The 72089-nt window shown below is 45.6% G+C and overlaps 1 protein-coding gene and 1 long non-coding RNA gene across 2 annotated transcripts; one reads left to right on the top strand and one right to left on the bottom strand.

Moving 5' to 3' along the window:
* Positions 1 to 3055: 3055 nt before the first annotated feature.
* On the bottom strand, positions 3056 to 39695 carry MFSD2A (MFSD2 lysolipid transporter A, lysophospholipid). Its single transcript, XM_081015649.1, has 14 exons — positions 39314 to 39695; positions 33826 to 33951; positions 32721 to 32845; positions 24161 to 24284; positions 22448 to 22526; positions 20704 to 20879; positions 19473 to 19563; positions 16790 to 16911; positions 13966 to 14049; positions 8732 to 8815; positions 7422 to 7534; positions 6699 to 6842; positions 5771 to 5947; positions 3056 to 3852 (listed from the first exon to the last, which is right to left on the bottom strand). The coding sequence occupies exons 1-14, from the start codon at positions 39401 to 39403 to the stop codon at positions 3792 to 3794; spliced, it is 1596 nt and encodes a 531-aa protein (XP_080871775.1). The 5' UTR covers positions 39404 to 39695; the 3' UTR covers positions 3056 to 3791.
* A 2431-nt stretch (positions 39696 to 42126) lies between these two features.
* Positions 42127 to 53894, top strand: LOC308484047. Its single transcript, XR_013989882.1, has 4 exons — positions 42127 to 42394; positions 43327 to 43515; positions 44831 to 44999; positions 53325 to 53894. It is a non-coding gene; the product is annotated as an uncharacterized lncRNA (long non-coding RNA).
* The last annotated feature ends 18195 nt before the right edge of the window (positions 53895 to 72089 follow it).

Consider the following 72089-nt stretch of genomic DNA (forward strand, 5'->3'; position numbering starts at 1 on the left):
TTGGCCACCTCATGAGAAGAGAAGACTCCCTGGAAAAGACCCTGATGTTGGAAAAGATGGAGGGCACAAGGAGAAGGGGACGACAGAGGACAAGATGGTTGGACAGTGTTCTTGAAGCTACAAACATGAGTTTGACCAAACTGCGGGAGGCAGTGGAAGACAGGAGTGCCTGGCGTGCTCTGGTCCATGGGGTCACGAAGAGTCAGACACGACTAAACTAAACAACAACAAATGGAGGGCTACAGCTTCTTCATCCCTGCTCTACAGGTGCATGCATTTAAAACACATTTTCCCTATCCCCCCAAATCCTGGGAACTAGTTTACTCTGCACAGAGCTGCCATTCCCAACACCCTTAACAAACTACAGTTCCCAGGATTTTTGCATGTGTGCTTTAAATGCATGGCGTGTGAAGTCGCATGTGATGGATGGGGAGAAGGGGGTGAGGTGCCAAGGACCCACTGGAGGAGATCCGGTCCTCACTACTGACCCCAGAGATGACTCTGCAGCAGCTGCTGTTCCTCCTTCTCCATCTTTGTGGGTCAGGGACTGGCCATGAACCCGCACAATGGGCACTGGAGCCTTGGCAACTGCCCAGAGATGCCAGCTGAATGAGTTGGTGCAAGGTGTTGACTCATTAGGATTTTTTTTTTTTAAATAAAAGGATTAGAATATGCACAGGCTAGCTCTCATTCAGGCTGTGAGAAAGAGCAAGACTCTCTCTCTCTCGCTGTGTTTCTTAATGAAGTCAACTGTCCCATCTCATCCTTCTCAGCGACCCCCCCCCCTGCTCCCAGTTCTTAACAGGCGTTTAACAAATGACTTGCCTCCATTTCAAAACCACAGCCCAAACTTCCTGCTTTGCAATCAAAAGAAGAGGACCTGACCTTCACCCTTTCAGTAACCATAAAAACAGGGGCGATAAATCTAATCTGCCTCCAGAGGCTGTTCCACAGGATCCAATCAGTCGTTCGTTTCGTTTGGATAAGGGTTGTAGAAGTGTCTTGTGTCAGCGCAAGGTCAGGTTCATGGGATTTCTTCCCAGCCTCTCCCCCATTTCTAGCTAGGGCACAGCCTGGAATCTCAGCAACCGGAGCTTTAATGGCATTGGTGTGTGTGTGTGTTTTACGAGCATCTCGAAGAATAGGAGCTTTGTTGGAAACCTGAAGGCCTGCGCTGAGAGAGTGTCAAAGGGTTAAGTGAACACACCAGCACATTAATGGGGGGTTGGATTAAGACATTCCAGTACTCCAAAGTAAGAGACTGGAGGCCGCCAGAAGGAGGTGGCCTGCTCAGTCTTATAGTCAGTTTACTTCTACACTGGATAAGGGACCATTGTTCATTGGCAGAGGACTTGCTCTGCATACAGACGGTCCCAAATGCAATCTCAGGTACTTCCACTTAAAGGACCTCCTTTAGCCGAGTCTTCTGATTGCTTTTGTTTGATTCTTGCTTTAAAAACTTCCCCAACACCCTTTAAAATCACAACCAAAACTCCCTGCTTCCTCTAAAAAACCCCTCTTCTTTATCTAAAGTGGCCCAAGTCAGCATCTACGTTCCTTTCGATACTACCTCCAGCCAATTCCCCTGGCCTCAATTCCTAGTTTCTTTCTTGCTCTGCCCTTCTCAGTCCCTTACTAAGTTTACATGTTTCTATGTTGGTATCTTGAATGTTAATTCCTTTAAAACTATGAAAGCCTATGCCACTTCACTTCTGTTTCACATATTTTAAATAAAGATGCCCATTCCCTTTTACTTGTTTGATTAATTGGTAATTTTTTATGTGTTATTTTTACTCCATAAATCTTTAATGTGATAGTTTTAGGACACACCCAGCTCTCAGTGTCAAAACACCCTAAAATGGATGTCAGGGTCACGTGCAAGAATTGTAGGCTCATGTGAAAATTGCACAGTTCATAAGGAAGCAGCTTTCAGACAGGAGACATTCCCTGTCCTACTTAGAGATTCAGCCACTCACTTTACCAGAACTGGACTTGATAGCCAGGCATGGTTCAATAGAAAAGGTAGCTTTGCTGGAAGAGTGACTTACACCCTGGCCCCCCAAAAAGGACACAAATTTGCACATGCAAACTTTATATGTGTAAATGCCAGTGTATATTTAAAAAGGTAAAGGTAAAGGACCCCTGATTGTTAAGTCCAGTCGCAGACGACTCTGGGGTTGTGGTGCTTATCTCGCTTTACAGGCCAAGGGAGCTGGCGTTTGTCCGCAGACAGTTTTTCTGGTCATTTGGCCAGCATGACTAAGCTGCTTCCAGCGAAACCAGAGCAGCACACGGAAACACTGTTTACCTTCCCGCCGGAGCGGTACCTATTTATCTACTTGCACTTTTTAGCATGCTTTTGAACTGCTAGGTTGGTAGGAGCTGGGACTGAGCAATGGGAGCTCACCCCGTCGTGGGGATTCGAACCGCCGACCTTCTGATCGGCAAGCCCAAGAGGCTCAATGGTTTAGACCACAGTGCCACCAGCATTCCTGTATAAATATTTACTGTCTTTTAAATAGGAATCAAGTGGCAAACAGATGATCCCATTTGCCAGCTCAGTCTTCTGTTCAGGTACTCACTGCTGCTGATGCACAACTCCAAAGCCCCTGCTTTTTCTTCTGGTTCATCATCTTTAAACCAGAAAGCCAAGTGACACTTGGGGGGTGGGGAGTTGCTAGTGATTAGTCCCTCAGGGATGGAGTCTGACTGGGGTGGGGTGAGGAAATACAAAAACCTCTCCATGGCCCTTTGACCCAGCTCCTTGCTGCAATATTTTAGTTCTTCTCTTGAGAAACTCTGGGCGTGCTGAGGGAAAGTTTGAACCTGAAGCTTCAGAGCAGATGTTGACATCTGGCAAACAACTATATTTCCCTCCCCTATAATCTTGGATTTGCCTAAAGGCACCCTTGGTCAATGATGTCCTGTTTTCTGCAACACCCGCACTTGGGGCAACCAGAACAAAAGATGCAATTCAATCAAAGTACCCAAAGCTATACTAGTTAAATAACAATTTGTCCAGTTTCAGTTGTTCTTTAGAGAAAGACATAACAAGTACAGGTGACATATTTGCATTTTAATGTAAATTAATATTAATAGGTCCATTGTCTTCTTTCTGTACAGATATATACAAATAGGTAAACATAGCAGTTTTATATTTACAAAATAATTAAGTTATTTTTATTAATTAGGCTCTCTGAATATATAAATACACATGTACATAAATAGCACCAGCACAGGATGCTTCAACATTAGTTGTGTCTTATTTACAGTTGAGAACAGTACGAGGTTGTGTTTGGCAAGGTCATGCCAATGGTGTAATGTACACCAACAAGCACCATCCGGGTCCGTGGCAAGATAAAATTATAAAAATAGGGGGGGGGGGGAGACCCTTAACAGTACTGCAATTTTCTTTACCACACTTGATGCCATTGGTATCAGGCAGATTAGAGGCAGAACGAACCACACCCAAAGAAAATGACTGCTCAAAAGGTGTTTTTCAAAAAATAAATGTAAAAATAAATAACAATTGTGGCGCACTTATTCCATCAAGAGATATGTTCCTGCAGTACTGCGCATTGCCCTGCATGCAGATGCAGTTGGTGCTCCTTCAATTCCACGTAGCATGTACCAGTGTGTTTGCTCTCCAGAGAAGTCTGGAAGGACGTCATAGAGCACTCCCTCAAGGAAGTAAGTCAGCATCCCTCCTGCACAGCGGATGGCCCCGTGGCAGCCCCTCCCCACCTTCAAAGGATTCCAGTGTGTAAACAGCAAACCAAGGCAAGCCGAGGTCAAACAATGCTGGCCAGCTCTGTGGAGTCTGACTCGGTGCTACTGTTGTTTTCTTCATCTCTGGGGAAGTAAAAGAAGGAAAATATATGTTAATCACACACACACACACACACACACACACACACACACACAGAGGTTTGCAGTAGGCACACAGACTGCAGCTGTAAGGGCTGCATTCAACTAATGAGTCCTGCTAGTGGAAGCCCATGCCAGGACTTCTGCTTGTGCAATAGGGCTCCACCCCATCCTCCCATGAGAGCCAGTGTGGTGTAGTGGTTAAGAGCGGTGGACTCGCAATCTGGGGAACCGGGTTCGCGTCTCCGCTCCTCCACATGCAGCTGCTGGGTGACCTTGGGCCAGTCACACTTCTTTGAAGTCTCTCAGCCCCACTCACCTCACAGAGTGTTTGTTGTGGGGGAGGAAGGGAAAGGAGAATGTTAGCCGCTTTGAGACTCCTTTGGGTAGTGATAAAGCGGGATATCAAATCCAAACTCTCTCTCTCTCTTGTGTTGGGGGGAAACCCAGAACAGTGCATGAGGGGTGGAGAGGGAAGATTGTTCCCTCTGGTAAGCCAACATGCTTCCGCTGATGGAACAATTGCCATAGAACTACGATGAATTCCTAAGTTTCCAAACAGGGATTAGGTGTTGCTGCCAGAGGCAAAAGTGTCCTTCAGCTGTGTACACACCATACATTTAAAGCACACAGCCTATGCCAGGAATCCTGGGAAATGTAGTTTATTAATGTTGCTGGAAATTATGCTTTTGTGAGGAGTAAACCACAGTTCCCAGGATTCTTTTTGGGGGTGCTTTGAAGGTTTGGTGTGTACCAGGCAAGGCGAGGTCAGTACCCAATCCAGAGCTCCTGTGTGTTTGCACTATGCTGACCTTGCTCCTGCCTCATTCCTCCTCTCTTACCTCCTAGGAAGCATCAGGGACTGCTACTGCTTCAGCAGACCCTCCACTATTGCCTAAAAGGTGACCTTTAATCTGTCCCATTATGAAGATGCAGGTTGCTTGTTAAGACGCAGCTCATGACTCCCCTGGTGCCCTCTTCCAGACTCGACAGGGAGTGCAAGGCACAGCCTGCTGCTTATGTGACAAATGTCCCTCCCTCTGGGGAATGAAAGAGGTTCGCAGTATTGGAAAGGACTCAGAAAAAGAGGAAAACAGTCTGGTTGGTGGGCCGCTGCGATTCACAGGTCACCAGTTGCCTATCCCTGAACTAGAGCTACCCCCACTTCTGAACTATCAGGCAGTTATGTGCCACCACTAATCTTGGAGTAAAAAAGGTACCCGAGGCAACTCTAAACAGTCAGGAATCCCAGCAAGTGAAGACAGAACTATCAGGAAGCCAAGCAGTGATTTGTGCATAAAGGACCAACATTCAGGATCACTCAGCATTTTATATTTAGCTCTCTACACCCTGCCATGGAGTGCTGCATCAGAGAAACTAGACACTCATTTGTCCCAGGGCCATCAAACGCCTGCTCTATTTTAAGTTTTGGCAATAAACGGAAAGGGTCATCTGGAGGAAGAGCCACCTGTCCTTGCAGAATTTGAACCCATGGCCACAAACGGGGAATTTTGAAGGAGTGGTGTTTTCCGCGGGGGTGGGGGGATTCTTCCTGATTCTGAATGGAGCATGAGATCACACTCTCCCCTTCACTGCAGCTTCACACAGACACGGGGTTCCAGATCCTTTGCAAGCCATCCTTCTCCGGAGCCCCTCCCATGCTCAACCCATGAGACTACAGTAAGCATTTTTGCTCAGAAGGGATCAAGGAGGCATAGCATCTGTGGCAATCGCTCCTGAGCCAACAGCATCTCTGCAAGGGAATGTTCTCCTGCAACTACTGGCTAGGGGGTGATAGCCCATCCCATGAGAAAAGTCCCAGTCTGATAGTTGCTCATCTCTGCCAAGTTATAGATGCACTCCCCCCCCCTGCCCTGCCCCAAGTGGCCATCTGGGGTCTCACCTTAAATCCTGCAGGGCTTTCTTGTTTTTCCGTCGCCTCTCCTCGTCAATGGGGTACAGCTTGAAAAGGAGCAGGCCAAGGATGATCAAAGCCACAGGAGCAGCCGACACCAGTATCTTCAAGGTCAAGTTTACCTCCTCTGGCTGGGAGCACCCCCGGGTCTTGTAACCAGCAAAGCTACACACCAAGGAAAGAACCATTATGATGGCTGAGTAAAGTGTCCTGTAGCCCTGCGTCGCTCCTTGCCACACCGCCAGGTTAACAAAACCAGAATAAATTAAACAAAATAATAAATTATACAAACTGGCTCAAATTGCAATAAACAAGCCAACACACACAACAGGTTTCATAACTCTTTTCTTGGGCTGCCTGGGCACATAATTTTAACATTCTTTTTAACAACATACACTCCTGCTACAGCCCCCGTAACTCCTTTGAACAATCTAGTGAGTTAAGTCACTATTTTAGAGAAGGCGAACTGCAACTAAGACAGAACAAACTGCCTAATGCAGCACACAGGTATGTGAAATTAATGGTGACACAGAGCTTCAAGCCCAGGAATTCCAGGGCTCCCAGGTGATGCATTCTAGTCACTGGATCTCACTAGCTTGCCAGTAGATCCATCAGGATCCTCCTCTCCCTAAAATGTCTCCATTCCAGCCATCATGACGAAAACTACCATGCAATTTTAAAGAAATGGTGTTGGCATCTGATAGTCTTCTTCTTCCTCCCCATTTCCTCTTGCATCATATCTTTTTATATTGTAAGGGCAGGGATTGGCTTTGCTTTTATTCAAACAAAGCCAGTCTGGAAGCCTTTTTGGCTGAAGAGCAGGGTAAAAATAATAATGCTTCAAATGATGGCGTTCTGCTATATATACCACCAAATCTAAAAAAGGGGAGAAAGAGGCAGGCAGGCAAAGACTTACTCTAAACTGAGTGTGGAGATTCCCAGAGACACCCCAGATGCAAACTTGATGAAGAAGACGTAGAAGGAGAAGAAAATCGCTTCATGGCCAGTGGAATCTGGGTGCTGCAGGTTGAAGTCATCAATGACATCTGGCAACATGGACCTAAATGGAGAGAGAAGCAAACCAGTCAGGACCATTTCATTCTCCCCAATTGTCCTCAGCTTCCAAACTGGAGGTTACAACAAAGAAGTAAGATGTCCAATTACATAGGGCTGCGATACGTCCGAGTTCTCCTGGACACATCCTGGATTCGGTCGCCAAAAATAGCATCTGGGGGTAATTTCTGAAAACTGCTAAAATGTCTGGGGAAACCTGGACATATGGCAACCCATGTTGGAAGTGGACTTGTTTTGAGCAAATTTCCTAAAAAATAGGTCAAGAAAATTAATTTGTTTTGAGATTTTGCAAAAAGCTCAACAACATTTGTCACTGGATTTTCACTCTCTGAAATATGGCATCCCTAAATTACAAATCACACTTTTTCACTCAATGATAACCAGAAAAACATGTTTTGGGGCTGCCCCATTATTTGCCACCCACATTTCAACAGAGTTGGGAGTTTCAACATAACATAGGAGTTATTGTGGGGGGGGGGGAGCATAATCTGCTTTCAGCACTGAAAACACAGTACTATGTTTACTAAACACACACACACACACACACACACACACACACACTTACCAGGGTAAAAGAAAAGCAGCAGCGACACTGATTCCTGCTGCAACAGCCACTATATAGGTGATAATAAGGTTACTTTCCATTATTATGATCAAGAGGAGGAAAGGAGTTGCAGACTGTGGAATCAAGAGAGGAAATGGTCAAAAAGATAATCATTTGAAGGTTTCCATTGGCTCAAGACATAGTGGAGAAAGATTTATTTTTTTAAAAAAAACATGATAGTTTAAGCTTTAATTGTTTGCACCTTGAAAACAGTATACAAATATTCATTTATATACCTGCAATATATATTTTTATTTTTAAGGGACAAGGTGGGCTAATATTAACACAGTCACCTCACAACTTGCACATGTTTAATTTATGCGATTTCAGCTTTACAAGGTTGATGGCCAACTAGTTAAGCCTGAACAAATTAAATGCGCAAAAACTGGTGAGCTTAAAAGTTCTTTTTGCACAGAGTTCTCCTAGTGCAGAAAGAGCTTTTAAGCTCTCTGCCTTGCTTACCAGCCTCTGGGAGGCTCTTTCTCGGGCTCTGGGAGGGTCTCCCAAGATCTCAGAAAGCTTCCAAGCGTCTGGTAAGCAAAGCAGAACACTTAAAAGCTCTCTGCTCGTTTTTAAGACTCATGTGGTGTGCTGGTTCAGGAAAGCAAGACTGGGGTTCCAAGGAGGTGGTATGTCTATATGCATTTGTGGGTATCCACGCCATCCTCAGAACATAAACACCACAAAAGATGTGAGAAGATTGCATTTCTTGATTTGTAGGCCAATTGCAATGTTGCCCAGCCCTGTGAATAGACTTAGTAACTTACAGGAAGAAAGTAGCAGGTACAGCCCAACACTGACGTCAGTAGGCCTCAAGCACATGAGGTCTGTTCCCCCTTGACAAGGCCTTTCCACAATGGAACAGCCTTGTTTTGGGGAAAAGTAAAGGAGCCCCATGAGGTCCCAAGTCCTGTACTGTCAATAGGCCTTAGATCTGCTGCAGAACAGCCATCTCAGAGAGGGAAACACACAGAGCTAACATGCACCACTAACAGCCCTCTAGAGAAAACCTTTGAAGAGGCCCATAGTGTTTACCCATAATTCCATGGCATGTTCAGTTCTTGGACTTAATAGTTTTATCAAGATCTAGACCAGCTCATTGAGAAGCTGCTTAGCAGACCACTTGGGCTGCGTGGTTTCCTCGCTGTTGTAGGCTTAGCAGCGCCAAGTGGAAAGACTTGCTCTGAGTGCTACGTTTCCCTGCATGGCTTGGCAACAGGCACAAAACCTCAAGTCGGCTTTGTGCTTCCCCTTGGAGATTTTTCACTCACCGAGATTCCAATGTAGACGGCCGTTTTCTTCCCAAAGCGAGTGAGGAACCACTGCCAAAAGGGGATGGTAAGCGTGGCAGAGAGCTGCAAGAGAGCAACAAGAAGGGGAAGGGAGGAAGAGTTGTTACTCGAGTGAGTCAGAGTCAGTCTTCACAACAGCCTCTCCAAGGGAGCTCTGCGGGAGCCTCGGGCACTATGTATGCAAGATCACACGCTTGGATGTGGCATTGATTAACCTGGACTTAAAACCCCGATTCCAAACACAATCATGCGTATGGAATCCACAGTTCGTTCATAAGCATGCACAGAAAGAAGGGGAAATGTTCTGACAGCAAACATAGCTAAGGACCCCAGGGCAGGTTATGATCATGGGAGATTTTTTTTTAGGAATGCCTGCAGTTGCATAATGGCAGGGCAAAAAACATGCTCAGGTTACATGATGCCCATTTACAAATGGCTGCACCAGCTCCTTGGCTTCTTTCATAGCCAGCGCAAATGCCAATTCTATCCTCAGCTGTCCCACCATAGTCTCCTCAAACAATCATGTCCAGTCTCCTTCACTGCCCCCTTACGCCTGAAACTCCCTTCCTTTTTTATAATAACTGTTTATTAGTTTTCAATTAAAGTCCAATAATAGCCTCATTATAACAATACCAATTTATAATACAATTTGTTCAAATACCGAGTTACAGAATTTAGATAAAGTGGCCCCCTGTGTACTAGATTTGATTGGTGATTTTCTTTATTTCTGCGTTCTATAGCAATAATGCCAGAATTCCGCAAGGCTTATAAAGCACTGAGTTTCCCCACAAGAACTCAGCCAGTGTCAAGTTCCTTTTCGTCATGAAAGTTCCTCTCAGGGCAGCGTCTCTGCCCTTGCCTCTTCTTAGGACAGGACAGGAATTGTTGGTGGCATGTCAAGAACATGCCCCTACGTTCCTATGCAGTCAGAAAGGGAAGAGGAGAGGAGAAATGAAGGGTGGCAGGGTCTGTTACGTATCAGGGATTGGCGTAAGTTTTGATTCTGCAAAGGGGGCGTGAACTGGATGGAGTCTGGCCAAGAGAGTTGGCCACGAGGATGACAGAACATGCTCCACACCCCTCTCTAAGGGACACGCAATGAGGGGCTGAGGTCACAGCCGGTGGCGGCATCCAGCAAAGCGAAGCATGTGGCTAGAACTAAGGGAAGCTTGAATATCCTACTGAGGATGAGAGAGGATGGATGAGGGGCACAGCCTCTCATCCATCCTCTCTCATCCTCTCTCAGCAGCACTGTCCCAAAACACCACAGGGAGATGGTGTTGCAAATTATTATTATATAATACAGCTCCATCTGTGGACGCTGAACTTTATACAGAGTTCCATAAGCAAAAAAAGTGACACAGGTCCATGTCCTCCTCCCTTTCCCAGGACAGCACTTGGGTTTGGTTACAGTCAAAAGGATTAAAGGGTTTAAGCCAAAGGCTTAATGGAAAAAGGCGGGTTTTGTGGAGTGATTACGGAACAGCCTTTGCCAGCCTGGCACCCTTCAGATGCTTTGGATTACAACACCTCTCATTCTATGGGATTTGTGCTCCAAAACATCTGGAAGGCACTACGCCGGCAAAGGCTGTTCTGTAAGACAGCTGTGTGTGATGTCACTGGGCAAGGGGCATATGGGGGGGAAAGCATAGGGAAGTGCTGCAGGTCATTGGGCTGGAGCCCATGAACACCCCCTCCCAGGGTTAGGAACACACACTATTTCCCAAGCTTGCATGGCTCTAAAATAAGATATGGAGCTAATTTTTACTTTCTTCCTCAATTTCGACTTGGCCACGAGGTCCTAGAAAGGGTGGGGGGGGGGAAGGGTGGGTGGCCTAAACTCTCACTAGATAAGCAGACTATGAATTTGCTGCAAATGCCCAGGCCACATGTTTTGGGTGGGGAGGAAAGAATAGGAATGAATATGCTAGGCAAGTCAAATTAACACAGTAAAACTGCCGGAGACCACACGCCGATTAAGCAGAAGCTTTTTGAAAACACAAAAACAAACACCATACTTTTCAGGACTGCCTTACAGAGGCCACACGTCCATGTCTCTCTCTCTCTCTCTCTCTCTCTCTCTCTCTCTCTCACACACACACACACACACACACACACACACACACGGCACGGAGAGTCACCACCTGGTATTCAGATACATCAAGGCCCTTTCTTACCAGAGCCTCCCTCCACTCCAAAATATTCAGAGCTCTTCTCCAAATAGTCCAGAGCCCTGTTCATTTTATTCCCCCACAACGGCCCGGACACACACTCAGCATTCCATGCAGGGTTTGTAATGGCTCCTTGAATGCAAATGGATCAGGTTTTTCCCACTCACTTCTCTAACATTCATCTCCAACCTCTCCAAAACATCCAATTCATCCTGTTCTGCTCCAGGTGGTGTGCTACATATGCTGCCCCTGCTTAACTTCAAAACCAGCAATTTCCTTTAGGAACTGTTCTGCAGAATGTGTGTATCACACCACTTTAAATAGTCATGGTTACACCCCCCCACCCCACCCCCAGAATCCTGAGGACTAGTTTCTCATAGGTGCTGAGAATTGTTAAGAGACTCTTATTCCCCTCACAGAGCTACAATTCCCAAAGTTCCCTGGGAAGAGGGATTGCTTGTTAAACCGCTCTGGGAACTCTGTGGGAGGAATAAGAGACTCATTCCCCTCCCAGAGCTTAACAACTCTCTGCACCTATAAGATTCTTTGGGGAAATCCATGACTGTTTAAAGTGGTGCAATACTGTCTTAAATGTATAATATGGATGAGGCCTCAGTAATGCATGTTCCTGAATGTGTCATTTTAAAAGAAAATAAACTTTCTTTTTTTTTTAGCAATGTGGTGAATATCTATATCTATATCATCTATCTATCTAGATCTATCATCTCCTGTCCTCCTGTTTGAAGTGGTATAGTCCAAGCCATGGCACCTCCTCTACAAACACTTACACCATTAATGTGCAGAAGTACTTTATATGGGAAACAATGGCACCTTCAAAATACACCATTTCCTTTCGTGTGTTTTGCATTTCTAGGATGGCTTAAGAGTGAATCACTGGATCTGGTAACAGATCAAAAAAGTTGGCATTTTACCTGCCCAAAGTTTTGAGTTTTTCTGTAGCCATGAGAAAACATTGGCGGGGGGCGGGGAGGAGGTAAACAGAAAGCCAGACTGCGCTCAGGATTTGGCCTACCCTGAAGCTGCTTCACAGAGAAAGCTGACAGAGCCCCCCCCCCCCCCGAGCTAAATGCAACACCATTGCACGGTAGTCAGTACCACGCTGCCAGGTTGCAAAGGAATATTCTTTTTACCACGCCATCAGATGAAAGCATGTGGCAAAACAGTTGTCTGCAACCAGTGCAATCAAACCTTTTTGTAAATGTGACACACAGGAGAAGGAAGAGGAAGACAGCAAGTTATTGGTGGGGCTTTACTATGCTACGATGTCTGCATCAGGCCACAGTTTGACTCCTTTGTGAGCTTGGAGAAGCAGAACAGAGCCTCTTTGCCCACCGTGCTATTACTGCCTGAATTACTTTCAAGTCCCTGTGTTTCCTAAAGGCATAGAGAGGAAGGGGGTTCTTCCCTCTCCCTTCACTTCACTTACTTTCTAGCCTGGCACAACACAATGCCCCCCACTGCCTGCTCCCCACCCCCACCCCTCCTCCTCACATCCATCAGCCTGGAAAGGCTTTCCCAGACAAATCGGCTCCATTCCTTTCATTCAGTGCCTCTCTCCGATAAACACTCAAGGCTCCTTTTTTCTCATGATTAAGGGTAGAAAAAATGGCCGGGTTGGGACAAAAGGCTCACATGGCTTTTATTCTCCATCCCTTTTCATGGCCTCCTTCAAATGCCTAACAAAGAACACACTGTTCCAGGAACCATGTAAAGTGACTGCCCTTCCCTTCCCTAAGGTTGCCCATCCTTTAGCTTCCTCCAACTCCTGCACAATTGTCAGGCAGCTTAAATGCTTCTATGGTGGCTCTCCAAGGAGTGTGTGGCTACGTTCTCCAACTTCCACGTACACCTTGGGCTCTTTGCACCCTGGCAGCTCAAGACCGGTTTATTGCCGGATGTGCCTCAATTACTATTGGTTTGCAGTTCAGTGGTAGTTTGGTGTTCAGTTGCTGGGCAATCCAAATCAAAGTTCTTCAACATTTCCCCAAAATGCCTTAAACAGATACAGAGCTGGATAGTCATAGGGTACAACTGTCCAGTTATTTCTGCTCAGGAGGAGAGCAGCCTTTTCAAAAGGCAGCATCCTTTACCTTCCAATATTCAAAGTGAGTATTAGCTAAGTAGAATAATGGGGAACCTACAGCCCTCAATAACATTTTAGACTCCTTCTACCATTAGTTCTCGTCAGCTTGGAAAGCTACAGCTTTCCCCAACACAGATTGGCATGCGTGAGTATTTACAAAATAACCTGGGACACCCACACATAGGATGTCACATAATGTTCATTCTGCACATGTATAAAATAATTTTTTTAGTGTGGAATTCACTGCCTCTGCTGTACTCTTTTTGGCGCCTGCTTAAAACATTTCTGTTTACGCAAGTCCATCCAGACACACCACTGTTTTAATCTCCTTTTAGTTTACTACTGATTTTAATTGTTTTCTAAATGCTTTAATTACTTGTTTTCATCTATTTATTGATCATTTTAATTTTTTTTGCTAAACCACTTTAGAGGCTCTGTTACAATCAATCAGTATATAAATATTGTTAGATAAAATAAAGAAATAAAAATAAAAAGAAGAATTCCATTCATGAGAGCCTTCTCCCTCAACACACTGGCCAACAGCTACAGACCTTCACTTCTGTGCTGCTGTATCCTATTGTCTGGAAAAACTGATTACCTGGAGGTCAACTGCTGCCACTTGGATTCCAGCTGGAAATTTGGGTCTCACCCCTCCCATGAAACTACGCTGGTACAGCCATTTACATGACTACTAAGGAAGTTGCAGGTGGGGGCAGGGGGCAGAGGGCAGGAGAACAACATTAAAATTTGTAAAAAGCAACTATTCCGCATTAACCTGAACAAAATGAGGGCAGAGGTTAAGATGAAATGGATTTCCCAAAACCACTTAAGCAGGTTCACGACAGAGGTCTCCCTCCCCCAAAAAAGAGCTCCCTTTTGCAACAGATAAAGAGCACGAGAAATGTGACTAGTAGTCATGCTGACTGCCATATACATACCATGATGGCCAGAAGAATGTTCTGGAACTCATTGCGTAAGCCCAAGGTGTACGTACAGAACAAAGCAAAGTTGCCTTCCAGCAGCTGAAAAGAAGTGGAACAGCCGACATTAAGGGAAGAGATCCTAGGAACTCTCATTAAATCTCATTAGAAAGGGAGGGAGGTTCTTGATTTCTGCCTGAAGTAACATCTTTATCCTGTCTTTCCTCTATGGAGCTCACAGCAGCATATCTAGCTCTTTCCCCCTTATACAATCTATTCTCACAACTACCCAGTGAGGTAGGCTAGACAGAGAGCGAGAGAGAGAGAGAGAGAGAGAGAGAGAGACAGACAGACAGACAGACAGTCAAAGTGAGCTTCAAGGCCAAGCGGGGATGTGAACCTGGGTCTCCCCAGTCTTAGTCTAACCCTCTAACCACTATACTTCACTGACTTGCCAACATCCCATAAGGGGTGGAGGTTCAGCTGCAATGTTAAGTGCACTTATGGGACAGGTGGAGAGAGAGAGAGCTCCTGAACATACCATATTGGTATGAATATAAGTCATCCCCAATTATAGGCTGTCCCTAAACAGTGTTATAAATTAGCCAGGCGCCTGGTGCATTTTGTAACTGGCATGGGCTCAATTGCAGCCACACAGATCTCTGGATGCCAGGTCAGCAGCTAGGGAAAGCAAAATGTCACTTAGAGAAGGATGTGAAATATTTTCCTTGAAGTATGAATTAGTTTTATCCTGGATTGTTTTATTTTATTTTTTTAAATGTGTTGTAAACCGAGTTGAGATTTGTACTTTAAAATATAAAGCTGTATAGAAATGAAAGAACCAGAACAACCTTCATCGTGTGTGTGTTTGTTTGTGTGTGTCTACTAGACATTCTATTGTGGTGACTGTAACCTAGGTTTAAAGCTGGTATTTGGCAATTAGGATTATATATCTGAGTTTCTAACACTGCCCCAAAGATACCTTAAATCACAGCTCCTCTAAGAGTGTGCGTATACACTGAGGTTTATACAAACCAGATTTTTTGGTGGGGGCGGGCGGAGGGAGCAGGGGAGTGCAGCCTATATTCAGACCAATACGGTAACTCCAGAAACAGAGGCGTATAAAAATAAACCTCTGTACTGGAACCTGGCGCAGTGGGGGGTGTGTGTGTGTGTGTGTGTGTGTGTGTGGAGGAGGGAGAGAAAAAGACGAGAAGGCTACTGGATGACTGCCACAGTGAAGGGGAAGGCAGGCTAACAAAAGTGGAAGAATTCAGCAGATTCCCCAAGGCCAGAGAAGAAAAGTCACTATTCACAATTGAGCTGGAAGTAAAAAAAAAGCTAAATGAGAAGTATTCAGCCAAGGAGCAAGTTCAGCATTGCTGCTATTGCAGCTTGTTGCTACTAGAGCAGATTCCAGAAAAGGTTAAGAAGTTTGCCTCTTTAGCAAGAATCTGGTATTAAAGACCCATAGACACCCTCTGGTAAAGTTCTTCAGAATTGTCCGGTGATTGCTTCTATACAAATGTGTCTATAATCCAGAAATAGATCTAGGTCTCAGTTAATTAATTAAGCCCAGCTGTTTTCCTCTGCTCCTCCTTTTGAGAGCAGCCCATTTCACAGCACTCTTTTTGTTAAACCTTAGTCCTTAATATGAGGCCTTAGTATGTATTAACATTCTAGCTAGTAGACATCTTGCCCTGGTTTCTGCCATATAGTTGCCTGTTTCAAACTAATTTACCTTGTCATTTGCTCAGTTTAGGATGCTATCTTGTATTACTGATAGAAACAGAGCTGAGTGGTCCTTCCCCAAATCTAGTCAGAAAAGTGCCATCAACTCAATGGGAACTAAAATGTTATTCTTCTTTTGCAATCTGCCTTCTAACACCACACTTGCTTTCAAGAAACAGGAGACAGACTAGGACACACAACACGCTTCTCTGTGGGTCTCTGATCAAGTTTAACAATTTGTGGCATTCCTATTACCAACTCAGGTTTCCAAAAGGCAACCCGAGTATTATTTAACTAAATGAACCAGGTTTCACTCTTAACTCAGATTTTGTGGGTGTTTTGTCTCCATTTCTGGAAAGAGTTCCAACAACAGTTGTCGTAAAAACCCTTCTGGCAGATTATGGTTATTATAACTTATCCCCTTTTTAACAAGAATACTCCTGAACCAATCTATTCTGTCTAAAACAGCACACGACTCTCCGTGTTATGACCTATACTAGGCAATCCAGCCTTATGTCTGAGTTCTTAGCTACCAATCCCAACATAGGGTTCCCAGCAAAGTTGACAAATACTGTAAGGCTTGCATTTTATTTTGCCAAACCTGGAAAGAATCCACATGGCAAGGGAGGAAAAACAGTAAGTCTGAAGGCTGCAATGAAATAAACCAGCCTGTGATCTTTGGATGAAGGGCAGTATATTAATTAATTCAGCCAACCGCCTGGCCGCCTAGAGATATCATATAAAATCATCATCTTAAATAGAGGTGGTCAAGGCAGCCCATGACATAGGAACAAGCAAATTCCACACAGGGCTCACCGATGCAAATCCCAAATGCCACCTGGCTAGGTGTTGTTGTGGATTTCAGGATTAGGATTTCCCCATCAAGGAAACAACAACGTTCTAAGCACTTGGGGAAATGGAAATTCTGTGCTCACCTGGGAACTTTTGTTCCTCTCAGGGAGAGAAGGTCACCAAGGTGGGGTGGGGAGGCCTCAAACAGGCAGACCTCACCTCAGTTTGAGGAGAGAAAGGACCCCAGCTCTGAAGCTGGGTAGTAACGGTGCATTTATCACTGGGAGAGGTGTGTGCATGTAAAAGATGGTTTCCTTACCATAAAGGCCAGAGAGGTAAAGAGTAAGCCAGCGATCAGCTTGACGTAGGGGCCATAGTTCATCACCAGCTTCAAGCTTTGGAAGAAGGAAACTGGCTCTTCTGGCTGGAGATCGGAAGACTCTGCGGGGAGCAAAACAGAAGCACTAGGTCAAGTTATTTCCCATCAAACCATCTTCAGACAGGCCTTACGCCGCTTTCATGCTAATCTTGTGCTGGTGCAAATTTTGTTTTGATTCTTATATTCTTATCTTATTTGATTTAGTGAATTGTCTAGAGGACACCGTTTAGTTAGGTGGTACGTAATTACCATAAATAAATTTGAATGCAAAATAAAATGCTGTGAATGAATGCCTTACAATGCCTTCATTATTTAACTTGTTTTACGTCATTTCATCATTTTGCTCCTGGTTTTAGGATCTGGCTATGAGGAGCAAGGAGCCCAAGGCCAAGCTGAGAAAAAAATTGCTCAGCCACCTCCCTAACATGCTTCCCACAGTATCACTGCTGTATAAGGGCTAGTGGCTGTCATCTCCTAAGAGCTAAACACTGACCCCCCCACTATCAGATCCTACCGTATATCCACCCTACTGTGGAATTGTAGCTTACATGTTGCTGCATTTTAGCAAGAGAGAGAAAGCAAGAAGGGGCAGCCCTCAGAATGCCATGTACGTGGATTAGAAAATAAGGTATCTCACAGTACTACAGAGAACGGTAATGAATTTGCAAAGGCATAGAGAAAGACAACTTCTTTCCTGCAGTGAGCAAATTGTTACCAGTTCCTATAAGCTCAAGTCTGCAAATGAATTGGGAACACACAAAACTGCTGAGTCAGACCGGGGGTCCTTCTAGCTCAGTATTGTCCACACTGACTGGCAGGGGCTCTCCTGGGGTTCAGGATTCCCTCCCAACCCTACATGGAGATGCCAGGGATTGAACCTGGCAACTGATTCATGGCCCTTCCATTACGTTCCAGTTTTGCAGCTTAAAACCAGAGCTTGAAACCTTTCAGGTGGAATACGGCAAAGGGAATTTCCATGCCTTTGCAATATATTCTGATAGCCAAGGCGCTTGCTCTTTGATACTTCCATTACTTGCATATTTTGGATATATATTCCCCCTCAGCCCTACTCACTACAGTCGTACCTTGGAAGTTCAACAGAATCCGTTCCGGAAGTCCGTTGACTTCCAAAACGTTCAGAAACCAAAGCACAGCTTCTGATTGGCTGCAGGCATTTGGACGTTCGGCTTCCAAAAATAGTTCGCAAACTGGAACAGTCAGTTCCGGGTTTGCGGCATTCGAGAGCCAAAACTAAGCTGTTCAAAAACCAAGGTACAACTGTATTTAGGCTAACAAGTCTATTTTACAATTTGTCCAGGACTCTATTACATCACATTGGGGCAGTGAGGGGAAAGAAAAAGCAAGCAAGCAAGCAAACCTATCAGGGAAATCTCCTTGTCAGTAAAACCTCCTCTCCATCATAAGTTTAGGACTGTTGACAGATGGATTGCAAGACTGGCAGGACTTCCCCTTCAAAGCTGGCTAATTATCATTTCACGAATGTGGAGTGTTTGGGTGATGATAGGCCTACTTATCTAAGAAGAGGGACAATATTTCATAGCTGTGGGTGATTCTTTTGATAAGCCCCCTGCAAATGTGGCCTCCAGCACACCTTGAGGCTGAGTGGATTAAAAACCTCAAGAGGAACTTGAGTGACAAGGAGGCCTTTGAGAATGCAGAACAAAGATCGCAAGAGCCAGCTTCCCTTCCCAATGGCTGGTTTCAACCAGCAAAAGTCAGGGGCTTTTCCACAAGGAGCTGGAGTTACATAGGTGACGCTTGGTTTATGCAACGGGAAATTCTTGCAATGGAAATTCTTGCCCTGTGTGTCATTTGCTCCCTTGAAGTCAGCCCATGTATTAAAAGGGGTTGGCCCATGTACAAAGAGGCACAATAAGGACATCCATCCCCAAGAGGCAAGGAGTAGATTATTTTGCAACTATCAAACCAGCCTGATTACATGCCCAATGGGAAGAAAAGACAAAGCATGTCTCCTTTTTCTAGTAGGGGCGGTGGGGGGGGGGGGAGAGATCAGATGCTTATACAGCACATTAGGAGTGCACCGAATGTTTCATGGATAATCCTAGTTCTCTCAAACCAGAAAAAACTCTATGAATTGGAAGTATGAGGTGGGTGGAACAGAAGAGGAATGCATGTGAGTGGAAATATGCTTATGAAAGCCAAACCATGGTTTGGTTGTTATATATTTAAAATAGGTCTATGTAAGTAATGGGAGGGGAACCGAGCTCAGTGCCAGAGCACACAGTTTGCATTAAACAGGTTGCAGGTTCAATCCCTAGCATCTCCAGGTTGGGCTGGGGAAAAACACCCCGTCAAAAACAGTGGAGCGCTGCTGGCAGTCAGAGTAGACACTACGGTGTTAAGCAGTTTAATAATAACAATAATAAAACAACAACAACAATAATAATACTCAGCTAGATGAAGTAAAAGGCAGGTTTTGATGGACTCCTTTGGGAGCCAGTATGAATTCTGCACTACTCAACTTGCATCCATCTTTGTCACAAGCAAGTTGATTTCTTGGCAGATTATGCCTGGACTTTTCCTTTTGGAGTCCATCCCCTCCACCCACTTTGCAGAGGTCACTTAAGCTGTCCTTGCTCACCTCGTCTTTCTCGAACACCCACAGATAAGACGATAGCACAAAGAATATATATCCCACCGATGACACCAGCTGCGATCATGTAGGCATTTCTCTGTACAAGGATAGGAAACAAGGTTGGGGGGGGGACACAAAGATGGCACATCCAGATGAGAGGTGATGTTTTCCAGAATGGCTTGGCACAAACGCATGAGCATGTGGGCATCAGGAGAGGAGATTGTGGCGGCTTTGCTTCTCCCTGGCTGCTCTGCAGTTGCGCTGTGCCTTGCTAAACCATGGCTTGCCGCACTTCTCCAAGTCTGGACTTATGGTTTAGTCAGTGCTTCCAAACAAAACTTAAGCTGTAAACCATAGGGCAAACCTTGGTTACAGCTTGTGGTTCGCCTGAAGCCTCTATGCTCTTGCTAAGCCATGGTTTGGCATGGTGTGACGTGCAAAACAGGCCATCATATGCTTGCCTGACAATGGAGTAAAACAAAAGTCACCATTCCAGAAAAACCCAACAGCTTTTAATTATTATTACATCTGTATTTTGCTCTTTGCCCAAAGCACATTAAGCATTAAATCAGCACTATGAACAGGCTGAGATGAAAGTGTAGCTTTCCTTTCATATAAACTGACCTGGAATTCAATGGGAGGAGGGTATTAAAGCATCAAGAAACAGCATCGGGTTTGATTGCTGCACCTCCAGTTAAGAATGGTCCTATAGCAAAGTTCAATTTAACCAAGGCAAAAGAAACCTGGGATGATAGCATAAGAATGTAAGAACCCAAAGGTTCATCTGGTCCAAGGATGGGGAACCTGTGGCCCTTCAGATGTTACTGGACTACAACTCCCATCAACCACCATCACTGAGTGTTTTGGTTGGGGCTGATGGGAAATGAAGTCCAACAAGCTGGAGAGATGCAAATTTCCCATCCTTTTTGTAGTCCATCATCCTGTTCCACACAGTGGCCAAATGTCTCTGGGAAGCCCACAAACAAGACATGTAGCCAAGAGATCTCTCTCCTTTTGCTGCTGCCTAGCAGTTGGCATTTGGAGGCATGCTGCCCCCTCTGAACCTGGAGCATCAGTGCGTATTCAGCCTGGCTGCTAGACGGTCTTCTTGATGAAGAAGCAGGAGGAGGAAGAGTTCTCTCTCCAGCCCAGCTCTGCAGCCACGGGCTTCCGCTAAACCCCTTACTATATTATCCCAACCAAGTGGGATTAGGGAATGCTCAAAAGGGATCTGTACCGTGTCCGTGAGTGAGCCAGTGTCATGGGTGATGTTGACCTCTTCCATGGCCACTGAAGAAGTATTGCCAATGTTCAACAAGAGCGGGTCTGGAATGCAAGGCGTGCCCACTTTGCCCACAATTTGCCCTTGGATGGCTGTTCCCAGGACGGTCCCAAGCACTTCCACTGTCATGCCTGCAGGAAAGGGATGCACAAGCAGTGATTAGGGCTAATAAGTGTACTGTTGAGCCAGAAATGGCGTATGAAAACCTAGCTCGCCCAGCAAGTTTAACTGTCACAAGTTGGCTAAACAAGCCCATTTCTGGTTTAACCCACTTAGCAACGGAGCCTATTTTGCAAAAGGTATTCAGTCATCTCCCAACAGTCTCCTGGGAAGCTATTTCCAAGTCAGCATCTACTTAAAATGGATATTCCCAAATACCCGGTGGGGTGTAGATGTTTGGACCAAGACGACTCAGGTTCAAAACCCCACTTTGACACGAAGATAACCAGATGACCTTGGGCCAGTGACCTAACCTATCTCACAGGGTTGTTGGGATGATAAAATAGAGAAGAATTAAGTATGCTGTCTTGAGTTTGGAAGAAATGCAGGAAACAAATATGGTCAATAAATAAATATAGTAAATAAACATGAACAGAATTCAGCCCCTCATTTCCCAGTCAAGAGATAGAATTCCTTCATAATGTAGAAGGAAAATTGGATCCATGAGGAATGTGAACTGCCTCTGAGCCTCAGCCTTTTCTTGCAGTTGCTCAAAAGCTCCTCTTGAGTGAGGTTACATTTTGGTCTCTGGTCTAAATATTAAAATTGTTGAAAATAACTCTTCTGCATATTAAGAGGTAAAATCTGGACATTACCACTGTAGTGGGAGCAAAGAATTTAATTTTTAATGCTCCCCCATGTGAAAAATTGAGTGGCCTACTTTATTGCATATTGGAAGATTGCAAGTGAGGTATGTGAATTCCCTCCCCATAACATGCCCCCTACCTTTCTAAGTGGCACAACCAGAGTTCTATTGCCCCAGAGTTCTGTTGATCTGGGGCTGTTCTGACTAATGTGCAGAACAGCCCCAGATCAATGCAAATATTTATTTTTGTAATGAGAGGCTGATTTGCATCCATTCCAAGGAACTTAACAGTGGTGAACTTCCTGAAATTTGGGAGAGAGCAGAAGTGTGGGACAAATAGATCACCTGTACAGATATGCTGAGAGGAGAGATTTCTGAAAAGCTAATTATTCACAACCCGGGAATCTTAATGTCCAATTTCCATTGAAAAAAAAAAAGTATTTTGAATGCTCCTGTCCTGCGTTTTCCAAACTGTCCTGCACAATTCATCCACGATCACTAGGCACTGAACACAAGCTTTGCAAAGGTGTGTTCTTCCTGTCTTAAGTAAACACTCCAAAGTAGACAGGAACAGCCTGAAAAGTCTCTCCCCTTTTCAGCAAGTTGCTTCCACTCAAATGCACACCTTACTGCACGTAACAACGATGACGCTCCATCATCAGCAAACGTATAGACCTCCAGCCATAGCAACCAGAGGCACACACCCAAAATTTCAAGCCTCCACATGCAACTGAGCGGGGCATATGAGCAAATTTCATGCTGAAGTCCCAGCAATTCACAGTTAAAACACAATTAGCTGGGGCAAGAGAGCAGAGGGTGGGGGGAAGAAGTAGAGAGACTCTCAAATGAAAGGAGCGCAAGCATTTCAACATTCAAGGAAGTGGCTGTTCTTACGGTAGGCAGTGGCAGAATCTCGCTCACTCTGCTCCCTGCTAATGAACATGGTGAGGGCCGAGTACGGAACATGGAAACACTGCAGAGGAGAACAAGCAAATAAGGAAGTCAGACTACACATACCCTTGTCCAACCTGCAATTACAATATACAAAAGGAGAAGCGAATGCGAAGTGGATGCTATTTTAGGAGGGTGTGGTGGGGATGGGGTGATGTAGAAGAAGAGTTAAGCAAGGCTTCGGGGCCTGACGCGTGCCAAGCTTCTCAACCTGAAGAGGATAAAACCCCTACTGGACAAGCCAAGCCCTCAAAATAAGATAGGGTAACTTTAGAGACTGCTCAACCTGCAAAAATAGAGCATAACTCAAAATCTGCCCAACTTCCATTGTCTAGATCTACCAGGATCCCATCTTGTGGCAAGCAGGAACCCCTCCTCCTCAGGCATTTAAATATGAAAACCAGACCAAGAGACACAACAACATGTGGCAAGCACATGCCTAGCTAGAAAGGGCCTTAAATCCTTCTCAATGGTACTAGACTAGACTTTTCCCATTTACAGAAAGTTTTACATCAGCATTTCTCAAACTATCTGATGTGGTGGGCTGGCATTCCCCCCCCCCCCAGTGTGCCAGGGGCCAGTAGCATATTCGGTCTCTGAAGCATCCCCCCCCTGCTCTGTGGTGCAGTCACTGCAGACAGGCAGCCAATGGCTCACGGACCTGCTGAGGGCCTGGTCCTTAGAGGCAAGCAAGACCAACATACAGACACCTTCATACGGTGCACACTTGTTCAGTTTTATTATTTAAGATTAGGGCTGGCTGATATCAGCTTTTCAACATCGCGCTGTATCACCAGCCGAGCATTGTGGTTTGGCGATATACCGTGATGTTGGAAAAAGAAGATGCATTGGCCTTTGCCCAAGAGACACTAGGTGAAACTGCCCCAGCTCTCACCTTGACAGCCAAGGCGGCTTCACCCAGGCTCGCAGGCTGGGACAATGCAGCTTGTTTGAACTGCTCAGCTGGGGGGAGAGAAGGTCCCCCCCCCCCGCTGAGACAACCCTGGGGCGCGCGCACAAGTGGCCATACCATCAGGGCTCCTTTAACTGCTCGTTGTGGGGAGTGGCAACCGCGCTCCCCTCAGGTGAGCAGTTTCACAGAGCCACCACTGGCTTGCGGGAGCCAGCGCAGGACCGGGGGCTCCTTTAACTGCTCAACTGAGGCAAGGGCAGCTGTGCAGTTTAAAGATGCAGAGGGAGGAACAAGCTGTATTGGCACCTCAGCAATACAGCTTGTTCCTCCCTCTCCATCGTATGAGGACAGGGGGGGGTTGGCGGTTTCACTCAATGACATATTGCTGGTGAAACTGCTCCCGAGTCCCTCTGCTAGCAGTGCCAACTGAAGGAAGGAACTCTTGCACTCGGTAAGTACATTGCAAGGGCTCTGCCAGGCCTACGTTCCGCAAAGCACACTAAGCAGAGAACTGGCAAAGCCACTTTCTGCAGGCATTGGCGATATACGATCAAGTTGCCCCACAGGGAATTCAGTTCCGCAGCTGGTCTGGCCACATCCCATATGATGTCAGGTGTGAGCTAAATGAGGTGCAGTTTTGGGGGAAATGGCCTTGTGGGCCAAATCTGGCCTGTGGGCTGGAAGTTTCCCACCCTTGCTCAAAAGCAAAATGCAGGCTGTGCACAAGAAGTTGAGGGACTCACTGTCACGAGGGTCTGGAAGATGCAGTAGAAGAAGAGATACCACATCACTTGGCCTTGAGAGATGTCGGGCACAAACCATATCAGGAAGTAGGAGATCACAGCAAAAGGAGTGGAGAATATAATCCTGTTGAAAATTGAAGCAAGATGAGAAAAACCCGATATAGTTTGGGGTTCGGAGAGAGGAAAAGGAAGAGAAAAAGTATAATTTGATACGAATTCGTCTGGTTTTAAATGCAAGGGATGTAGTCCATTGACCACCTCTGTAGAAGTTCTATTGGTCTTGACCTAACAGGGTTTTCACCTTCCTGTTCCTTTCAATGGCTGCTGGGGGCCACAGCAGTTCTCATTACCACGGAGGAGTTAAAGCTGATGTCAGTCGTGAACTTACTAGGCCGCCTTGGAAAAGCCACCAAATCCAAGTCCCTGACCTGAATCATAAAGGATAATTATACCGGCCTACTTTTAGGAAGCAAATACTGACACAATCCTTGGGAAATGCTAAGACAACTGCAAACAAAGCCAAGTATAATTGTCATTCTCTTCACTCTATGGCTGCGGTATGTATCCCTGTGAGCCCCGCCTCATGGTCAGAACCCTTGGTTCAGCTCCAAGGGATTAGATGACCTTCATATTCAGCTTGCAGTCCTACAAGCTTATAATTCCAGGCTTGTCAGTACTTGGGCGGGATTGGGTGGGTAGGAGAAGAGAGAGACAGAGAAACAAGAGAGAGAGAGAAGAGGCAAAGTTCCAGAGAGCATAAAGAGCTGAGTAAGGTTTTGTGCAGTGGGGCTTTGATCACACAGTCTCCCTCAATGAGGCAGCAGGAGCAGGCCTGCTGAGCTTTAGAACCTGTTGTGAGCAACAAAGCAGAGATTTGGCAAGAAGGTCCGTCTGCTTCAGGAGGAGCTAAGCATTTTGCAGGACTGGAAGGGAGGCAGGGGAAGTCTACATGCTGTTCGTGTGAGGCGAGGAAAGCTAAACCAAGGAACTAAAGTGCCACCTTCTCCACCCAAAGAGAGGAATTCACTACCTCCCTCACTCAGAAAAGAGAAGTGAACTGGCTTTCTTTGTGTATCTACTTCCCACGCAGGACCACATGATAAGACAGACTTTTAAACAGCCACTTGGCCATCCAGTGACAAAGAATTAGGTGTAGGTCGCCAGCCTATTGTAAGCCACAGAAAACTAGCATAAATAAGTGTGGCTTGAAAGGCCAAATATTTCTGCAAGCTAGTCAACTCAGGTGGGTTTATTTCCACAAGATATGCATTTCACAGAAGGAAAACTGGCAATGTTCAGAATTCCTCCCCCAAATAAGCTAAAGATCTACATACACCCCAGAACAAATAAAAGCCCAGGGGGAAAATGCAGGCGGTATGCTGGAAAGCAGTGGCGTATCCTGCAACATAGGCAACTTGGGCTACAGCTTTCGCCCTTAACTGGAAACCTAGGTCTTTATCATTCAACGCCTCTTGTGTCACTGGTCCTCCAGGAAACCGGAGTGCGTTGCTGTATGCACATTCTCTGTAGCAAGGATACGTTATCAACAGGACAGAGGAGTACATAGAGACGGAGGGCGGGGATTGGGGTGAAGAGACAAAGGGGAAGATATCCATTTATTCCCTAGGAGAGAAACTGCTAAATCCTTTTACAGGAAAGGACCTGGTGAACGTAAGAGAAGCTGGCTAGATCAAGCCAGTAATCGAGCATCCCGGTCTCACAGTTGTCTGCAGGAAGCAAGCCAGCCAGCCAGACCTGAGCACAACAACCCCTCTTCTCTGCCGTGGTTTTCAGCAACTGGTATTCAGAGGCACAGTGTCTCCGACAGGGGAGGAAGAACCATATTCCTCCTAAGTGAAGTTGGCCTAATGCTTGTCAACTTTTCCCAGCTCTTCCAGTCTAATAAGCATAGAGAATAGGGATCCAACCAAGCAAAGCTCCCCCCCCCCAGCACATAAGCAGAGGCTAACATGAGAAGAGTGGATGCTCAATCCAGGTGGGGTTGGGTTGGGGGAGGACCGGCTGGCTTTTTCTTGCCTTTCACCTGCTAGCTAATGCACAGAGGCAAAAATCAAAAGTGGCACCGGGTTACACATGTGTACACACCCTTTGATAACTAAACTCAAGGTTGCCAAGAGAGATCTAGAAGACACAACCTATAATGGGAATGTGCTCTTGCATAGGCCTCATTAAAATGAAGAGGAGCCTTGCAAGAACACATTTACTGTTCTCTCGGTGCAGTTCTCATTCGGTTCAATAAGCCTTTGTGTAGGACTTCTCTGTGGACTGTACACGCTAGAAATGTGTGTACTGTCATTTGGACTTTCTGCATTCTCAAAACCTCCAGCTTGTAGGCCAACCTTGGCTCTCCAGGGGGTCTGAATTGGTCTGAGAGGCAACTTTCCCCAGAAAATGCCCACCCATTCTTCAACTGACTTCAGTTATCTGATGGGCAGAAGGGGGAGGAGAAATCCTGTGCTGGCTGGGCATGAATGTTTCTCATGCAGGAACATAGCAGTATAGCTGAAATGAGCAAGATTCCAGACAAACCCCTTCCTGATTCAAGGATGGATTTGAATGGAAACCCCTGGGAAAACAAGTTTTAGCAGCGCCTTGAAAGGGGCTCTGAAGTCCCAACTTTAGCACTTCAAAGCTCTTTGCACTTGATGTCATTGTGATGCCATGTGACCGATAGCTAGGGGGCTGTGCCCACCACTCTTGCTTCACATGGATTGTAAGGACTATGTGGGGCAGGAACTGCCCCACTGTTAAGTGAGTTCAAGGGTAACAAGAGCTATTGTGGAGAGCAAGTCTGAATTAGTTTTTCTTTTCTTTCTTTAAAAAAAAAGGTTTCTGTGCGCATATTATGTGGGCATAATAATAATAATAATAATAAACAGGCATGGGCAATCCTGGTAGAATTCTTAGGAATCTCATTTCTCTTTTGGTGGCTGCAGCCATGCGGCCGAAAATTAAATTCATCCCTCAGGGTGTGTGCAAAACTACTTTTCTCCATCTGGCAAGGGAAGCAGACGGAAGAGAGAAATTATTTTAATGTGACTCATGGGCATTTTGCCCCACAGCACGCCAATTCCCATGACGCGGAATGGAAAGGTGACGTGTGTAGGACACTAAGACAATCACAAGCGTCCTGATATTCTGAACTGCTTCCAGATACTCAGTATTTGCATAGCCTTCCTCTTGCCCCTGGGCTTAAAAAAAAAATCCCCATAAACTCTACATAGCTTGATAGTGGTGCGGAAAGTGGAGGAGCGTCCACAGCCTACAGTGGGGATGCCCTTGTGGAGATCCCCTTGTAAAACACCTTTTTAGCAAGAATGACTGCTACAGAGTTCAAGACCGGACGGCTAGCTTCATCCGTTTCCTCCTCTCCAACCCATTCTAAGAGTGACACAGTCTCCCAGCAGTTTGACTTCTAGTAACCCCCACCCGCTGATCCGCAGAGATATATGAAACAGGCTAGACAGGCACACACCCTGGCTCTCCATTGGCTGAGCTCGATGGTGTGTTCCACCGCAATCTCTTCTCCTTCCCCGCCCACCAGCTTTAACCATTTCCTCTGCCATGTGTGAAATAGCTTCCTTCCACACACATTGCTCTTGGGGAAAGGGAAAGAGTTTGATTTTCAGCTCGGCTTCAAATCAGAATGGAAAGTGTGAGGCGGGGGCGGGAGGGGGAGAGGAGATACTAATTTTTTAAAAAATTTAAAGCAGATTTTTCAAAAGTAAGCCTTGCTTCCATGTTGAAGTTTTTAAAAGCAAAATTTTCGCTGTATTATTATTAGTGTTTTATTTATCATTATTAAGATTTATTAAATTTCTATACCAACCTTCATCCTAGGAGCACAGGGCAGTTTACAATGTAAAAAACACAAAGATACATAACATAGTAACAAGCAATAATAATACTGCCCAATATTATTATTGAGTAGTAAAACCCTGGCTCAGTTTTCATGAAATGCTGTGCTAAACCACAGCTTAGCACAAATGAGCAAGTTTCCCAAGCAAAGATCACAGCCACAGTGCTTCTTCTGCTACTACCAGAACCAAACTGGGGCCAGACAAACCATGAGCTGTAACCAAGGTTTGTTCTTGGTTTACCACTTGTACAGAGAAGTCCTCAATCACCTACCACAGAACCCCTGCAAATCTTAATGGGACACCTTCTAGGGTCCTCACAGTCATTGCAAATTGAGCGTGTGTTCCAGAAACACCCACCCACAGCTGTGTTTCTCCTTGTGGCTACTTCTTGCAGAGGGAAGACACCCAAAAGCCACTGCAGAGAACATGCTAAAGATGTTGTGGGCAATATTAGAATAAGGCTACAAGCCTTTGCATGCTAAGCCCCATCAAAGACAGTGGGACTTACCGTATTTTTCGCTCTATAAAACGCACCAGACCATAAGATGCACCTAGTTTTTGGAGGAGGAAAACAAGAAAAAAATATTCTGAATCTCAGAAGCCCGAACAACAAGAGGGATCGCTGCGCAGCGAAAGCAGCGATCCCTCTTGCTGTTCTGGCTTCTGGGATAGCTGCGCAGCCTGCATTCGCTCCATAAGACGCACACACATTTCCCCTTACTTTTTAGGAGGGAAAAAGTGAGTCTTATAGGGCAAAAAATACGGTACTTCAAAGGAGATGTGGACAGGATTGCATCGCAGGAGCGAGCCCTGTTCCCTGCAAGCCTGACTGGAGAGACGTGCGATGGAGAGGGAGCCAATTTTAGAGAGAAGCAAGCCGACTCAGGTTGATAAGGACACGACCTCATAAGCCATCTGCTCAGCCCACTTACCACATCAGAAATCACTAAACTTAACTGCTCTCTGACATGTTGCTATTCTGGACTTTCAATACTGTATTTGCAACTCACCATCCGAGATGCAAAAGTGAGGGAGAAGCACTGGTGCTATGGAAGGTATTAAGCAGACTCACACAAACTTCAACTCAACTGCAGGAAGCCTTGCCCAGAAATATCTCAGCTGCAATAAATTGCCAGGCAAGTTATTACTAAAATAGGTTTAAAAGAATCAGTTCTAGCTTAACAATGGCCTAGACAATGTCACAGCTAGGGTGTTCTGCTTTCTGTTCTGCAATGGGCCCACTTACAAAAGATTTCCATGAGATCATGTACAGGTGAAGATGAAGTCACATTTGTTTCTACATATTCATTAACACATTCCAGACACTACTGACACCCCTTTGTCTTTGTGAGTCATATTTACTAATGCCAACAAAGGTATCTGGCTGAGCCACTTTCCTAACTGCAGAATTTTTTTTGCTTCCCAAGAATAAACTAGTCCCCTACTCCCAACAAACTTAATTAGCCCCCACTCACTTCCTGCTGACATCCTGGCCAGCATTTTATTAGCATATCATAAAAAGCCAATGAGGATCTATATTATATACCGCTAACATGGGGAGCCTGGGCACTCCAGAGTATGTTGGGGTATAAATCCCATTACAGTCATACCTCAGCTCCCAAACGATCAAAAACCAAAAGGGAGTGTTCCAGTTTTCGAACGTTCTTTCGGAACCCGAACATCCAATGGGGCTTCCGATTGGTTGCAGGAGCTTCCTGCAGCCAATCAGAAGCCGTGATTTGGAAGTTGAATGGACTTCGGGAACGGATTCTGTTCGACTTCCAAGTTACGACTGTATTCCATCGCTGTGAAACAGTGTATCAATGGCTAACTGCTTCTCCAATAGCCAATCCCTATAAAGTGAAAACAGAAGTACCCTCCCCACAGATGGCATACTTCGGGGAGTGGGGGGTGGGAATAGACATACGGACCCTAAGGCCTGCAGAAGTACCAAATCACCACCACAAGGACAACCCAGAGAACAACCCAATAAGCACAGAGCAGAAAGCTGACCCAGAAAATGAGGAGGCAAAGGGGGGAAGGGGATAGGAGATGGGAATGAAATGGAATTACATGAAAGGGGGCCCAGTTCACTGACAGGTACCCTGAACAGCAACATTCCACACAGCAACATTTTGTTGTAGGCCCCTCCAGTCTATGTGAGACGCCAACAGGAGTTTTTTCTGGCTTCTGACTGGCCTTCCTGGACTGAACCCAAATAGCATCATTGCATGCTGGCTGGGCAGACACCCGCCCTTTATTCCAGTCCTGGAACCTCAGCAAAGGCAAGAGCAGTGGGGGAGGGATATTTTGGGCCTGGGTTTAAGGCCAACAGAAGCAAAACAAAAAGCACCAAGTTGCACCAGCAAATTTAAGAACCCCAAAGGGTGGGGTGGAGAGTATAATCATGCCCTACCAAGGAAAGGCATATCTAATTTCTCCCTGGGCAGCTCCTCCCCACCCAACCCTTTTTCATATGTTATCTACCGTTAGGCCCTTCAGCCAGTGAGCAATGCAATCCTAGTAACAGATGCAAATGCTTCCCAGGTTCAGAGGCTGCCACTATACCTCAGCCATAACTAGCTATTGCTGTCAGCCGAAAGAGGATTGGGAAAGTTCAGACATAAGCAGCTGTCTCCTAGGAAGCTTTTCCTTATAAATCCCAGGGTGCTAGTTAGCCCTTTTTTATTTATTTTGCTGCAACTTTGATTTATCAAGAAGTTCCACTTTATCCATAGGAATCTGAATAGCCACAATGGTTTCTGGTCCCACTGCAAGTTCTAATTTAAGCACATTTCCACCCTTCAGACAACCCCTCTCTTCCCTAATTTCTCCAAGTACTGAAAACAGGAAATATTTGGGTAATATACTGCCTTCCAGATTCTTCTGCGCCAAATGTGTGAAGAGTATTGTGGAGGCGTAGGCCTGTTAGGAAAGAGGTGGCAGCACTCTCCTAGTCCTCAAGGGGGGAAAAGCTGCTGTTTGCCCAGGCACCAAAAGCTTTCCAGTCATTAACATTCTCCAGTATTAGATGGGGAAAGCTGTAGTTCGAAGGTTCTATCTCCAGAAAGAGCTGCAACCCTGCTTGACAGGGAGCCTCTGACTATCAGTGATCATAGCTGTCAAGTGTCCCTTATTTGAAGGGACAGTCCCTTATTCCAGCGCCATGTCCCGCTGCTGTCCCTTATTGATGGATGTCCCTTAAATGTCCCTTAAAGGATGTCCCTTAAATTTCAAAGGAAGCAGCTCCTCTCCCTCCCTCCCTTGCCAGCCAGGGAGGAGGGAGGCTCCAACTGTGTTGCTTGGCTGTGTTGCTCATCCAATAAGAAGTCTAAGAACGACTGGGGGGTGGAGCTTGCATGCCTTGTGTGTGGCTAGTTAATGCAAGCTGAGGGTTTTTTTGAATGCTGGACGCCATTTTGTTGCACGTGCTGCTGCAAACTTTGCAGTGCAAAGCCAGGCCAGGGAGCCATCTTAAGTTGAGGCTGCATAGGCCTTGTGGTGCATGTGATTCAGATTCTAGTCAGTTGAACCTCTGGTTACAAAGTTGGTTGGACAGTGTTCTCGAAGCTACCAGCATGAGTTTGACCAGACTGCAGGAGGACAGGAAGACTGGGGTGCCTGGAACAGGTGAGGCTGCAGGTCCCTTATTTTGGCTGCTGGTCCCTTATTTTCAAGGCTGCTGGTCCCTTATTTTCAAATCTGTAAGTTGACAGCTATGTCAGTGATGACAGTATTATTAAAAGGATCTGTTCCCCAGTTTTCACCTATACTAGGGGTGGGGAACCTCTGGCCTGGGAGCCAGATGTAGCCTTCCAGACTTAGCTATCTGGCCCTCAGGAAGTTCACCACACCCCTCACTGCCCCTGCATTGCACCGTTTGGCTGCAATGTGTCCTTGCACTGGGAGACTCTTGCTTGCCTCAGGAGTTTCCCCTACACAGGAGACTAGAATGACCAATCTCTGCCATTAAAGTTCCACTCTGGGGTTCTTCCTCAGCATGCAGTTTTAAAAAAATCAAAGCCTGTTCACAAATGCAATCTCTTGCCAAATTGAATAAGCAACCGTTCATCATCTTACTCTGAGTTGCTCCTTTACACTCCTGGTTCAGTCCAAAGATAATTTAAATAAAGCCCATTCAACCTCAGTCAAGCGGGGAGTGCATAATAAAACATTGCTAAATCCTTTGTTGGGCATAAACCAAATGCCTGCCCTCTCTTTTCCTCGTTATCAGACAGAATAACATAGCTACGACTACACACGGCTCATTCATTCTGCAGGGGAAGCCAAGAAAGAAAAAAGCCATTTTTCCAGCCTAGGAAGAACAGCCTGAATCCAGACTGCAGATAGTTAATCCAAAAACTTCTATTCCTGCAGCTGGTGGGTTCCTTTCCTCCCTCCTGATGATTTAGAGTAATTTGTCCTTATCTCGAACAATGCCTCTTGCTTGCCTCAGGAGTTTCCCCTACACAGGAGATTAAGCCAAGGGGGCGCAAAATTGAGAAGATATATGAGAAGATTGCCAAATTTTGGCTTCATATGGGGAGCCATATTATGAACGATCTGCCCCGAGACAGGCCCCCACTCCATTCACAAATGCATGTGCTTCTCAACATAGTGACAAGCACTATGCACTGACTAGCTTTACGAATCCCAAATTTCGGCAAAAACCAGCTTACCAGGGCATCAGGCGTCCAAGGCGACTCCATGACGTTTTACTGATGAAGAAACCCACCAGTGGATCAGTAATGGCATCCCATGCGCGGCCCACAAAAAGGATGATGGATGCATAGAAAGGGTCCAGCTATGCGGGAGAGGAAGAGATCCAATTCAGGTCGAGCAGCTTAAGACTGAAGGTGTGGAAGCACGTGAGTACAAGGTGAGGTTCCATCAGTTATGCTTTCCAAGTGCACCACTTGTCTTTGTCATCTCAGGTGGTCTTTGTCTGCCCCCACTAAGCTTGAACAACTTGTGACCTGCCACACATTACAGAAGCTCAGCAGGCAGGGAGAGATGACACCATAACACAAAGACCAGCAGCTCCAAAGTGCAGCCTGTCAGGTGCTTGGGAAAACCCCTCAGGCAGGCATCAAAAAACTGGAGGGTTTTCAAGCCCCAGGTGGCTAGTAGGGCACATTTTCCTTGGAAGAGGAACTTGTATCATGAAATGCTACTCCTGCAAACAACATAATTTACACTGGAATATAGAAAGCTGCCTTATACCAAGTTAGGACATAGATCCATCTAGCTCAATATTGTCTATTCTGATGGACAGTGGCTCCCAGGGTATTTAGACAGGAAGTCTTTCCCAGCCCTACCTGCCAGGGATTGAACCTGCGACTTTCTGCATACAATGCAGCTGCTCCATCACTAAGCTATGGACCTTCCTCCAGCAACAGAACTCTACCACTCTCTTCTGCTATATTCAAAATAAAAAAAATCCTTCCAGTAGCACCTTTAAGACCAACTAAGTTAGTTCTTGGTATGAGCTTTCGTGTGCAAGCACACTTCTTCAGAACTAACTTAGTTGGTCTTAAAGGTGCTACTGGAAGGATTTTTTTTATTTTGACTATGGCAGACCAACACGGCTACCTATCTGTTCTGCTATATTGTTAGCTACAGTATATCCAAAGGCAGCCTTCATGCAAGGGCCTGTCAGGCATAGCGAAAACCCTTCTCCTGCCAACCTTCTGTTTCAATTTGAAGGTTACTCAGTGGAGTGCTGCATTCCATCACCTTTGGGCCACCCCTCAAAAAGCAAACATACAAGCTGGTCAGACTTACCTGAGCCACATCCAACAAGTAAATCTGCAGAAAGAAGCCCAAGGCGCAGCCAGTGATCTGGTAGGGCGCTCCGCCAATGGCATAACACACTTTGCTGCATATCGATAGCTTTCCTTTGCTTTCTCTCTGGAAAATAGAGGACAGGACGTACTATATTACCCACCATCATTCCTGGGCATATTCAGCTTCTTGTGGGAACAGCATGGCAACCTAACAACTTTGCAACTAGTTGAGGTTGTGTGTGGTTTTTTTAATCACTTTCTTGCATTTATCAGTCCAGAGCCTTGAATGACTTCCAAGCAATGTGTCATATCTGGTTGTATTAGCTCAAGGCATATTTGAGCAGACAGCTTTACTACTCCCCACTCTTACTAGCAAAGATTTACATTGCTCACTCAACGTTTGCAAACAGCTCTGCCTCAAGTGGACAATGGAGTTGCATCAAGGACGGACAACAGAAGTTGCCCAGAGTGGGTGTGTTGCTTGTGTGTGCGTGGCAATGCATTCCACACCACAACACTAATTTCCTGCTAACTCTCCCTGTCTTTTTGTTCCCTGTCTATTCAGGGGGTGGGGTGAAATGTTTATTTTATACATCATTTACAGGCTGCAGAATATTTACTTTTAATAAGCTCATCATGGCATACAAATCTATGGCCATGACAAGCCTACTTCTTAAACAAGTAATAATTTCAGAACCGACCAATTTCCTAGTGGTGCAGCAATAGCATCATCATTCATTCATTAAAATGCTAGCACATTTGCAAAGCTAAGCAGGGTCTGCTATGATTTCAAATTGGATGGGGGAATGCATGTTGAAATTCCTGCATTGCAGGGGCTTGGACTAGATGACTTTCAGGGTCCCTTCCCGTTCTATGATTCTATGACCACTGCTTCCCCACCGCTAGCCTATATCTGGTTCTCTTAATGTTGGGGTGACTGAAGCCCAGCAACATCTGAGGAGCCACAGTTTAGCCTTCCCAACTGCCAGTGGCTCTCCAGGGTTTCAGAGGGGAGTCTTTGCCAGCCCTACCAGGCGATACTTGGGATTACCTAGAACCCTTTGTATGGAAAGCAGGTGCTCTCTCTCTATGTAGCAGCCCTCCCCAAAGGTAGAGCAGTGGACTTGGAAGACTACCTGGTGAACTTTGGCCAGTCAGTCTTTCAGACTAAGCCTACCTCACAGGGTTTTTATGCAGACCAGACCAGTTATGCTACCCCGAGTCTTTTGGAAGACTGAATAACTCTACTCCACACCCAATCAGCAGCAGCAGCAGTCCCAGGTAAGGCTGTGTACAGTGGTACCTCTAGTTACAAACTTAATTCGTTCGGAGGTCCATTCTTAACCTGACACTGTTCTTAATTAGAGGCGTGCTTTCGTTAATGGGGCCTCTTGCTGCTGCTGCGTCATCAGCACACGATTTCCGTTCTCATGCTGGGGCAAAGTTCTTGACTCGAGGTAACTCTTCCAAGTTAGCGGAGTTTGTAACCTGAGGTGTTTGTAACTCGAGGTACCACTGCACACACTATTACCTTTAAAGCACACTCAAATCACATTCTTTCCTTCAAAGAATCCTGGGCACAATGGTTTACCCCTCACAGTGTTACCATTCCCAGCAACCCTTAGTGAAATGCAGTACCCAGAATTCCTTGAGAAAAATAATGAGCTTTGAATGTAGAGTGCGTACGCAGCTTTAAAGGTAGAATCCAGAGAGATCCATCATGTTTGCTCCCTCCCTTTCTCAAGAATCGGGGTCTTACAGTTAATCATACACACACACAATATCTACTCAGAAGGAAGATGCATTGAGTTCAGTGGGGTTTACTCCTATGGAGTTTGGGATAGGTGTGCAGCCTTAAACCTTCTGAATACCACAGAAGGGCTCAGATATGTACCTGCTACAGTTCAGTCTGTGGTCAGATAATGCAATAGTACTCTAACCAGTTACATGAAGTGCTTAAAGATATTTTTAAAAACCCACATAAAATGGGTTCTCTTCTCCATGAAGCATCTGATGACACACACTCTGCGGGTGCTGGCTGTCTAAACCAAGACTCCCACCACAAATATATAGTATTTAGCCATATGAACCTTTTCTGGAGAGAAGCACCACTTTGTTTCCATCATAAGTACCACCTGCGATCCAAGTCCCCATTTCCTGGCGGCGGTGCTCTCTTTAAGGCTGCACTCTTAAAATGCACTTCCTTCCATGAAAGTAAGCCCCATTGATCTCCATATACTTCTGAGTAGATATGTATAGGTTTGCACCACAATTTTTTTAAATTTCTACATTGCACTGTACGGCTGGGATGGGGAAACTGTGGCCCTCGAGATGTTGCTGAACTCCCACCATTCCTCATCACTGCCTGGGGCTGATGTGAACTGGAGTCCAACAACACAAGTTCCCTCTGCTTGCTTCAGAGCACTGAAAAGCCATGGGCTCCCTCAGAAAAGCTTCAGAGCAGCCCCATAAAGCAGGCCAGTATTACTATCACCATTTTTCAGATGAGACACAGCTGAGACACAGATGGCAACCCACAAAAGCCTACCTACTGAATCTATGGCGGAAGTGAGATTTGAATTGGTGGGCAGGGAAGACACAAACACACATTTCCTGCCTTACTCTTTCAGTAAGATTACTCAGCATAAGCTCCACGTGGCTGCCTGGCAATGCAACTGCTCCATCTATCTATACAGTAAACTTGGAAGTAGGAAAAAAGAACAATGCGCACAGCTCCCTGGATCCACTGGACCATATTTAATCTAGAAGATTAACAACGGGGGATTGGTTTACAGATAACAAGCAAACTTCTCTAGAAAGCAGCAAAACCAACTGCTTTGAATGGAGCCAGTGGACTAACACAAGCCTAATTCTGCAAAGCAATCCAGCTGCCAAGTTTAGCGGCACAGCTGCATTTGCAGGGAGAACGGCTGGGGCAGCTCCCCACCCCCCAAGCCCCGGAATTGGCAACTGGAAAGGGAGAGGCCCTGAAAGAGACACGTACTTCAACGGCACTGGTGTACACTTTCCCCAGGAGGCGGGCTCCATCAATAGCGCCCTGTGGGAAGTTATGAGCTACTCTCACCCCATGCAGCACAGTACAAGGAGCTGCTGTAACAATGAGTCTCCAAAGCCTTTGCAAGGAGTAAGGTCTGGGCTTTCCACTATCAGAAGCCAATCCTGATACTAATTCAACAACAGGCAACCTTGAGCAAGGCACCTCTGTGCTTCTCGCCTTTCCCTTCTGTTGCAAGGAGTCAACATCTTCAGTAGGGATGTTGCAACTAACACTGGAAGAAGCCTGCAAAGCATTTCATGCGGAGGGGATGCTTTTGCTTCCATCAGCTGTGTGGCAGGCTCCATAGAATTGCTCCTCAGGAGCACTTTAAAATGGCAAGAATCCCACCACCCCTTTTAATAACTCTGACCTATGTTGAGTGATAATATTGCTAACTCTGAAGCAACCACACATGCTCTTGTAGCATATTGACTTTTTGCAATTCGAGCTTGAATGAATGGACCTTCAAATCTTATAGGGGGGGAAACACACACACTGCAAAATAGCACCCCTGCTTTATACAAGAGGCTGGTCCCATTCAAGAAGTGTTGTGTTTCTCTGCTTTTAACCCAGGGTTCGCTGAAAGTCATTCTCTCTAATCCTAGTAATGCAGTTCATGTGCTGTTCCAAACCCCTTAAATTACACTCCTCCTTACTTCATTCATTCACACAAGAACCTATTGGGTAGGTGAAATTTCCACACACATTTTGCACCCATTCAACATACTGCAAACTGTTCAACGATACCCTTTCGAGTCCTGGAATAAGGATCAATACCATCTACTATCAGTACTGGCAGTTTTTATTTAGTGCCCAGGGCTATTATCTTTTGACGAGCTTTCATCTCTGCCCCAGATTCTCTAGTCTTCAAGAGTCATGAGGAAGCCAACAGGTCAAAATCCCACCTTGGAAGTCATGGTTAGAACTCAAGAAGAGTCCTTCTGGATCAGAATAAAGAAATCCTTCCAGTAGCACCTTTAAGACCAACTAAGTTAGTTCTTGGTATGAAAGAAGATATCAGTCTGTACCTGTGCAAGTTTCTTGGTGAGGTTGATGGACTTCCATTTCATGCGGCTCAATGTGGTGCCTTCCATGGTTCCAGTTACAGATAGGTAGCCGTGTTGGTCTGCCATAGTCAAAATAAAGAAATCCTTCCAGTAGCACCTTTAAGACCAACTAAGTTAGTTCTTGGTATAAGAACTAACTTAGTTGGTCTTAAAGGTGCTACTGGAAGGATTTCTTTATTTTGACTATGGCAGACCAACACGGCTACCTATCTGCTTCTGGATCAGGTCAGTGGCCTATTTAGTCCAGAATTCTGTTCTCAGGGACCAACCAGATGGAAAGCCAAGACCAGAGTCCAGCAGCAAAACTCTCCCCATTTGTGATTCTCAGTGTTCAGAGGAATATTGCCTCTGACAGTGGGGGAGAAGGAACATAGCCTTTCCCTCCAAAGTTTAGACTCTAAACTTTAGAGTTAAAAACTAGACATAGACACCCCCCCTTCCATATAGTTTACAAAAACAAACGTAGTAAGTTTGTACATTAGTACGAACACCCTATAAATCAGTTATTACTTTATGCTCCCTATCCTCTTTACTTCCACCTGGACCTCCCACTCCGCTATGTATATATTTTAAATGCATATGAGAAAGCGGGAACAAGTCTGATTTTCTAGTTGCCAGGAAGTTAAAACAGCGCGAGCGACCCCCACCCATCGAGAGTAAAGCGAACGCGGCGCCTTTAAGGAAAGTTTGCCCTTGTCTCTAATGAATGAACTTGAACGGCTCGGAGGCCTTTGGAGCCGATTTACTACCACTCGAAGGTTGTGGGGGAAGAAAGGCAGGGGGCGCAGCACCCCTCGCGCAGCAGGCGGTGCGAGACTTCGCAGCGTCCCGCGCAGAGAGCTCAGCCCAGACTAATGGCCCCGGCGCCTCCCGAGAAAAGCCAGCCCGCACAAAGCGCCTCCAACCCGCCACAGTCCTCATCCGAGATGTGGGCCGTTCCCCTCCTCTCATCTGGTCGGATACTCCTTATAAGGAGTCCTCCCGTCACCACCCCCACGCCCCAATCCCGACGGGATTCGGATCTGCCACATCGCTTTGACGCCACGACCCGCATCCCGGCGTTGGGGCGAATCGCAGGATCTATAGTGCGCTTTCTGCTCCAAAGCCTCGCTCTTGCACACACAATGCACGGCCCTTTGAAGAAGAAACTCCCAAAGGCCATCCGGATCGAGCCATGCGGATCCACTCACGTGGCAGCCCCGGTCTTACTAGCCATGCCTCCTCGGGAGTAACGCCCGATGGAACTCCCCTCCTCCCAAGCCCAGCGCGCGAGGATCGCGGCTTCAAATCTAAACTCCCCACCCCGGCCCGACCTCCCAAAGGGGAACCCCTCCCCTCCGCTCACATTTTTCCTTACGTACCTTGGGACGTATCAGTTCTTCTTGCTTCAAGATACTTTGCTGCAAAAGACCCGCAGTTGCAACGCTCTCCGCTCCTTCTCCTTTGGCCATTTGGCAAAAAGAAAAAGAAAAAACCAACCCCAAACCCTGACCCGATCCCCTTCACTGGTCTTTCCTTTCCTTCTTTGCTTGCTTCCTTCGCTTTTTTCTTCTTCTTGTTGCTCGATTGGTTGCCTTTTCGCAGGTGAAAGTACCCCGTCGACAAAGCAGCACCACGTATTTGATGGCCAGATAAGCGCGCTCGCCAGAACGGAGCGGCGTGGCGTTTCCTTTCGCTTTTCCCAAGGCGAAGGTCCCGCTCGAAGCCGCCCAAAAGTGAGTGAATGAATGAACGGCTCGAGGCGGATTGAATTTCATTCGCACGCTTGCAGGCGGAGCCCCGCCCTCTTACTCGTGAGACACGCCCCCTCCCCTCGCCCCAGGGCTGGAGGGTGGGGGCTGGCAGCTGCCCAGCGCACACCCACCAGCCCTGATCCTCTTTTGCTCCTGTGCCCATAATTGGAGGCGCCACCCAATATAACGCGAGAGCCAATCAGCGGCTGCGCCGGCGCAAACACCCCCAATTTACCCATCGCCTTCTGCCTGCCTCCTCCTCGCCGAAGCAGACAACCCCGGCTCCTAATTTTAGCCCCTCCACCTGCCTGCCGTTTTTACATTGTGATCACGGCTTTCCGAAGTCCCTGAGACATTATTCTTAAACTGATCTAATCCCGTCCGTATCCCCTGCTGCTAAAAGCGTCAGGCTTTGCCAGATAGCTTACACCAGCACTTCCCAAATTTGGGAGGTGCAAACTGCTTCCTGAAATAAAGAAAAGAGGCACGTCTTATTCGTATCCTCCCGATCCCCAAATATTCATTTATTTAGGCCAGGAATGGGGCTGCAGACATTGCTGGACCACAATTCCCCATCATCTGGACTCATCAACTGAGGAGGGTGGTGAGAGGTGGAGCGAAACCACATCTTCTTTAGGCACTCTGAAAATAGACCTTGTTTCTAGTGCACTGATTATAACATAGGAGCCAACTCCAGGGGGCAGTGGGTGCTTGGGCACCCACAATAATATAATTCTGGGGGCGGGGCACCCATAAAGTCAATGAGAAAAGCTGGCAGATGGCAGCTCAGCTCCGCCCTCCTCAGCCAGCCAGCGAGGCACCCTTTCTGGGGGGGTGAGGGACTCAGATGTGGGGGCAGAGTCTCTCTGCCTCCGAGCCTGTGGAAAAGGATGCCTTGCTGGCTGTGGAGAGGAGGAGGAGGAAGAGGAGCTGCTATTAGCTGCAGCAACACAGACGTATGACATCACACGCACACTCCTGTACGTAGTGCGTGTGACATCACTATGTGCAGGCGTGTGCTTGTGACATCACACGTCCGTGTTGCGCAGCAGGCACCCACAATCCTGAGGGCGAGTTGGCACCCCTGGATTATAAGGTGAAGTGAGGTGTGTTTGCAGGGCATGATTTGGTTAAAGTTGGAAGGAGTCAGGGATGTGGCCTTTAGATGCTTTCAAGGCAGCCATTCTTAGCCTGCTCCCTTCCAGATCTTATGGACCACAAAAACATGTAGCAGTTCCAAATGATAATTTCTACGGAAGGTGTTCTGCTGAAAACTTGAGAGAAGTTTGCTTCCCTTCCCCCACCCGCCCAGTCAGTGTGGCACAGGTGGTTAGGCCTGACCATCTTACTACTGTGTTATGTGTATACAATGTGTGTGTTTACGCTAAACATCTTCTTCCCTACTGTTGACAGCATCAAGGCTGCTTCAAACATGATGCATTCACTACACAATAGCCTAACAACATAGGGAGCTAACTAATTCCTTTTGGAAGGGGTTTCTTCTGATAGTGTTAAAGTCAAGTAGCCAAGCGGGAGGTGAGTGGAGGTGTTGCTTAGCAACTAGGCAGACTGGCATTTGCTCTGATTGGCTGTGCAGTTTTGAGGGTTTCTCTCCACACCAAATATGTTTGGTTAACTGTCCCTCTGCCCTGAAAAAGGCCTGAACTAAGAAAGTCAAAACCTGTCTGTTAATTTCTTCCCAGATTACACTGCTTTGTGGAGTTTCCTCATTAAAGTGTAGTCAATATTTCTTTCTGGAATCCATCTGCATTGTTTAAATGAATTTCCTAACAATTCCAAGACAAAACGTTGGCTCATTTAGCCCACTAATGTGTACACTAATTGGCAGCATCTCTCCAGGGTTTCAGACAGGGAGCCTCTCTCGGTCTTCTTTCCAGATTAATTTGAATTTGAATTCATCTGGAGATGGATTGAGTTTGGGACCTTCTGCATGCCAAGCCTATGCTCCATCACTGAGCCGCATTAAATGCTGGGTAGATTTCATCATGCAACGGCTGCACTTTATGCACCATTTCCCCCTCTGTGTGTTCACATGCCAGAAGACTGCAAGTAGCCACAGAGTGCTAATACTCTTTCTAGTCTGAAAGTGGGTGCCTCTGAACAGAAGCACCATGAGAAGGAGTTGAGTGGGCCTCATTCTGTTGTTTCTTCCTAGAGTTGCCACATTTATGTGCTTTTTTTATACTGGTTATCTTAGGCAGCATGTGCCATTGCTCTGAGCAGACTTTTTTTAAGTCCTTAAGGCAAAGTGCTTCTAAGCAAGCACAGAGTGCATTTCACCCTTGATGGAGAAAACACTAAATTCATAGTTCTCCACAGCTGAGGTTGGCCTGCCCCAATGAGCTACCCTCCCTTTGGGAAATCACAAGTTTGGTTGATTCATTTAATGATTAATTACAGGAGTGGAGCGCAATGGAATGCATACATTACCTATCAGCATCTCATTAGTTTTAAGTAGGCCCAAATCTGGTCTGAATGGGTGACCCCCTGGGAACCACATGTCCACTTCCTTGAATTCCATGACAGCAGAACAATGGGATTGAAATGTAAAATGAATAAATAAATCCAGGTCCAATTCAAACTCTTGTTTTAAAGACTTATGAAGCTCAGGACCCCGATAACTCAAGAACCACCTCTCTCCATATGAACCAGCGATCGTCATCTGAGGCCCCCTCCATGGGAAGTCTGGTGGGTGGCAACACAAGAACAGGCCTTTTCAGTGGTGGCTCCCTGCTTATGGAATGCTTGCCCCAGGGAGGCCCACCTGGTACCTTCATTACATATCTTTAGGCACCTGGCAAAAACATTCCTTCTTCAAGAAAAGGGTGGGATGTTTTAATATAGATTTGTGGAGTTTTTTGCTGCTTTCCGTTTGTTTGTTGCTTAAAATATTGTATACTTTGCGCTTCAGCGGTAAAGAAAAGACTAATAAATTTCAATATTAACTAATTACCGTATTTTTCACTCTATAACACGCACCCGACCATAACACGCACGTAGTTTTTAGAGGAGGAAAATCCATAGGCATGCCACCCGTAGGCATTCCCCCCATAACACACACAGACATTTCCCCTTACTTTCTAGGAGGAAAAAAGTGAGTGTTATGGTGCAAAAAATACGGTAATTAATTCAGCCACATCTCCATCCAAATGCTGATAGGAATGTGCATTAAGATACCCACCTGAATGTGCATCCATCTGATGTTGATGACTTACAGGTGCACATCTGATTTACTGCTGCCACTCCTATGACATATGCATCTTCTTTGTACTGGGACTTGTGCACTTATCCAAGCATTTTCTTAATCTACAAAAATGTAACACTCTGAACAAAAGCTAGCTGAGCATCAGAACTCCTTGTTCTCGAATATCTCTGACAGCTGGATCAGAGTGCAGGAATTCGACAGAGGACGTCTTGGGAAGAAAATGACTCTGGGTTATCTTTGCGCATGAGCCTTTGGGAACCTGTTGATCACATTTATCTGCTCCTTGCACCTGTCTGGGCTTAGAGGGGAAATTATTTCTAGCATTTGGTCATATCAAGTCCTTTACGGGGGGGAGGGGGTGAGTTGCCATTGGGCATTGCTGTCATCTAGCACCAAACCTCTTTTCCTCATTTAGCAGATGTTCCATCAGCTGACCAGATTGATTCCATCTGCCATAAGATTGATCTAAACGTTCCTCCACACAAAAGTCACTCACAGTCTCGGCAAAGCGAAGTTATAAAGGTCGGTCTCTTTGAGAGAAGACTTTCAGTGCAGAAACCTGGATTCATTGCTAGACCAGTCGATGGAAGGACGGGGAAGGAATGTGCGTAGATTTAAATCACCATTCTCTTCCTTTGCGATGTGGAATCTTCCTGTCATTTCCTGGTCACCAGATGATGACTTCAGACATCATGCGTGGTGAGGGTTGATAAGAAAATGCTTTAGGATTACATAAGCTGTGGTCAGTTTTGGCAATGCAGGAAATAACAGTACATTTATGGCAAATATTTATTTTAAAGGAAAACGCGTACACGTGCGCAGACACAAACAAAGGTTTCCATGTAGATTGCTACTTAATGTCCAGCTAATATAACCACCCCATTTTTATACTTAAGTCTTACATATTTCTGTGAGCTTTTATTCTTTTTTATATATATAAAATAGATTTTATTTATATTTTCCACACAACAACACAAAAGATATCGAAAAATAACAATACACAACACACAAAATTCAAAATTCGAAAACTAAAGAAAGCAACAACAACAAAAAACAAAAAAACACACAAAAATCCATATCTTTCAAGTTAATATTATAACACCAAAACAACAACAACAAGACATTGCTGTGAGCTTTTATGCACTGCATTTATTACTACATTTATACAGGGCCGGCCTGTGCATGAGGCAGGCTGAGGCAATTGCCTTAGGCAGCAGAACTGCAAGAGGCAGTGCCTGCAAGCAGCCAGCCTGCCCCACCACCTCTGCTGCTGGTGGTGGAGAACTGGGGCAGCAGTGGCAGCAGCTTCCAGTGAGATCTCATAACATCTTGCGGAAATCTCACGAGATCTTGCATACTCCACAAGATTTCGTGAGATCTCGTTGGAACCCATCAACGTTGCTGCTTTGTGGGTGCCACCACACAACCCACACAAGGAAGTCTTTGATCGCGTGTGTGGACCAATACCTTCCTGTTACACCTCAGGCAGCAAAACAGGATGCACCTTGCTTTCAAGAAGCTCTAGGTTCTTTCCCCTTCATATTATCCTCACAACAACCCTTTGAGGTAGGTCCAGCTGAGTCTGTGACTGACTCGAGGTCACCCAAGTGAGCTTCATGGCCTGGGTGGGATTGGAACTCAAGTCCTAATCTGACACACTCTAACTAAACACTTTAAAACTAAAAGCAACTGACAGTAGGGAAGAATGAAATCAGGAGCAGATATAGGGTAGTAAGGTAAAGGTAAAGGTACCCCTGCCCGTACGGGCCAGTCGTGTCCGACTCTAGGGTTGTGCGCCCATCTCACTTAAGAGGCCAGCGTGACGAAGCTGCTCTGGCGAGCCGGCACCAGCGCAGCACACGGAAACGCCGTTTACCTTCCCGCTATAAAGCGGTACCTATTTATCTACTTGTACTTAGGGGTGCTTTCGAACTGCTAGGTGGGCAGGAGCTGGGACCGAAAGACGGGAGCTCACCCCGCCGCGGGGATTCGAACCGCCAACCATGCGATCGGCAAGCCCTAGGCGCTGAGGTTTTACCCACAGCGCCACCCGGGTCCCTTTCAGGGTAGTAAGAAGACAGAAAACCGGTAAGTTGCTTAACTCTTTCCCTGCCTGCTATCTGCTCAAAAATCCCTCAACCCAACCAATTTATCTACCCACAGAGGGGGGAAATTGGGGGAACAGCTAATCATCTTTTTAATATTTGCATACTTTTTATATGTATAATACTGGAGTCAGGCAAAGCTCCCTAGTGATCGGTTTCTCCATTTCAGAACCACTGCTTTAATCACAGGGTTTATTAACCTAAGATATATCTCCCTCAAAGTGTGTTGACTCTTGCCAGTAATTTTAGAGGAAGCTGGCATCAGGCAATCCTCTCTCCTGGTGCTATGGAGAGGAGGAACAGCTGAGGATTTGTAGGCCAATCATAACATCCATAACTCTTCCAAGGAAGGATGACTGGATTCCCAAGATCAGCTGACAGGAACAATGTAGAGAGGAAATTCCTCTGGCAGACAGTAAGCCTTTGTTTCTGTAAGGGCTGCGCAACCTTGTTTCATGTCCCAAGATTGCTGGGAGGTGTTCAGGGAGGCCAGATGTCCTACTTTGCCCTCTGTCTGCTCTGAGCCCAGTTTAGAGATAAAGAACCCCAAGAAGGGAGAGAAGGAAGGGCTTTGAAGTTGCGCATCCACAGTTAGTTTGCACCTCGACAGCAGACAGAGCATGCACCCTGATCACCCTTAAGCCACAGACCTCTCCCATCAGCTGCCTGGCTGGTGCTGACCCATGGCAGGGCCTTTTCAGTGGTAGTTCCCCAGTTGTGGAATGCCCTCCCTAGTGCCTGTCTCCATCATTATTAACTTTCAGGATAAATTTGAAAACATTCCTGTTTATGCAGACATTTGACAGCAGAACAATACTTTTCCAGCCCAGAGATCACTGTTTGCAAATGTTTTAATAGAGAAAGTTCACATGGAAATTCGTCAGCATTTTAGTGCAAATTTCTTCTAATATAAACACTCTTGCAAATGTCCCCTAAAACAATGCAATTTTGTTTCACTAAGATATGTAATTTTATGCACACTTTATGCCAGTATATATACATATTTGCACACATTACGTGGCTAGAGGACCCTATTGCTAAATTTAGAGAAGTGCTCACTGAAATCATCATCTTCTAGCCCCTGATAGTGAAGATGCATCCTTTAGCTACTGAGAAATCAAAGGCATGGTGTCAGTGGTGAAAAACCGTCCTGTCACTTTGCCTGACCTGTAACACTGTTATGGGTTAATGGCTCTCAGCATCCTGTCATTTCCCCTAAAATGTACATGCCTGCCCTCCGGCACACTACATAGGTAACACAAACTTAACCTGCTCCACAACCTTTACTATCACTTGTGATCACACATCATTACACAGTTCTGCAACACACCTACAACACCTCCTGATCACTGGCAGATTGCACAAAGCCACTCAGGTCTGCCTCACCCAACAAACTTCAGGGCCAGCATGAAGCAATGTGAAATAACCAGTACTTGGGATGGCAGACTCCGTGTGCGTGGTGTGATCTGTCTCCATCCAATCTCCATTTTTGGTGCCCTTCTCTTAAAAGTCGAGATGGCACTGGGATGAATGGACTACATTGCCCAGCTCTTGATGACGATGCAATTCTCCCCCTCTCTCCCTGCTTATCAGACCTATCATCTGCATGGATTATTTGAGGGGGGGGGAAGCTGTGTATTTGTGCGCATGAGAGAGAAAGGATAGCGACCACACCCACTACTGGCATGTGGCCCCTGGAAGGTTCAACGGTGAATGTGGCCCTTGGACCCAAGCAGGTAAACTACCCCTGGTGTACACAATCACATAATAATCTCATTCGCAGTAATCAGATGTCCAAACACACAATGCAATTCTCTCAGGTTAGGCTTGCTCCTGTTCATAATCTCTGTGGGATTCTGATATACTTAACAGCCTCACTCACAATAATCAGATGTCCAAACTCACTATGCAATTATCTCGAATTAGGGTTGCTCCCGTTCATAAACTCTGTGGGTTGTTTGTAATCGGGGAGCTTGCTCTATAAGAAGTAGCAAATTGTTTTATTGGGTCTGAGGCTACCTAGTAAGTTAAAGGCTAAGGCAAAATTGGGTGACTTCTCAGCTCACACAGAGCCTGCTCTGCCATTAGGCAGGGTGAGGCAGGTGTTTTGGGCGGCAGATTGCTTGTGATGGTGGTGTCAGGCAACGGCAGTGAAGTGCTGGAGCAGAGTTGTGCGTGTCACGCTGCCTAGACTGCTGTCCTCAGCCTGGGAGGGCTGTGGGCAGGTGAGAGGATGTGGCCTAGGGACAGCCCCAAGGACCAGACAGGCTGCCCTGGGGGGCTGGATTTGGCCCAGAGACCCAATGTTCCCCACCCTCAGATTAGGTTATCAGATCTTGACTCCAGAGACCCAGGTTCAAATGATACTAACTGGGTAACCCAGAAACAGACACCCCCCTCCCTCATCTACCATGCAGGCTTATAGTGAGGATAAAGCAAGAGGCCCTGAATATATTGGAAGCAGGGTCGGATAAAAACAAAATGAAAGAAGTTACTGTCGGGGTTTCCTCAGGCGCTTGCTGTGATAAGTATTTGCAACCCCAGGTGGACATAGTTTGGAGAACCAAGGGTGATGTAGTGTATAGTTTGATGCCCATCAAAGGGGCAATCTTTATCCTGTCTGTCTTTTCTGTCATCAAAACAGTTGTCTGCCCTTTGTCCTAATGCTTGATAAAGGTGAAGATGTGTACGTGAGTGGTCCGATTTTTATCTTAGGAAATACTGGACTAGGGCTCGTTTTCTAGAAGCACCTGAGATCAAAGACCTGTGTGTGTTTTTATCAGAGAGCACTGCTGTGTCTTTCCTTCTGCGGGAAGGGGAAACGTTAATAGCCACGGCGATGCAACCTCTGCTCTGCTCAGACCATCTGCAGAAGGTCCAAAGGTTCTGGCACGTGAAGCTTCTGGGCAGAGGTGGAAACCAAACACCCAGCGTGGCTGTCCATCATAAAGCATTGAGAAAGATTGCAGCAGCATTTGAAAACAGTAAATATAATTAGTAGGACTCGGGTATCAAATGGCACCAGTGCTGGATCTATAAATTTTGCTGTAGGAGGCCAAAGTCTGCACTGCCGCTCTCCCCCTCCACCTCACTCCCGATTGTGATCTCCAATAAATGTTTGGTTTTTTTAAAGTGCTGCCCAGTGCCTTTGAGAGCTCCTCCAAATGCTTCCTGCCACTCCACAAGTGCCGACAAAAGGGGGACCCTGGGAGAAGCGCCCAAGCTCAGCTTGGCCCCTGCATCATGATGACAGAGCCCTTCTCCACCAACAGCCCTGTCATAGCTCCAGTGAAAGCAGCCAATGTACCGCCAAGTAAGAAAGAAAAGGAACATACCAGTGACCTCTCCCAACAGTGGAGCAATTGCATCCCCTATTCATTAGGGATGGTCCCTATCTTCTGCTCTTTGTCAAATTGCTATCTCTGTTTTTGCCTTTCGTGGATGTCAGTTAAGAGAATTCATGTTCCTTGGGGGGCACTGAGGTGTGCTCTATGGTCAGTCTACTCCAGCTCATGTTGGTTGGCCCTTGACACCTTGCAGCTTAAAAGGTAAAGGTAAAGGGACCCCTGACCATTAGGTCCAGTCGTGACCGACTCTGGGGTTGCGGCGCTCATCTCGCTTTATTGGCCAAGGGAGCTGGCGTACAGCTTCCGGGTCATGTGGCCAGCATGACTAAGCCGCTTCTGGTGAACCAGAGCAGCACATGGAAACGCCGTTTACCTTCCCACCAGAGCGGTACCTATTTATCTTGCACTTTGACATGCTTTCAAACTGCTAGGTTGGCAGGAGCAGGGACCGAGCAACGGGAGCTCACCTCGTTGTGGGGATTCGAACCGCTGACCTTCTGATCGGCAAGTCCTAGGCTCTGTGGTTTAACCCACAGTGCCACCTAGGCATCAATGTAAATGTCAGAAAGGTAACTGCCAGATGACAGCTTAGCTCAGCCATGTCTGGGAGAATTATCCAATACATCCAACGAATGGAAATATATTAGGAGCAATTTTAACAGCATACGGATCAAACGGAAATCAATTGTGTTAACTTGGAGGAAACTGCATAGTATTTGGACGTAATAATTCTGCGGAGCTGAAGGGGGGAAACTATGACTCAATGCACCCTATAGATGAATCAAATATCCACATTTAAGTAAGCAGATTTGTGATGAAATCATGGTGAACAGCACATTTGGGGACTCCAAAACGTGTTGCAATCACAACGCACCATTTCCTGTCTCAACTGAAGTTTTTCCCCTGGGGTGATGGTTCAGGTTTGCAAAAAACAAACAAACTGAGGAGGATCAAAAGAATCTGAAAATGTGAATGAGAGTTTTGGGACCTTGGGAGAGTCTCGAGGGCTAGACAAAAGGGCTTGGAGGGCTGTGTTTATCCCATAGTTTGAGGGTTCCTCCAGGGGCGTGGCATGGGGGGTGCCAGAGGGGCATTGGACCCGGGTGTAGGTTTTTGGGGTGGCACAAAGTAGGCGCCCCCACACTGGTGCCCCCAGCACAGCACGACGCTCCTCTCCCGGCGTCGGAGGAACCTCCTCCGGGGAATGATGGAGGCCAAAGTGAAGACAGCTCTGCATTCAAAATCTGGATGTAAACCAGTGGAACAAGATCAGCTGCCTCTTGCTCCATCTGAAAGCTTTGAATTGCCCCATTTGTTACTGTCAGCAGCACCCACGAAACCTCACACACCCTCTACCATTGTGTGCCTAAAAATAACTGCTTCAACTCTACAGCACAGTACTCACTGAGGTGGGAAAACTTGTGTTTGGGCTTTACCATGTCATATCATAGACACAGCTGGAGGCTCACACGTGAGAAAACTTCTCCATATGGAGGGGAGGGGAATCCCTGCACATAGAAAATCTAGTGTACAGTACAGGAAAGCAGGGCCGTTCTCCTGACATGCTAGTTTTCTGAGTGCAGGGATGCCCTCCTCATTTTAATGTGGGAAAACATTCTATTGTGTGAACCCGGACACAGGTTTACTGCACAATGGTTAAGGAAAGATAGAAGAAGGCAGATGTCACTCATAACAGAGCAAAGCAGAAGAATATCAACACAGCCACACTATGTGCACACCATACATTTAAAGCACATCCCTACCGTCACTGACAACAATTCCCAGCACATTTAAAGAATTACCGTTCTCATGATTCTCTGGGGATTGGGGAAATATGGTATGAGTGTAGGAGGCACACATTCAGGTCTTGAGCACATGTCCCTCCAACATTCCTCAGAGGAAAATAGGGACATTTTCACCTGTGGAATGTTGGAGGGTATGCGAAGTCCGTGATTCAGTGGGCGCTTTACATGTTAGTAAAAAGGCACCAGAAAGGGCTACAGCCCCACCCCACTACGCACCCCTCCAGAGCAGGCTGCAGGTCTTCCTCACCCTCCTCACTTCCTTGTCACATTTTTGGTTCCCTATTCAAGATGCTACCCACTGACACCCCCCCCCTCCATCTCTCTGGCCAGGACTCTTGAGCGACTTCCCTCACCACAACAACTTTCATGTAACTTTTTTGTTTTCGGGTAATTTCCTTTTTTTTTTTTTTTTTGCATTTCATGTGTATATATGCTTTTCATTTGAAGATTGCACTTCGCACATCTAATGGGCTGTGGTCTATGAAAGCCTATGCCAGAATGAATTTGTCAGTCTTTATGATGTCACAAAACTCTTTCCTGATTTTCCTTCAACAGAGCAATACAGTGACCCTTCAGCAAATTGTCACACTAGAGGTGTCTTTCTACCATATACACCAACTGTCCTTATTTACCCTATTTTCTGCTAAGTAGCTGGTAAAATTGATGTCTGTTTTTGCCTGATGAGGATGCCTTGTTAAATTGTTTTAGGGAGAACACCTAGAGTTTTTCAGGGTTCTCCCCTTTCCGCAGGGTCTAGGATCAGATAACAGCTGCAACATCTCCCGTGAATGATCTTAAAATGTGCTGTCCGATACGCAAACATTCACATTTCACACACTACAGCTGCTGAAGTAAATTTCTGAACTTTTCCTTAACGCTTGTAGGACGAGAATGTTTTACAGTTATGTATTTAACCAAAAGTGGGAGCAGGCACCCTTGTGGCATATAAAACAAGGGGAGGCAGAGCAAGCAATGCAACATTACATAACAGTAGACAAAGTAGACAAGGGCTGCATGCACAACATACATTTGCAACGCACAGCTTCCCCCAAATAAGGCTGGGAACTCTAGTTTACCCCTCACAGAGCTACAACTCCCAGCACCCTTACAAGCTACATGTGTAATAGTGTATTTGTCAGTGTGGGAGAGAGGGAGGGAGAGAAAGCAGGAGAGCGCTTGCGCAATAACCCTCAGTGTGGAAATTAAGATGTTACAATCATGTCCCTGTTTTTGCTTCTGAAATGTTGGCAAGTTCTTCAGGGTGCAGTATCCTCCTGCTGGAGAGAGAAAAATACATCTCTCTTTAACCGAAATATTCGTGGGAGGAAAGGGTCTCTCTGTGTGTATCTGATACTTCCTGCCTGTGCCACACGCCAATGTCTGAATGGCTGAACATGAACATTATGAACCACATAACATTCTGTCTGTCATTGGTCCCTTCCAACTCTACAATTCTATGATTTTGCATGCTCCACTGGTGAGGTTCACTAATTTTACACACACACAACACACACTTCTGGATCTTATCAAGCTCTTGTGGTTTGCTTTTACTTTACTGATATTTCTTAAGCAGCATTAATGACACTCAAGATAAGACCTGTTTGAAAGAGCTTTTCTCTCCTGCAATTCAGTTAATGAGTCAAAGTGCATTATGTTAAGGCCAAACGAAGTGTTGCAAATACAGCGCAGCAGAAGAAAACAAAGACAATGGGGGACCTTCAGTTTATGCTTAAGCCTTCAAAGATAGCATCCACAGGGACCAAGTTACACAATCAGTAGTCTCCCCGCCCCTGCCCCCCACAAACACACACACACACTCTGACAGGACTGCTCCAAACTACACATTTTACCGTAACAGTAATGTTTTGATATGAGATGGTCTATTAATCTGCAAACAAACAAACAAACAACTGATAGAGATCAGCAACTTTTAGCCTCTGAGACTATTTTTGCCCAGTGAGAAAAGCTGCCTGGCCCTACCAGGTAGCAAAGCCACTTCTGGCCTGCCCAGGAGGTGGGGTTGCGGGCTTCACGCCCACCCCCCACGTGAGCAAAGCCGGGTTTGGAGAGAGAGCAGGTGCCCGATAGCCATAAATAGGGCTAGGGAAAGCCTTGGATCGGGCGGTGGTGCGTAGAGTGGCAGCCCTGGGTGGGTGGGTCATTGACCACCCGGGCAACTGCGAGGCCCTCTACTGGCTTGATGGCGTGCATCTTTCGGATGCGGGAAATGATATTTGGCTTGATGGCGTGCATCTTTCAGATGCGGGAAATGACATGTGGCTTACTGATATAGCAAAGGGGGTAAGGGATTGGTTTCAGGCATGAGAGTATTGGCGGTGAGCGATTGCTCGTGTGGCGGTAGGCATTGGTAAGAAGGGGTTAAGAGGATGTGGGGGGGGGAGGAACGCCATCACCTCCCCCCAGTGAGCGAAGGGTGGTCCGTTAAAGGACTCCGGGGGGCGTGGCCCTTTCCGAAGCCTATGGAGGTGTGGGCCAAAGGCACGCCCCCGAGCGGTGACCCGGGGGAGCTCCTAGTCGACGTGCCTCGGCGGAAGACTCCCCCGATATAGTGTTAACCCTTCCCCATGTCTCCAGCAAATGGGCTGGAGCCGGATAGTCGTTAGGACCAATGCCTAAGCCAATGCCTCTCATTCCTGAATTCAATAAAGTTGTGGCCTAATTCGCCCATTTAACCTTAAACCATGGTGTCTCGTGTCTTTATTTATCCTGGTGGGGGGCGGGAACTCGCCACGCAAGCCGGACTTAAAGCAGAATGCTGGACGAAGGAAATGGGATTAGCCAGTGAACTACATTGGGAGGAAACTGTGGTTTCAGTTTGGGTTTATCACTACAGGGCTATTATTATGCATAGTGTAGCCAAGTGGCCAGAGTAGTTGCTGACCAGAATCATAGTGAAAACGCCTCAGTCTGTCTGTTCTGGATTTTCAGGGAACAGCAGCTATCTTCAGATGTTGGGATTGTTCATGCATGCTTATTATAATTATTATAATTATTATTATTTGATGACTATAGCATCAAGCGGCAATTTGCAAATGTGAATCAGTCTTCACAGACTAGACAGATACTTTATGCAGAAATTTTGCAACACCTTCAGGGCAGCCGGGATACATTTCAATCATGTTTCTTTTCATTCAGGTACAAATCATCAAGAGTGCTGTAATCATCGTTTGTGAAATCAAGTGTGTGCTCCTGGGAACCTTCACATAACTTGTGATGTATGCGTGCTTGTGAACCAGCCCTACCTTATACCCCCCTACCCCTGTATGCCAAATTTGATGTGGTGGGTAGGACCGCACACCTGTCCATCAGTTGACATCACAGTGATGTCAGGGTACGTGAAGCCCCTGTGAAGAAAGGCCCTGATGTGCCTTACCTCTAAGCCAGTTTGTCATGTACCTCCTGCAACTCCCTTTCAATGTGAAAAGGGTAATTAAGAGGCCATGAAGGACCTGAGCAATTAACTCTGACTGCTTATTGGTCAGGAAGAACCAGGGGTCACTCCTCCCATGAGTGGGGAGAAAAACTTTTAAAAGTTGAGCTGCCCTTGCATCTGTTTCCCCCTGGGATCTAGGGTTCCCTTTTCTACCACCAGGGATCCAGATTCCCTTTCCTGCAAAAGGGATCCAGGTTCTTCCTCAACATCAAACTTTCAGTAAAGAACAACTACTGTAGAGAGTAGGCTAGGATTAGTCCAGTTTTAGAGCGACCATATGGTGGTTTATTTTGTATTCTGTTTCAACCTTCCTCCTGCTTTTTAATCCCAATAAAGTTGCTTAATTTGTGCCAGCCTCAGGGTTTTCGAAATCCACATGTGCCTAGATGATTGAAATGTCTGCTACTGGAGATTTAGGACTGGAATTGTAAATGACCAGCACGCTCTTCTGAAGTCTGGGAGAGACCCAGAAAGTGGTTGGGCTGCCTTTACACTCTGTGTAACGCATAATGGAAGCTTGAATAATAATTTATTTAGTGCATCCCAGGTCCCCTGCCATCTGGGCTTCAGGAGTGTGAGGGTGGGGGCAACAAAACCGGAGAGTAAGACCCACTAGCAACACTGCAGGGCTGTTGTGTTGCAGTTGGGCAATGAAGAGGGTGCGAGAGGCTTATTTTGGGTGTCCCTCCTTCATCACAGCCCCGACAATCAGCTGTTGGTGCTGCAGAAGCCCAGCATGCAGTACATCTGAAGTGCTGCCGATCAGCTAATTGGCAGCACTTCAGAAGCCCTTTTAGCCAAGCCTAGCTGCCTTTAACCTGCCCACACCTGATGCCATATATGATGTCAGGTGATTGACAGGTGGGCATGGTTTGGCCAAATGTGGAGACCTGAGAGGCCTAATGAGGCTTCTGGCCTGCAGGAGCACTCTGCTGGACAACCAGTTTATTTATTTCTAAATAAATAAATAGACTACATTTCTGTTATGCACTTGAATCCCTCCTGCCACAATGGTGACAGACAGGGGGCTTGCAAAACCCAGAAGTGTGGGGCAACAGCCTTGACTCTCCAGCTCCATAGAACTCCTGTCTTGCAGCTCAAGGAGACCTCTTGAGCCTTTGGAGTTTCAATCTGGCAAACTTGGTCTTTCCTTGGCCTCCTCATGAAAGCTGAGGGCGCTGGCCTAGCCTGAAAGCAGAAAAAAAGACAGCTGTGTGGGAGAGACTGTGAGTGAAAGCAGGCAGGAGATCTACAGCCACAGCCCTTCAGGGAAGACTGTGTGTGAATGGGGTCAGGCAGAAGGATTTTGGAAACAGTGAAAAGAAGGCCTGGGGTGGGGGAAACAACAGGATATGTGGAGTGTGCTGGCCTGGGAGGATTCCCAGTGGCCTATTTAAAGTGTTGGTTGCAGAGCATTTTCCTGATGATGAGGCAAGAAGCCCCTTGGGATCTTGCTTGGTGGAAATTGTTGATATTCTTAGCATTCCTGTGTTGTGCAGCCTGAAAAACCCAGAGAAAAAGTGAGCGGCTGCCTCATGTCTCCCAGGCAAAACCAGATGTGAAATGAACAATATCTGGAATAGGGAGGATTTGTTGCTTTCTTATCTGGAGTCATTTCCAATTTATTCACTGGCTCTAGATGAAGTTATTATTCAATGCAGCTAGGGATGGAGGAGGAATTCTCCTTACTCAGATTCCAAACCAGGCACAACTGATCTAATCCATCATGACCCAGTTGGCTCAATGGTCCATTTCAAAATCTGCAGTCCAATGGATTCACTTCCAGGGCACACTGAGTGACTGATGGCCATTGGGACTGGTAGGGAGAAGGCAGGGCGACCAAGAGCTGACGGAGGCAGAGCCAAGGACAGGGGCAGCCAAGGACAGGGGGAATCTATTTAAAGACAATTATGAAAAAATGCTGGGCTGAAGTGAAAAAAGATTTAGAAATTTGGTCAAATTTGAAGCTTTCACTGCTAGGCCGTATTGCTGCGATAAAAATGAATGTATTGCCTAGAATGTTGTTTCTGTTTCAAACATTGCAAATTTTGGACAAAATGGATTGCTTCAAGAAGTGGCAGAGAGATATCTCTAGATTTGTCTGGCAGGGCAAGAAGCCTAGAATAAAATTTAAAATACTAACGGATGTAAAGGAAAGAGGTGGATTTGCCCTGCCAGACCTTAAACTTTATTATGAATCAGCAACTTTTTGCTGGCTGAAAGAATGGCTGCTTCTTGAAAACACAGACATTTTGGATTTAGAAGGTTTTAATAATGTATTTGGATGGCATGCATATTTGTGGTATGATAAGGTCAAAGCACATAAAGCATTTAAAAATCATATTGTCAGGAAAGCATTGTTTAATGTCTGGATAAGATATAAGGATCTACTGGAAAACAAAACCCCAAGGTGGCTGTCACCGATGGAAGCGAAAGCTCAGAAAAAGCTCAATATGGAGGCCAAATGGCCGAAATATTGGGAAATTCTGGAACAAGAGGGAGATAGATTGAAACTGCAGAGTTTTGAGAAACTAAAAAACAAAGTGCGAGATTGGCTTCATTATTATCAGATAATGGAGGCATACAATTTGGACAAGAAAATTGGCTTCCAGGTGGAAAAATCAAAATTAGAAACAGAACTGTTAGAACCCAAAACTAAGATTTTGTCAAAGATGTATAACTTGCTGTTGAAATGGAATACTCAGGATGAAACGGTGAAATCTGCTATGATTAAATGGGCACAAGATGTTGGACATAACATAATGTTGGCTGACTGGGAACAGTTATGGACCACAGGTATGACGTTTACAGCATGTAATGCCTTAAGAGAGAATATTATGAAAATGATATACAGGTGGTACATGACACCAGTCAAGCTTGCAAAAATCTATCACTTGCCCGATAATAAATGTTGGAAATGTAAAGAAACTGAAGGTACATTCTTTCACCTTTGGTGGACATGCCCAAGGATTAAGGCTTTCTGGGAGATGATCTATAATGAAATGAAAAAGGTATATAAATATACCTTCCTGAAGAAACCAGAGGCCTTTCTCCTGGGCATGGTCGGCCAATTAGTGCCAAAGAAGGACAGAACTTTATTTATGTATGCCACAACAGCAGCAAGAATACTTATTGCAAAGTATTGGAAGACACAAGATTTACACACTCTGGAAGAATGGCAGATGAAGGTGATGGACTATATGGAACTGGCGGAAATGACTGGCAGAATCCGAGACCAGGGAGAAGAGTCGGTGGAAGAAGATTGGAAGAAATTTAAAGACTATTTACAGAAATACTGCAAAATTAATGAATGTTAGAATGATGTCAGAATGAAGTTAAGTGGTTTTAGCAGCAATGTTATAAAGGTGTATGTAAAAATGGATTGTTAACAGGTGAGAATCCAAAGTTATAATATATTAAGTTAAAGGATTAAGACAAAAACAAAGAGGGAAAGGAATTGCTGAATTAACTAATAGAACTGGAATACAAAAAAGGGAGGTGTGAGGAGGTCAGGGAAGTAAGGAAATGAAATGTAAGGCATGGAAAGATTGACGTGTTTTTTAAGTGTTTTTTATCTTTTTTCTGTATTTTGTATTTTTTCTTTTTTATTTCTTTCTCTTTTTCTTTTCTTCTTATCTATGTAATCTTTTCTTTGAAACTTTAATAAATATCATTAAAAAAAAAAAAAAGGGACTGGTAGGGAGAAGGCAGGGCGACCAAGAGCTGACGGAGGCAGAGCCAAGGACAGGGGCAGCCAACTACCGTATTTTTCGCTCTATAAGACGCACCAGACCATAAGACGCACTTAAGTTTTTGGAGAAGGAAAACAAGGAAAAAATATTCTGAATCCCAGAAGCCAGAACAGCAAGAGGGATCGCTGCGCAGTGAAAGCTGTTCTGGCTTCTGGGATAGCTGCGCAGCTTGCATTCACTCCATAAGACGCACACACATTTCCCCTTACTTTTTAGGAGGGAAAAAGTGAGTCTTATAGAGCAAAAAATACGGTATTTCCAGTTTTGCCCCCATCTTTCTCTGAGTTCAACAGAGGCAATACTGAGACACTACAGAGGAAGAAATTAATAGCCAGTGCCCCAGAATGGTTATTTATTTATCTAGTTCTATTTATTGCATTTCTATCCCACCTCTTCTCCAGGGAGCTTGAGGTGGCTTACATGGTTTCCCTCCTCCCCATTTAATCCCTACAACAACCCTGTGAGGCAGGTTAGGCTGTCAGGCAGTGACTGAAGCCCAAGGTGAGCTTCATGACTGAATGAAGATTTGAGCACCGGCCTCCCAGGTCCTAGTCCAGGGGTCGGCAAAGTTTTTGTGGCTTGAGCTGGTTCACGGTCCCGCAGATGGGGTGCGCATGCATACATGTGCAAATGCTATTTTCGGCGCTCCTTCCAGCGCGGAGGTGTGCGCAGGAGCTTCCTGCAGCCAATGGGAAGCCGGCCAGCATTGCAGAAGGCGGTCCCCACTCTGCTCTGCACCGGTTTAGCGCAGCGCACAGGAGCCAACTGAGCGGGCGGCGGGGGTCCATGGGCCAGTTTAACGACCCCTATGGGCCGCCCCCTGTCCTAGTCCAATGTACTAACCATCTACACCACACAGGTTGCAAGTAAGAAGACAGGCAGGTGGGGGCTGGCTGCGGGCAGACTGGTTATCCACAGTTCCCTTGGGAGAAGGATTGACTGTTAAACCACTCTTGGGAATTACAGTAGTACCTCGGGTTACATACGCTTCAGGTTACATACGCTTCAGGTTACAGACTCCGCTAACCCAGAAATATTACCTCGGGTTAAGAACTTTGCTTCAGGATGAGAGCAGAAATCGTGCTCCGGCGGCGCAGCAGCAGCAGGAGGCCCGATTAGCTAAAGTGGTGCTTCAGGTTAAGAACAGTTTCAGGTTAAGAACAGACCTCCGGAAAGAATTAAGTACTTAACTTGAGGTACCACTGTATAGGGACAGAACTACCCAAACTGTACAGAAACTTATTCCTGTATGCTACTACTGCAGCAAGAATGTTACTTGCCCCAAAATGGAAAGAAGTAGAAGTCTCAGCAAAGGAAGAATGGGTACAAAAACTTACAGAATATGCAGAAATGGTGAAACTTACCGGAAAAATAAGAAATCAAGATAACAAACTTTTTATATAAAAATGGAAATGGTTTATTAAATATTTACAAATAAATTGTAAACAGATGAGAACATTGGCAGGATCATAATAATAACCTGCAGTTTCATAAGAGTATATATTTAAAGTACAGTGGTACCTCTACTTATGGACGCGATCCGTTCCATGGTGCTGTTCGCACCTCAAAAAGTCCATAAGAAGAGCGCCACTTCTGCACGTGTGTGTGACGTGATGGAGCCCTCTTGCGCATTCGCAAAGCGCACAGATCGCTCATGCGCATGCGCGAAGCAGCAAACCTGGAAGTGAACACTTCCGGGGTTGCCACGTTTGTAACCTGAAAAAGTGCAACGTGAAGCAAACGCAACTCGAGGTATGACTGTAGATGAATAAATGAACAAATTAAGTTAATTTGGATATGTAGAAGGTACAGTGGTACCTCAGGTTACATGCGCTTCAGGTTACAGACTCTGCTAACCCAGAAATAATGCTTCAGGTTAAGAACTTTGCTTCAGGATGAGAACAGAAATCGTGCTCCGGCGGCGCGGCGGCAGCAGCGAGAGGCCCCATTATCTAAAGTGGTGCTTCAGGTTAAGAACGGACCTCCGGAACGAATTAAGTACTTAATCCGAGGTACCACTGTATTAAAAATAAATTTAAGGAATTGTAGAAAGAGGGGGTAGGAAGTCAAGTTTTGAAATGTTAAAATGACTGTAAAATTATTGAAAAGTATAAACCTGAAAATTATAAATAAAATTGGAGGGAGGGGAAAAGACTGTTAAACCACTCAGAATTGTAGCTCTGCGAGGGGAAACAGAGGCCTCTTAAGTCTTAACAGCACTCAGCGCCCTTAACAAATTACACTTCCCAGGATTCTTTGGGGGAAGCCATGCCTGTCTAAAGTAGTATGATACAGTACTGCGTTAAATATATAGTGCAGCTTGGGGCCTTAGTCGTGTCCATTAATTCCAATGGGCCCATTCTGAGTATGACTCACATGGGATATAACCCATTGTCTCTCAATGCAACCTACCTCTCAGGGTTGTTTTGAGGATAAAATGGGGGGGGGGGCTATGTACATCGCTTTGAGAAAGGTGGAGTGTGTAAACATATTCCCTCAAACTGTGCAGTGAGTTTCTCCAAAAGAGGGAGGACTCTGAGGCCCTTCCTCTTCCTGTCAGATGTTTGCTTCCAAGGTGCCAGGTAAGAGCCCATTGGGCTTCCTTCTCTTCAGGCTTCCAGGTTCACCTCCTGAATTCCTAGTAATCCTGCCAGGTTGGACATAATTTGTTTGTCTTCTGCGCCAGGTCAGGTCAGAACAGTCAGCTCTGATAAGATTAAATAATCACACACCAGGTTGTGGATTTTGGCTGATGGGATGTGAGGGTGGGGTGTGGGGTTATGCTGTGTTATCTGAGAGACATCCCTCCCTCCCTCCCTCCGCCATCACAATTTCCTCTCAGCAAGCTTATTTATTTATTTGATATATTTATGTCCCACCTTTCTTCCCAGTTGGGCTTCAGGTTTTAGCATGGGGAGCTGCAAATGGAAGTATTCCGTGATCCAGGATGCAAATATAACTGGTAGTGATATTGCAGACATCCAAATATTGTGCATAGGATGGCTGATGCCACGAGAAGAATGCATCCTGCAGTGGCGATAAATGCATACATGGACAAGAGCTTATTTCACAATATAATAGTTAGTCTTTAAGATGCCACAGGACTTTTTGACAGTTTCACTGTGGAATCCTTACATTTTTTGAAAGTGTGTTAGGGATGGACGAATCTCCCACTTTAGTTTCTCTGTTTCTTTCCCCCCGCCCCCCAGCTTTAAACACACACCATTGCTGCATCAGTTTGTGATTTTTTATTTTAAAAGGTCTGTAATTATAATGTGCATTTTCTTGTTCAGTTTTGCCTAGTGCTGTACACACATTTTTTGCAAGCAATTGCAGAAAATAGAATGGATTGTTGTACATTGATTTCATAAATATATGCCCCTCCCCTATTTCACCCACTATATCCATTTTTGTATGCATATTCAGGCTGGGGAGTTGTATGGCAATATTTGGAGAAGGTGCAGATTTTGAAGGATGGTTGCATGTCAGTTCTCGTATTGTTTCAGGAAGTGTGAATTAAGCAAATAAATGCTTTCCCCAACCCTAATTGCATTTCACATTGCAAATTTCCCCCTTCCTTTGTGTGGGTGGGTGGGTGGAATGTAACATTGTGCTCTATTTGACTGGGATAAGGCGCAAAGAACAGGAGTGCAAGACCAAGGGGTGGGATCATGGCTATGAGAAAACATGTTAAAAAAAAAAAAAAAGTTCGAAGATCTTCTCTGCCTTCCTAAAACTTTAGCAGAAGAATGGCCAACTTATTTTCAGAGCTTTCTCTGAAATCATGAGTGCTGGTTTCATGAAATGTTAGTTTAAAGGGGGGGGGGGAGAAAACATCTACCGAGGTTTCCTAATGCAGGAACTGAAAAGGGTGCTGAGACGTCGCCTCCCAAGGCCGATTGGAGCACTTCCACCACAGCCAGGTATGTCCCCTCAGAGCCCACTGACTGAGGATGCGGGCCATCAGGGAGCAATTTGACAAAGTCTCCCTCCGAAGGTTGCATTGAAGGCGATATGGCCATTGGGTTGAAAAAGGTTCCTCACCCCTGCTGAAAGACAGTCACTTTTTCTTAATTAACCTATCTCACAAAAAGTTTAATAGTGGGAGGGCAACAACCCTTTGTGTGAGCCTAGGTGTGTTACAAGAAGGCAGAAGAATCTGTTTTCATTTGTGAGACATCTGATATGCAGGTTCCCTTGGGGTCTCCGATGGGGAGCCAGGATGTCTCACAAATGAAACCAGATTCCTCAGTTATGCAGGAGAGAGTAAAGAATGGTGGTGGCAGAACAAAGTGTGGTCAGGATGATAGATGAATGGACAGGGGCTGCTGTGTGAGAGAGCTGTATCGAACCAGGACTTCAAAGTCCATCCATGTTGTCAAACTGCATTCCAAAGGCCACAGGGAACTTTTGGCAACCTCTGTGAAAAGTGAGTTATGGCTCTGCAGATATAGCATCCACGTCTTTCTGCAATTTGCGTCCAACAGATCGGCACGGTTGGGTCGTAACTAGACCATAGTGCTATGACCCAGAATAGGCAGGCTCCTCAATGCTACTTCAAACCTTGGCCTAAATGTGTAACAAGAGAACGGCTGACATGTGCGCCTCTGCCTAGAAACCTCATGCAAATGTTGACCTGAAGCCTTGCCCCAAATGCCTGACCTTGGGGGCAAAGGAAAAGCAATCTGCTGCCCCACAACAGAACAGGGTGACAAAAGGGAACAGGACCCCTGCACCCTTAATGAAGCTTGTCACGCAAGCCACACTTACTGAAATCCCCTCTTCTACACAACTATTAAAGGTGCCTGGGTCCTGCTGTATTTTCCTACCTGGCTGTCCAGCAATTGCAGAGAAATATCACAGCAGGGGAAAATGCAGCAAAACCTTGCAAATAAGTCCACAAACATTACTTATCTACAAATGACAATGTTAAGCCTGAGGAATGGCCTGGTTGTCAAGCAGTTCACAGAGGTTTCCTGGCCTGGGGAAGAATCCTTTGAAGCCAATTCTAATTCACTACAGATGAGGTGGCAAGGGAATAGCCCGGGTCCCTCCAGGCGCCCTTCTTATCGTGCCTTCATAATGATTTGTGCTCATGATAGTATTGAGGCAGATAAATGTGATCCAGCTTTCTATACTGTTTGTGCAGGCAAATGTTTCAGGTTGGACATTCAGCTTTGTTTCCAACTAGCACATGTCCCATTGTTTTCTGCTGAAATCCTGTAACTTTTTATATTACAAATGTTCTGGTTGTTTTTGTGGTGTTGTTTTTTTTTAATAAAAAAAATTGCTTAATGAGGCAATATTGGGGAAGTATTGCAGAACAACTAAAGATGTGAGGATGGTCCCTTGCTCCAGTATAAATCCACCACTCATTATTGCATTCAACGACATGTTGCATCAACTCCTCCGTCCGCACAATATTCTGGTGAAGCCTTTTCTGGTTCCTCACTTCTGATGAAGGAGGTGGTCAGAAAAGAGCTCAGCAAATGAGTCTTAGGGCCCACCCACACTTAGGTTTGTCCTATGATTTCAAGTTACAGGTCCAAGAGGTTTGGTGGTGATTGGTTTTTTTTTGTCCTTCCATTTTCCCTGCTGTTTACTGCTGAATCGGAACAAGCGCTCCTCACATTGCTGGGCCCTGAAAATGAGCCACCTCCCTCCCAGTCTTGCAGCACCTTTGGAATTGCTGTGGTCCAATGGTATACTATGTGTTGCTCCCCTAAGAATTTTTGCACCTGGGGCAACTGCCCCTGTGGCCTCCCCATGCTACACCACTGTTTAAGGTAAAGGTAAAGGGACCCCTGACCATTAGGTCCAGTTGTGGCCGACTCTGGGGTTGCGATGCTCATCTCGCTTTATTGGCCGAGGGAGCCTGCGTACAGCTTCCGGGTCATGTGGCCAGCATGACTAAGCCACTTCTGGTGAACCAGAGCAGCACACGGAAACGGCGTTTACCTTCCCACCGGAGCGGTACCTATTTATCTACTTGCACTTTGACATGCTTTCGAACTGCTAGGTTGGCAGGAGCAGGGACCGAGCAACAGGAGCTCACCCCGTCATGGGGATTCGAACCGCTGACCTTCTGATCGGCAAGCCCTAGGCTCTGTACCCAGCCTAAGTAGGTGTAGTGGTTAGAGTAGGTCAGTCTAGGACTGGTGAGACCCCTGATTTAATTCTGACTCAACCAGGAGGCTCTTTGAGTGATCTGAGGCCAGTCACTGACCTTGTTTGCATGCAATAATAAGCTTATTGTGGGGGCGGAGAACCTCAAGTCCAGAAGCTAAATGTGACCCCTCTCTGGCAGGTGCCACTCTCTGGTGCTTGTGACTCACTCCAGATCCTTCACTGGCCCTGCTCTAAGTTTCGTGCCATTTTGTAAAACATAATGTTATTTTGCATTTTAGTATTTCATACCCTCCAACATATCTCCGATGATAACAGAGATGTCCTAAGGAAAAGCGGAACATCCTGGGATCAAATCAGAAACCGGGACGGCTTCTTTAAATCAGGGACGTCCCTGGAAAATAGGCACACTTGAAGGGTCTAGTTTGTTTGTTTGAATTACACATGAGGGGCACCACAATCTTTTTAGTGCTTAGGGCCTCTAAAGGTCTTAATCTGGCGCTGAACCCGGGTCTCCCAGGTCTTCTTAGTCCAACACTTTAACCACTATTGGCTCGCTAAGGTTACAGCTGCACTATTTAAAGTACTCTTGTATCACTTTAACAGCCATAGCTCCCCGCAAAGATTCCTAGCATTCCTGCTGTTTGTTAAGGGTGCTAGGAATTGTAGCTCTTTGCACGGGTCTCCCAGCAACTGTCAGCACCCTTAACAAACGTTTGAAGTTGTACAAGAGTGCTTTAAATGTATGGCATGGGGTGACCGCAATCAGTTTTCCCGACTCTCCACCAGCTTGTCCAGGATTTGCCTGTCCTGGCTGACTTGCCACTGAGCATCATAGCAGAGGCTAGTTGAAAGGAGCCACGTTGTTCTTCCTTTGTTGCTGCCAACACAGGCCGTGGGTGGCCAAGAGCGTCTGCACGCTTGAGCCAGCCAATCATCTCTCAGGATTGTGTTCTGACTTCCTAGGAGCCAATGAAAGACAGGTGCTCTCAAAAGGCAAGAGAGGGTGGTGAAGAGGACCAGGGCGTGCTGGAACACCTGGCCTCTCTTCTAGGGCACAGCTGGCTTCCATCCTATTGAGAGAGCCAGAGGGAATGAATGTTTACTTAACCTTTTAAACCTGCCAAGCACTATGTTCAAAGGACTTGTGGTCATTATAACTCTGGGTGCTCCCATGGGAAATGTTTGCAAGGTGTCCCTGAGAGCCTTGATTGAAAACCCTTCAAAAACCAGACCTTGGATAGTCATGTTGTATAGTTAAGTCCCCAGCCAAGAGAGATGGTCTCTCTCTCTCTCTCCCTCCCTCTCTCTCTCTCTCTCTCTCTCACACACACACCCCCCCACACACCACTCAAGGGCCAAACTAGTCCCCTGCTTGCATAGGAGATAGCTTTCGAAAGACTAAGGCCCCCATCTGCACTGAATGTAAAGTAGTGTAAAACCACTTTACACAGTCATAGCTTTCTCCAAAGAATTCTGGGAATTGTAGTTTGTTAAGGGTGCTGAGAGTTATTAGGAGACCACTGTTTCACTCACAGAGCTATAGTATAGTACAGAGTAGTTTAACAGTTGTTCCCTCTTCCCTGGGAACTCTTGGAACCACAGCTCACCCTTAAAAAACCGTAGTTTCCAGGATTCGTTGGAAGAAGCCACGACTGTTTAAAGTGTGATGAAATGGCTTTAAATGTGTCGTGCAGATGGGGCTTAATAAAATGTGGTGGTGGGCTCAAAAGCAAGGTAATGGAACATTCATGCTAAATCTGTAATAGGTACAAAGTATTGATATCAGTTGGTGGGTACAAGACACCCTGAATTCCAGATCAGTCTAGTGTTAGAATGTAATTAAGGCTTATGTGTTAAAACTGTGTGTCAGACTCTCACGTGTTAGAATCTAATCAAGACCCGTGTGTATTAAGCTGTATGTCCAGTGCCTCTTTAATCCTAGGAAATCAACAAGATTTTTTTTTAAAAAAAACTACTGTAATTAAGTCAGGCTAAATTCCTTTCATGTGATAGCCTGGGGATGAACCAATAAAGCAACACAAAGTATCAAGGGCAGATCTCATCTGGAAATGAGTGGGCTCCCTCACTTAACTGAGAATTAGTTTGGGGTCGGCTTAAGTCCAAGGTTGTCTTGGACTTGAGAAGCCCAGAACCTCTTGGGGTGTTAATGCTGTGAATCCCTCCATTGTAGGCTCAGGTTGTATATATGTGTAAATAAAGCATATACAGTGGTACCTCGGGTTAAGAACTTAATTCGTTCTGGAGGTCCGTCCTTAAAATGAAACTGTTCTTAACCTGAGGTACCACTTTAGCTAATGGGGCCTCCTGCTGCTGCCGCGCTGCCGCCGCACAATTTCTGTTCTCATCCTGAAGTAAAGTTCTTAACCCGAGGTACTATTTCTGGATTAGTGGAGTCTGTAACCTGAAGCGTCTGTAACCCAAGGTACCACTGTATCATAAAGACACCACAGTCTCTGCTGTGCCTCATTTCCAAAAGGAAAAATGGTCCCTGGCTAAGCACACCTGGAACCCCTGGAATCTCGCAATGATGGGAAAATTGGAGGTGACATGTAACTGTACGTTTCAGGCAGCTCAGGTTTTGCCAAGGTTTATTGCAAAGAAGCTGGCAATTTTACAAAGAATTGTAAAAGCTGAGGTTTTGCAAGGCCCTAAGGGAGGGAGAGAATTTTGTATAATTAATAAAATTATACGCCTACATGTTGCACAGAAAGAGCTGGTAAACATCAGAACTGTGATGCTTTAGACTGCAGGCAACAATCAGTTTGTAATTTCCTCAAGTAGAAAAATCATCAGCTTGAAAAAGGCTAGTGCAACAGAAAAAAATATTTAATGTAGAACTTCCGGGTCAGCGCCATTGGTGAATGGTGGAGTTCCTCCGACCGGAGGAACGGACTCCGTGGAAATTGGGTCTTCCCGCCGCGGCGAAGGTGGGGACCCGCTAGAAATCCCAGGGGGAGGAAGCCTGGGAACGTGGGGTTCGGCAGGGCACCAGAAGCGCCCCCCTACTCGCGGGGAATCCCATTTAGGGGCTCCGGAGCGAAGTGGGGTGAGAAGCGCGGTGCTACGAACTGACTGCTACTTTCATGGAGTGAAGCCGCATAGCCATTGCCAGAGAGTGCTGACTTTTTCCTGTGGACAATTGGACTTAAAACAAGTACCCGTGAGTAGAAACGGAAAATTGGATCAAGAAATTGTTTAATTTGGTATCGAAGCGGGAAGGTGCAAACAGGAAGTCCGCCTTCCGCTTTTTGTATATAGACTAAAGCAAAAATTTTGCAAGCTAAAGCCGGGAAGCGGGCAAAAAAGACTAAATTTCCTTCCTTCAGAATCACTGAAACCCCCCTTGGAAGCAGGAGAAAAGTGGGGGGGATCTGTTTAACCCTAACAGGAGAGCGAGTGAAGAAGGATAAGTTTCCACCGTCTCCAACCTGGGAACGGGGTGTAAGAGACAGAAACTGTTGGAGAGGTTCATTGACTGTGAATGTAATACTTTGACAGATAGCTAATGAAGAGAAACAAGTTGATTCTAATGTTGCCTTTTGCATTCTAAAGAAACAAAATACCTGAAAAACATCTGAAATATCTGAAAAATGAAAGTAACTTTCCTTTGTCTTTAAAAAAAAAATATGGATACAAATAGATTGTCTCCTCTAGAGGGAGCTTGTTAAATTGTTGCTGCAGTATACTTGAGACCCAACATCTGTGAGATTAAGATCGTGGGAACAGTCTTTTCTGACCTTGAACAAAGATGAGCTGGGAGGAAGATTGGGTGCTTGCTTTATGTAAGACAAATGCCTTGCTGGAACAGATGCATGAGAAGATGGACTTGATGAATGAGAAAATGGATTTGACTGTTGTGGTTAATAACTGTGGACAAACAGGGAACATTGATACAGAAATCATCCAGGAACCAACCTATGAATCTGTACTGACTGGGCAAGTGCAGATGACAATGGAGGAGGATGCGGCTGCACCTCAAATAGTACAAATGGAGAGACCCGAGGCCCTACAGGAGCATAAGCCGCTGTTATTGAAGATTGAAGTTGGAGTGGGCCAAGGGGAGTTTCGAGATGAGGAGGTTCCTAGCCTTGGAGAGATCTTGAAATTTGATTTTAAATACTTTTTGGATTATATTGAGGACTGTGGGGAGTAGGACTGTGGGGAATGGGCGAGCTGGATGAAGGGAGATGGAGACAATTTTGGGTTGGAATCCCCCAGAGACCTACTCCTCAATGAGAAAGGAAAGAAACTAAGTCAGAGACCAACAAAAGACAAGGAAAAGGGCAAGCACAAACAAGATGAAGAAGAACTGCAGAAGGGACATGGAAGAGATTTAAGGGCCTCGGACATAAGGCTTCCAGGTTGATGGATTAGACGGAATGGGCAGTAAGGACTGACACGATCCGAGACCAGGAAGAAGAGACGCTGGATGATGATTGGAAGAGAATTTATAATGGAAATTTTTTATTTTAGAATTAGCTTAATGGATATTAGGGAAAATGTGGGAATGAAACTATACGACTCTAGCAGAAATGATATCAGGAGCTATGTATATTTGAAAACTAAGACTTAAGTCTTAAGGTACTTAGGGGTAAGATAAGGTTAAATAAATTAAGGTAATTTGAACAACAGAATATGGGGAAAGATGGAAAGGATTTGTTGAGTTAATTATTAGGTTAAATTGTTAAGATAAATTTTATAACAAAAATTGAGAAAGATGGAAAGAATTTGCTGAAATAATTATTAAACTAGAATACAAAAAGGGAGGTGTGAGGAGGTCAAACAAGCAAATGGAAATTATGGATATGCAACTTGGGATTTGTGTTTTTTTCTTTTTTCTTCTTTTTTACTTTTTTTGCTTTATTGTTGTATTGGTTTTTATATTTTGTGCTTTTCTCTCTTTTTTCCTTTCTTTCTTCTTTTTTTGTATTGTAGTGTTGTTTTTTTATTTTTTATTTTTCTTGTAATCCTGAAATTATCAATAAATATTATTTAAAAAAAAAGAGAAATATTTAATGTAGCCCTCTCCCTAGTGAGACCAACATGTAGACCAACACAGTAGCATAGCGTGTGTTGCCAGTGCCCCGGGCAAGGTTTCGCTCCCTAGCCTCCTTGCATGTGTTGCGCAGGAGGCAACAAGAGGACTTTGTTGTGCCCCTGAAGCATTATTAGGATAATAGAAAACTTCGGCAAGGTGGCAGGTTTTAAATTGAACATGTCAGAGATGAAATTATTGACAAAAAATGTACCAATCCAAGAAAGGGAAGATTTAGAGGAAACATTTGGGTTGAAAATCTGCAGCAAAGCAAAATACCTGGGCATCCCCCTTCATGGATCACTGCCTTGCCATGGTGAAGGGGCTTGAATAACTCAGAGAAGCTATGAGCAGGGCCACCCAAGATGGACAGGTCATCGTGGAGAGTTTTGACCAAATGTGATCCACCTGGAGCAGGAACCGGCAAGCCACTCCAGTATCCCTGCCAAGAAAACTCCATGGACAAAGACACCAGGCATATAAAAGTTATGACGCTGGAAGGTGAGCCCCTCAGGTTGGAAGGCGTCCAACATGCTACTGAGGAAGAGCGGAGGACAAGTACAAGTAGATTCAGAGCTGATGAAGCGGCTGGGCCAAAGCTGAAAGGTTGCTCAGTTGCGGATATGCCTGGAAGCGAAAGGAAAGTCCAATGCTGTAAAGAAAAATATTGCATAGGAACCTGGAATGTAAGAACCATGAACCTGGGTAAGTTGGATGTGGTCAAAAATGAGATGGCAAGAATAAATATTGACATCCTGGGCATCAGTGAACTAAAATGGACGGGAATGGGCGAATTCAGTTCGGATGACCATCATATCTACTACTGTGGGCAAGAATCCTGTAAAAGAAATGGAGTGGCCCTCATAGTCAACAAAAGAGTGGCGAGAGCTGTACTGGGATGCAATCTCAAAAATGATAGAATGATCTCAATACGAATACAAGACAAACCTTTTAACATCACAGTAATCCAAGTTTATGCACCAACTACTGGTGCTGAAGTAACTGAAATTGACCAATTCTATGAAGACTTACAACACCTTCTAGAAATGACACCAAAGAAGGATATTCTTCTCATTATAGGGGATTGGAATGCTAAAGTAGGGAATCAAGAGATAAAAGGAACAACTGGCAAGTTTGGCTTTGGAGTTCAAAACGAAGCAGGGCAAAGGCTAATAGAGTTCTGCCAAGAGAACAAGCTGGTTATCACAAACACTCTTTTCCAACAACACAAGAGACGACTCTACACATGGACATTACCAGATGGGCAGCATTGAAATCAGATTGATTATATTCTCTGCAGCCAAAGATGGAGAAGCTCTATACGGTCAGCAAAAACAAGACCTGGAGCTGACTGTGGCTCAGATCTTCAGCTTCTTATAGCAAAATTCCAGCTTAAACTGAAGAAAGTAGGAAAAACCACTGGGCCGGTAAGATACAATCTAAATCCAATCCCTTATGAATAAACAGTGGAAGTGAGGAACAGTTTTAAGGATTTAGATTTGGTGGACAGAGTGCCTGAAGAACTGTGGATGGAGGCTCGTAACATTATACAGGAGGCAGCAACGAAAACCATCCCAATGAAAAGGAAATGCAAGAAAGCAAAGTGGCTGTCCAACGAGGCCTTACAAATAGCGGGGGAGAGAAGGCAAGCGAAATGTGAGGGAGATACTGAAAGATACAGGAAACTGAATGCAGATTTCCAAAAAATAGCAAGGAGAGACAAGAAGGCCTTCTTAAACGAGCAATGCATAGAAACAGAGGAAAACAATAGAAAGGGAAAAACCAGAGATCTGTTCAAGAAAATTGGAGATATGAAAGGAACATTTCGTACAAAGATTACCATAATAAAGGACAAAAGTGAGATAGATTTGTTACAAGCAACAAGGTCTGGCAGAGTATTTCGCACAGACGGTGGATTACAAAGGAGGGCTTTGACATCTGGCCCCCCCGGAGTTCCAACAGCAACCTCATCGGCACAACCTAAAACTAAAGGTATGGCAAGTGACGATGCCCTGGCTCAGGCACTAGCTAAAATTAATGAATCTTTGGATAGAATAAGTAAACAAGTAGCCGAGGCATCAGATAAGATTGATCAAAATACGACAAGTATTAACCAAAATACGGCAAGTATCAATAATTTGGGACAGAAAGTAAATACTAATACAGAAATTATTCAGAAATTATTAATTATTAATAATTAGTAAGGACCTAACAGAAGCAGAAGACATCAAGAAGAGGTGGCAAGAATACACAGAGGAATTATACCAGAAAGATATGGATGTCTCGCACACCCCAGGTAGTGTGGTTGCTGACCTTGAGCCAGACATCCTGGAGAGTGAAGTCAAATGGGCCTTAGAAAGTACTGCTAATAACAAGGCCAGTGGAAGTGATGATATTCCAGCTGAACTATTTAAAATTTTAAAAGATGATGCTGTTAAGGTGCTACACTCAATATGCTGGCAAGTTTGGAAAACTCAGCAGTGGCCAGAGGATTGGAGAATATTAGTCTACATCCCAATCCCAAAGAAGGGCAGTGCCAAAGAACGCTCCAATTACTGCACAATTGCACTCATTTCAGACGCTAGCAAGGTTATGCTTAAAATTCTACAAGGTAGGCTTAAGCAGTATGTAGACCGAGAACTCCCAGAAGTGCAAGCTGGATTTCGAAGAGGCAGAGGAACCAGAGACCAAATTGCAAACATGCACTGGATTATGGAGAAAGCTAGAGAGTTCCAGAAAGACATCTACTTCTGCTTCATTGACTATGCAAAAGCCTTTGACTGTGTCGACCACAGCAAACTATGGCAAGTTCTTAAAGAAATGGGAGTGCCTGATCACCTCATCTGTCTCCTGAGAAATCTCTATGTGGGACAAGAAGCTACAGTTAGAACTGGATATGGAACAACTGATTGGTTCAAAATTGGGAAAGGCGTACGACAAGGCTGTATATTGTCTCCCTGCTTATTTAACTCATATGCAGAATTCATCATGCGAAAGGCTGGGCTGGATGAATCCCTAGCCGGAATTAAGATTGCCGGAAGAAATATCAACAACCTCAGATATGCAGATGACACAACCTTGATGGCAGAAAGCGAGGAGGAATTAAAGAACCTTTTAATGAGGGTGAAAGAGGAGAGCGCAAAATATGGTCTGAAGCTCAACATCAAAAAAACGAATATCATGGCCACTGGTCCCATCACCTCCTGGCAAATAGAAGGGGAAGAGATGGAGGCAGTAAGAGATTTTACTTTCTTGGGCTCCATGATCACTGCAGATGGTGACAGCAGTCACGAAATTAAAAGGCACCTGCTTCTTGGGAGAAAAGCAATGACAAACCTAGACAGCATCTTAAAAAGCAGAGACATCACCTTGCCAACAAAGGTCCGTATAGTTAAAGCTATGGTTTTCCCGGTAGTGATGTATGGAAGTGAGAGCTGGACCATAAAGAAGGCTGATCACCAAAGAATTGATGCTTTTGAATTATGGTGCTGGAGGAGACTCTTGAGAGTCCCATGGACTGCAAGAAGATC

Source organism: Podarcis pityusensis (assembly GCF_964106645.2).
Source record: "Podarcis pityusensis genome assembly, chromosome: 8".
NCBI lineage: Eukaryota > Metazoa > Chordata > Lepidosauria > Squamata > Lacertidae > Podarcis > Podarcis pityusensis.

What these genes read in the sequence shown, in the direction of transcription:
- MFSD2A (XM_081015649.1), bottom strand. Translation starts at nt 39,403, where the DNA reads ATGGCCAAAGGAGAAGGAGCGGAGAGCGTTGCAACTGCGGGTCTTTTG. An exon ending in ACTTGTTGGATGTGGCTCAG is followed by an intron (nt 32,846 to 33,825) that starts GTAAGTCTGACC and finishes TCTCCCGCATAG; the next exon opens with CTGGACCCTTTCTATGCATC. An exon ending in ACATTCTTCTGGCCATCATG is followed by an intron (nt 8,816 to 13,965) that starts GTATGTATATGG and finishes GCTCTCTTGCAG; the next exon opens with CTCTCTGCCACGCTTACCAT.